Raw genomic sequence first — 58,478 nt, forward strand, 5'->3', positions numbered from 1 at the left:
TGACTTCTGTTGATGGTAATATGTGATCCTTTGACCTTTGACCTTCATGTCTTTTTATCCAAATTCGATCCTTTTGGCAATAGTCTTTTTCTATATATGGCTGTACTCTGATTCTTTTTAGCTGATCCCGTCCCTCTTTGTAAGCACAGTGCTCTCTGACCATGTTTAACAAATTATTTGATTTTATTTAAAGGGCCATTTTGTAGTTTTGGAGAAGAAATTCAAACTCTTACGTGATACGACAAACTCAGAAATATGTATATTTTGCATAACTGAATAAACAAGCTGTTCTCAGAGGAAAATAAGGTCCTAGAAAGGTGGCAGGGCCCGCCAAATATTAATAAAAGTAGAATAGTATGAAATTGTGTTGTCCTTTAAGGTCAGTTTGTTAATTCAGTTCATTCAGTCATGAAAACGAAGAGTTTATTTATTTTGTTTCGGCGTAAACTGCTTAACATTCTTTCCCAAAACTACATAATGCTCCTTTAAAACTGTCTTGTTTTTTGTTTTTTTTTGTAAAAAGACCTGTGCGGATGACCAGTGTTAAAGGTCTGGGCCAGTATTGAAACCATTTTTCTTTCCTAATTGTTATGCATACCTGATTTCAAATAAAGCTTCACTGACTCCAGTTGTGTGCTGTTATTGCTCAGCGATAATGAAACACCTTCATCATCGTGTGTCATCTGTGGCCCAACATTTGCTTATCTTCGCTGCGAGATCCCAGATAAGTGCAGCGTGATTCAGTAGAGACTGTATGAATCTACAGTACATATTTAGATACATTTATGCAGTGGATGTGATAAAAAAGAAAAAAACCGCTGCCTTAATCTTGCTTGATGGAACAAACGGCCCCGCACGTGCTGTCTCTCCTTTGATTATACGCATGCACATCCAGATCATGCAGCCTCTACAGTCGGCCCACTGGTAAATCCATCTTGGGGGTCTCTGTGGCGGTAACATCTGGCTCACATCTGTTTGTCAAGGATTTAGCTGCATTTAAGTTGCTTTTTCCATTCTGCAGGCCCGTACTCTACACCAAATTAAGCTGTCACTGATGGCACCAAATGACATCAATCATAGTGTATAGCTTGAGAAGCAGAGATGGGCTACAGCGCTGGTGAAGGAGGGCTGTCCTCTCACATCCACCACATGACCAGAATGTGCTGCTGCTTTCTGACCTTTATGCACACTTCTTTACATATGATATACTTTTTAAGCCAGTTTCAGTTGTTATTGAGGCAGGTCAATGCAGTAAAATGGTAACTTTAAATACATTTTCTATCCTTATTGTGTAGCTGATTGAAACATAATCATTCAAAAACGTTCTGTAAATAATTCTGTTGCTCTCGCGATCAATCTGAAGTACAATTTCATTTCAATAGTTTGCTAATGAATAATAAATAAATATAGCAACTTCTGATCAACAAATAACAATGTCAGGTTTAAATTAACATGTTACGGTTTGAGCCTGACCTTTCCAAGTGTGGATACAGATAATTTAGTTGGCTGAACAGAAACAGAGACAAATAATAGTGTACTTGCTCATCCATCATTGCTTTCTACTACCAGTGGTGAGAAACGTTTAAAATCCTGCACATAGTGGCTTTAACTTTTTTTTTAAAGGCCTTTCCTCTGATTCAAACAAAAACACTCCAGTGGTTAAAGTGATATAATCGTCACAAGCCACATACCTCCTTGTGTTCTTCACGTTGGCGTGGATGTGAAGCAGTACAACCACTGGAGGGCGCTGCTACAAGTCGAATTGGTCCCATTCAAGCTAGTTCAAAGCAACTTATAACAATATAAGTGTTTAAACTTTTGTCATTATGGACATGCTATACATGGTTAGATCAGTTAGATTCTCCACAGTTCAGTCGTTCAGTTTCATTTAACAGAAACCAGAAGAGCCGACAAATAATTTACTCAGATTTGCCGACACTAATCTAAAAGAGATTGAATTAAGTGTTAACTTCCTGTCTTTGAAGCGTCATAAAGTCCTAATTTGTGTCCATTCCTTGATAATTTATATTCCTTTAGTCTGTTGGGTTTTCATGAAATTAATCCAAGGTGTGAATATTGTCCAATGGAGTTCATTTCTAAATGTCTAACAAATACATAACTTTTTTCGACAGGAGACATATTTTTTATTCTTCCTGCCCGGTGTTGTTGGGTATGCTTGTTTTCTCTATCTTGCTGTCTACAACATGAAGGCTTCCCCACAGTTTTCTGTTAACTTTTCCCCCCAGGAGTTCATCAAGCGCTCCCAGTTCTGAAGCCCAGTTGGCTCCTTCATGCATCATCGCTGCCAAGCTGTTAATAGCAATCAACCAATCAATCCCCCACAGTTGTAGCCAATCATTAGATTACATTTTGAGGTAACTTGTAACTTGCCCAACACTGCCTCCGACAGAGCCAGTGTAGCTGTTTTATGCTAAGCTAAGCTAATTACCTACTAGTTATAGTTTTACATTCATCATACAAATGTGAGCGTGGCAACAATCTCTTAATGTGACTCTCAGGAAAAAGAAATCAAGTCCATACTGAGGACTTTTCATGTGTCAAGAGATACCTGGTACCAGCACCAGTCAGGCTCCTACAGGCTGCAGATCAGGCCCGACTGAAGAAGTAGAGAAGTGTTGAGAGTGAAAAACCTGTGTGTGTGTGTGTGTGTGTGTGTGTGTGTGTGTGTGTGTGTGTGTGTGTGTGTGTGTGTGTGTGTGTGTGCACTTCTAATATAAGGCACTATTCATTATGGCTACTATCTATGACACGTCTGCAAAACTGCTTAGTCAGTGGGGATGAGAGGACACTCGCTGTATCTTATGTTCAGACATATACTGCAGCCACTTTATCAGCATACAAACTATCTGCAGCTCCCGCATGTAGCTCACTGATGTAATTTGATTTCTGGAGTGCTGAGTGAGCACTCTACACTGTTACTGCACACTCCAGTCCACCTTTTCCTCTGCAGAGGCACAAAGGGCTGTAACACTGTCAGTGTGTCAATGTGACTGACATTTTCTCTCCATGAACTCTACAGCATGCAGCTGTTGATTATATCTCTATTGATCTCAGGAAGCAGACATCAGATCACGTATCCCTACGACAAAAATACGACGTCATTACAGAAGTGAATTATAATGTTTCTAAAAAAACATCAGGTCACCTTGATTCAAACCCTGCAGGTGTATACAGGTAATAAAAAGCCTTTTTAAAGTAGTGTAGCACTTTTAAATCTCAGTAAACAGGATTCAAGCGCCAGACAGAGGATGACAAACGGAAATGGAGAGCAAAGTTAAGAAATATAAAAATACTACATGAAAGCAGGCGTCATAGCAGGGAGGTCAGAGCAAGACCGTTCCATAAAAACACAGCTACAAACAGAGTTTAAATAAGTTATGTGAAAGTTAAAGCAAAGTTTGAGCAGTTATAACGAGTTAGCTGAGTGAGTTGAGGACTTTTGTGTTTGTATGTGTTGTACATCTTCAGTTTGGGAAACCAACGTTCTCCAGAAAGCATTAACGTCGGCTCAGACTCGGCCTGAGGGGTCGGCCTACTTGCTGGAGTAGTAAGCTAGGTTTCATTACGTACAGGAGTCTACTGATGGGACTGATTGGTTTCCACTCATTAGTCAGACCTCATGTATTTCCATGGAAACAGATTTTATTTTTTTGCCCGACAACATGAAAACTATTTGATTTTAACTTCAGTTTTGTTGGAAATAGTTGTTTTATCTCTCCGTCTTATAATTGTTTGGTTTAAATGTTGATACTTATTTTTAATTAATTTCATTTTTTTAATTAAAAATATCCAAATGTTATATACATATATTTATGTATATTTTACTGTTATTATTATTATTTTATATTCTATTCTATTTTATCAACATGTTTTCAAAATCAACTTTTAAGTGCAATATTTTATTTTATCTTTATCGTTATTTTTATTGCTTTTTACATTTTATTCTTTATCATTTATTATTTTTAACTATTCCTTTTATTGCAACATTCGTCTCTAAAACAGTTGTGGTTTTCTTAATATCACAGTTATTTTTTTCAATCACTTGTAAATCACTTTTAATTTCATTTTGATTTATTTAAAATTTGCCATTTAAGTAAAGTTTTAATGATTGATTGACGACCTCATCACCGTCGTGCCACACGACGGTGCAGCCCACTCTCTCCTGTAACATTGTGATGTTCTGCTCTCTTCCTGGTCAGTGCACACGGTGCAGCTGAGTGTCATGTGTGCAGAGACTGCAACAACATTTAAAAATGTAAATCATAGATGAGACATGTTCTGTGCAGATATGTTATCTTTGTGCACTGATGCATAGTTTAATAAAGAAGCATTTTGAAAGGTCAGTAAAAAACCTTAAGTTCAGACTATTAGTCGTAACTTTATATACTTTATAAATAATGCATGGCGACAAATGTCAACCTGCTTCTGGAGGTGGTGACGTTTACAGCAGAGTCTACATTTGCAAAACTCTCACTGTGGTAACTAACAAAGGCACTAAGGCCCAACGCTCCCCTTTAATGTAGTCAAGACTAATCCAATATTAAACTCAATAATCCTAAATCACTCTCAAAGTTTAAACCACCCATAACTGCTAAAACATCATTTAAGCTCAACAGATCTGAAAGGATCTGCATCAAATTGTGCTCAGTTATAGAAACCAGCCACCTAAATATTCCTGATTTTTTTCATCGAGATCCATGCATTATTCCAAGAAATTAACGATAATGTCAAAACAGAAAATGAGAAATAATTTCCTGGATCTGTGCCTTTATCTGGATCCACCGAAACTGAAAGGGGTCTGTTCTCGGCCGAGGCTCGTCCTCCATCCAAGTTTCATGAAGGTCTGTTCAGTAGTTTATGTGTAAATTCAGAGGCATCAGAGCCAAAGTGGCACATTTTAAAATTAATTTATTTTATTGACAGTCAGAAAAATGCTGAATATCAGTTTCAATAGTTTGCAAGCTCAATATTAGGTCAACCCATCGTATACAGTATATATAGATGTAAATATATATATCATTTTACTTTTACTTTTGATACTTAAAGACATTTAAAGCCTTAAAATTACTTTAATAATTCATTTAATAACAGATACTTTAAGATTTTTACTCAAGTATGACTTGAGAGTACTTTTAACAACACTGTATAAAAAGGTCCGACTGTAAAATGTTTTCCACTTTTCATGTTTTGCTACGATGAGAATTAATATGTACAACATACGAACAATCATGCTAAATAAACAAGTTTGATGGTAAACATAGATAATTACAGTATTATCTCTAATATACAAAAAACCCATTAAAATAATCTAAAGTCATTAAAATGAAGCACCACTCAGGTTTATTTCTTGCACATGACTCTCTGGTAAACAGGAGGCAACAAGGTTCCAGTTGGTTTATACAGATGATGTTTGCTCTTATTATGTTTACACGAGCTCCTCCGGCTGCTCTGGCTGTGTCTGCATTTCCTGTTTTAACCAGCAGAGGATGACAGCAGTCAGACAACAGCAGCACAGGATCACTGTCTGTTAGACGGTGTGACGGTGTAGCTGACCGCGGCCATGCAGCGGTCTCGGTGCTGCTGTGGCTGTGAGAGGTTCGGGGTTGTGTCAGGGTGAAGGAGAGTCTGCCGTCAGTCTTACTCTGATGCTGCAGAGACATTATTCACAAATTAAACTATATTTATGGGCTTCTGGCTGTTTACGAGGGATTATTTATCTCAAGTGCTTGAGTCTCACGTATCAGAGGAAAAACACAAGAGGCCGACAGAGGAGATATTATTGTTCCCTTCTTGGTGCTCGAATGTTTCAATGAGAGAGAGAGAGCCACTTCAATACCTCCTAATAGGACCTATTTTATACAGCATGAGCTCATTGGTGTTATTCCCTGCCTTATTCACTGGACATTTTATTTAAAGGGGAACTGTGAAGGGAGTTTTACAGAAGTCTGAAGAGAAATAACCCTGAGGATGTTATTGTGATGTTTTCTTAATAACATAAAACCTGCATTATGTTCAAAAAGGAGTGGATATTAAAAGAAGTGGGCATATGCCGGAAACGCAGGATTCTGTGTGCCTGTGCTACGTGTCTGACGGTCAGTATATCTCGGCCTCTGTCGCACAGATTTTTGAGTGTTTTGTTTCAAACTTTAAAAAAAGTGCATCACTAAATCACTCGAGTTCCCCTTTAAATGTTAAATCTCCGCCGCTGGTTGGCAACACCACTGTTACTGTAGGTACAGGAGCAGACAATACAAACGCAGTATGACAAGGGCCCTCAATTACAGTTACACACACCGCTACAAAGGCTGCATGCCAATTAGTAGAATTTGGCAGCTATAAAGGAGCTCGACAGCACTTTGATGTGCGAGCTTTTCAAACGAATACGTGGCGACTAACAAGAGATCCAAAGAGGCTGCACCACCTGTGCTCACAATGCAGGTGGTAATCAATGAAGAGATATGTATTATATTAATAACAACATTTTAAAAAGGAGACATATTATGCTTATTTCCAGGTTTAATCAGTTTTTTCTCGTGCTGTCCAGTGCTGCAGCTGTTTTAGCTCCTGTCTCTTTAAGGCTCCTCCGTCTGCTCTGATTGGTCTGCTCACACACGCCTGAGCCGGCACCGCTTACGTGATTCTGGACGGCTCTGTCGTGTTTTCAGCTTCCAGTTAGCTTCACTTGTACTGTGAATATAGGGATGAGTTATGCAAATGTGTGACATGGTGACGTAGTGTGAAGGCGGGACTACTGACGAGGCGTTTAAGGAGCAGTGTTCTCTGTAGGAGGGAGGAGCTCCCGTTGATGTGGGCTTTTTAACTTTCAGGATCTTTTACATCCATATGAACCTACATAACACACTGAAGGAAAGGAAACAAATGAAAAAGCGTAACAGGTCTCCTTTAAAAACAACAGACGAAAAGAAGCACATTAATAAATAAGTTCACCCAAAAATGAAAATTCAGGCAGCATCTAGGCTACTTTATGTCGTCCACAAAATATTTCTGGAGCTTCACAGCAAAACAGTGTTGCAGCATTCTCCTAAACATCTGAAGTAGATGGGGACTTATTTTAAAATGTAAAAAACAAATAAAAGAAACATAAAATGGCTCCATACAGCTCATCTGCCATAATCCAAGTGTCTGGAACCACAGAGATCCAAAATTGAGCGTTGGTGCATACCTCGTCTGAAGTAGGTGCAAAAGCTCGGCTGGGCGAGCTGTATGGAGCCATTTTATGTTTTGATGTTGTTTTTTTTAACATTTTAAAACAAGTCCCCATCTACTTCAGTTGTTTAGAAAGATGCGGCGAAGCTGTTTTTCACTGTGCAGCTGCAGAAACGTTTCGTGGACTACGAAACTTCACCCGGCTTTTTATCGGCATGAGCCTGAGTAGATGCTGACCGATCTATCTTCGGGTGAACTGTTCCTTTAACCTTTTTTTTCCCACCATGAATGACTAATTAGTAACAAGAATCTGATTAATATTACTGCTACAGATGTTCAGGTTAATGCCTTGTCTACTATAAAACAGGCTTTATAATTAAAATATTCTCTGAAATCTTCCCATCCAGTTCAGACGCATGTCTTCTGCACCATCCCAAAATACTCTTAGAAAAAAAAAACGCCTCCTCAGAAAGTATTTTATCGCTGGTCGGACTCTTCTCTTGTAGAAGTACTCTTTAAGAAAAGTGGAGTGACGCAGACTTTCCCCTCAGAGGAGTTTGGACTGAATTGGGGGCTTTCGGAGGGGACGCGTTCAGAGTGTGCGCACCTGCGTGAGACCAGCAGTGTCCGCAATCTGAACAAGTGAGGAGCTGCTCCTCCGTCTGAAAACGCCCGTGAGGAAGGATTTTTTTTTTTTTTAAATAACATCTTTAACAATGACTGAGATTTGCGCTGGATTACAAACTATGAGGAGCTTCATCCTCTGAAGCAGCTGTGACCGTCGCGTCCAGACACCGATGCGCAGCGTCCTCTGGCACCAGCTCTGCGTGTTGTCACCCCGCGAGGAAACATGACATCCAAATCACTGGCTTATGTCTTACTGCTGTCTGTCCTCCACACATGGTGAGTGGCCTGCTTTTGTTTCAAACTGCTCTAAAATATATTAAAAAAGACATAAAAACAGAAAGCAAAGGTGTGTTGTGTTCAGGGATGTTTTATAAAATAAGCTCTCCAAATAAAACTTTATCTGTAAGTTTATCTCTGATGTAATGCTTCTGCAGAAAACACTCCATGACTTCACCTGTTTCTCCATCACCTCCTTCTTCTTTCTTTCTTCTTCTTCATTCTACCTGTGCAGCTCTCTAACTATCGAGTATGAGGAGGACTATGAGGATGTCACTGTGAACCAGATGCTGGCTCCTAAATCACAAGACACGGACACCACGGAAATACTCAACAATTTACTGAAAGAATATGACAAGAAACTGCGGCCGGATATCGGAGGTAACTGACTCTTCACAAGATATTTTTCACCTAAAGCTGCAGACTGTAAATCAATTATATCAATGCATGCAAATCTGGCACTGATAATACAACATAATCCTGCAGAGTCAGACATCCAAACATTATATCACACACCGTGAATATGCCAAAATCATGTCAGACCTCTATAATGTCCCACGGCAGCACTGGATATATGAATGATGTGGTTATCAGACTTCACAAGGTCAGACATCACAGCTGTTTGTTTTCTGCAGGTGAGGTGACGTCATTGTGCCTTTTAATTTTAATGTGGTTGTAACAGATCCAGTGAGGTCAGGGTGTTTGGATATCTGTAACATCAGATGTCACCGGATCCAACAAGGGCATCACTTTGTTTTCACACGAGGAGGCGACACGATGGCTCAGATCAGTGCTTCTCAAACTTTCTCAGACCGAAGACCACTGGGCTGATAAAAACAAACCGAGCTGACCACCATCGGTGTTAACAATCGGCCTACTTCAACTGCATATTACAAATTATAGCCTAATAAGGTGACAGTCTGCTCACTCATCATTGTCTCTGTTGCCATATTAAAGGAGCACTATGTAGATATTGGGAATCATTTGAATCAGAAGAGAAACATCCTCATTGACTGGTTAGACATAAAAAAAAAAGAAAATCAAACTAAATAAACAAACTCTCTTTGTTTTCATGATTGAATAAACTGAATAAACAAACTGACCTTAAAGGACAACACAGTTTCACTTTGTTTATGTGGCGGACCCTGCCACCTTTCTAGCTTCAAACAGTGTTCAGGGATCTTGTTTTCCTCTGAGAACAGCTTGTTTATTCAGTTATGATAAACATAAATATATCTGAGTTTGTATTATTACCTCTATAATATTGTAAATATGAAAATTCTGGGTTTGAATTTCTTCTCCAAAACTACATAATGCCCCTTTAGTATCTAATCAAACCTTAGGCTATGCTAGCTGGATGGGCTAACTCATCATTTCATCTAATATATTACATCCTGATGTTAGTATATGCTGATCACATCATCCTGCATGTGTTGTAGTGCCGTTGCTAAAGCTAACATTTCTAGGTGCATGCTAGTTTTTCAGAACGTGTTTTAACAAATTACGTTTTTTTTAAAAAGTGACGGTGACAAAACCGTTCCAGTCAGATAAATATGTACTGATGCTATATGTCATAATTTGGCACACAATAAACATTTGTACTGGTTCTCCATCCTGGTAGCTTAGGCTGCCATTCTCTAATACATTGTCAAAAACAAAGGAGTAGGAAAAAACTGCATTTCAGACGATCGACCTGTTCCTGTTACACGCTGTTCATTGTTACATCACATCCGTGGTTGTTTGTGTGGCGCGAGGGGAGAGTCACCCAGTTTCTCAGCTGTTTCTTACTTAAGGACCTGCAGCAGCAAAGGTCAAGATGTATCTCATCAGCATATCCTCATGAATATAAATTACATTTGGAGGTTGAAACTTTGAGCGCAGGAGGGAGAGTTTTTTTTTAATTCACAGGCTCTCGTGCCTGTTGCATTTGCATTTCCCACGTCATGTACAGCGTGAGAGGATCTGAGAACGTGTTGTTTGTCGCTCGTGCAGAGACGGTGTTCACTCTCACCTCCTGCTTCTGGTTTTCTCTATGAATGTTTTTCTGCTGTCAGGATCAAGAGATACTGCGATGGTCTCATTCTGCTGTGTGTTATAATGGAGACTTCAAAGAATCGGCTTCATGTGCAATATTTTTCCTGACTTTTTTGGTATTTGCCTGCTTGATGTATGAACAGCTGTTTGGTAACATACCGTACGACCGAAGATGAAGAGATTACCTGTTTGGATCATTTCGAAGTAACAATAATAAATAGGATTTTGTCATTTCTGCCAAATGTTTCGTTCACAGGACGGGAAAAGTTTACGTTGTGCCGTAGTGGCTCGTATTAAAGTAACCAAACAAATGTGAAATGAATCAAATAACCACACATGATTTGCCACACGGTGAACCTCGGTCCCTCTGTGTCCTCGGGGTTCTGGGGCCCAGGTTGGTAATTAATTAAGCAAACGAGCACGCGTTAAATGTCTTCAAAATGGCAGAAACTTGGAACGCATGACCTGATTTATTGTGAAAAATATGCAGGTGTTTAACAAGAGCTGGACAGGACAGCAGGTGTGCAACCATCAGGTCATCCTGTCAGGTCTGTCCTATTAATGTGGTCGCAGCATCTGTATTGCTTCAGCCTCGGGGGCAGGTGTTGCATGAATGCTACAGCTGTTACTATGGCTACCAAGCCAGGTAAGCTCAGTTGTTTCGGCCTGACAGAGAGGCAGCAGGAGGGAACAGATATTACTGGTACGCAGGATGTCAGAGGGCCACATTGAGCGGTGGACGAGAACTTTTGATGCCGTCCTGAGAGAGCTGATCCCTCTTTCAAATCCTAAGTGCCACTTTCTCCGTGTCACTTCCTCCATGTGTCGCTTTGACTCCAATAAATAACGCTAACCTCTCACTCTCCTATCTTACGTAACACATCTGGGTCTTTTCTTTCCTTCCACTCACCTGTGGACACTTTCAGGCGCTTTCATTTACCTCGCTCAAAGGGAACCGTGCACTATGACCTCAAAATAACAGACAGCTTCAGTCGCAGAAAGCTCTGCTGCATGTTTACTTTAAACAAACCTTCAGTGTCGCGCAAATGTGTTGAACCCTAACGCCTGAGCCTAGCTGTGTGTTTGCCATTGAAAATGAGGTGTGGCTGAAAGGGTTAAAGGTGCAATAAGTAAGATATGGGCCCCATTTTAAATTCACACTCAAAACAATTAGGTGGCAGCAAATCACCAGAGTAAGCGCTAACTGCTGCTAACTGTAGCCACCATTGCTAGTTAGCTCAGTTAGCCATGCTGCTAGCTGTTCGGACTGGGAGCTCGCTAGCTGGATAGCATGCTAATTTCAGTAGATATCTTTTTTAACAAAACATGAAGTGTCATCATACGTTAAAACTTCTATTTGTTCACATTCTGTTGATAATTTTATTTTTTTGACATTTTAACTACGATTTCTTTACATATTGCCCCTTTAAGTTGACTTATTTACCTTTTTTTTCAGTTTTTAAACGTGTTTGAAGGGATAACTTCTCCCATGTGTGTATTTTTCTGGTCTGTTTCCATTACAAAAGCGTGACTGGTCGGTTTCAGTGACAGGCCTGGAGTAAATTATGATGCTCGAGGAACAACACCAACACAGCGATATTAGTTTCCGCTGTTGTTTTGAAATTGTAGTTTTTTATTTGAACACTTTAAAACTTTTCTTACAGAAACAAGTTGACATAACCATTTAAGTTAAAATGGCTAATATGTTAGCAGACAGTTGCTTATTTGGAGTCATGTGTCGGACCACCTGATGAATGATGAAGCCCAATATTGACGCTCTGTTTTTGGTCTCTACCAACGTCAGAGGGACATGTCTGACTCTTCAGCTGCTAAATGTTCACCAGCTAGTTGCTAACGTTGTCTGCTGTTTGGTTCTGGTTTCTCAGAATTTTTTCACTGACTTGCTGCCTGTTGAGGCTGAAAACGACACCATGGCGGCGGCCATTTTCCTCTGACATCACACTCAGGGTGGAAAACTGAAACGCTGTACTGCTGTGTTCAAGGGTGCAAGTCAGATAAATATAGGCGATCTGAAAAACTGTAACCATTTCACTGCTTCTTGATTGATTAGCAACTGTTAAGACAATGGAGTAGTTTAATCCTGAGGGACATCGGACCATCATTCAAGATAACCAATTACCTGCCATTAGACAACAGTTAACGCTATAATTCAACCATATTTGACCTAACGTGGGGCACAAAATAATTCAGAATCAAACACATATCTTGGAGATGTTTGTCTAACCCTGAAGGTGAAACATAAATGATTTAACGTTAGCTAGGAGTCAGGAGCTAACGAGTTATCAAATATGACGTTTTACCTTAAAATACGGCTGAATGTGCCTCCAAATTTTCACTATCCATCATCTTCTGGGTTGCTGATCAGTTGGGAAGCTGTAAAATGACAAGTATTTGTCACATTGCCTACGTTAATACGACTTGTTACCCGGAAGACAGCAGCGTTATATTACCCGGCATTCAAGCTTCACACACTGAGCATTAACGTTGGAGAAACATGGCCGCCGTGTGAATGAGGTCTTTTCTCTGAAGGTTTGACCACTTTGGCGTCCAGATCTTTGATTTATTGATTTTAACGCCGTTTAAGATGAAAAACTACAAGCAAAGAAACTTCATGATGCGCAGGTTGTTGCACAAGCGATGGAAACGACTTTGTTGAGCAGAATCTTGTCGGCAGTGATGTGAAGCGTGATCCAGTAAAACCATCGAGAGTCATGAACTTCACATTTTATAGGTGCTGTACTGTTCAACTGTTCTGTCTGAGTAATAAACACAGTGACCTTTTCACCGAGATACTTTAGGGACGACCAGACTCTCTCTTTTTCTCTGTTATTTCCCCGTCACACACGCACACACACTCTGAAAGAGTGTGTGTGCGTGTGTGACGGTACATTATTATTCTATTGAGGACCACAGATCTGTATTCGTCTCTGGTCGCCCGGCCAAAGCTGACTAAATTACCTCGTATGGATAATTTCAAAAGAAGCAATGATAAATAGGATGTCGGCAATTAGCTTCTCTTTTTTTTTTTTCAATTCCCCTGACCACTAACCACAGATAAGTAAATTAAACAGTCATTTGTTGTGATGCTGGCCCTTTGATGGCAGATGGTGCTCTGAAGTTGTTTGACCTTGTCCTCTCGAGCATTAATGAATGTGACTTTTTTAAAGCTTTTAACGGCTCATGGTTAAACAACGAGGGGCATTTTCCACCACACGGCTTGAATGTAAAGTGATACACCTGCGCTAGTGACGTGTGTCTCAGTGGTGTCTCAGTTGTGTCATGTCTGCCTGTACAGTACTTAACGTTTAATATTACCTGGAGAGGACATAACAGAGGCCGGCAATTGGACTTCATTATCTTCACCGTGTCTATCTTAGAGCTTCTTCTGAAGGACAAATAACACTTTCTTCCTGTGACAAATGTAAAAGTTGCATTTGTTGGCCAAAAAAACCTGCAAAGCTCTTTATAAACACTATTTGCAACACCACTGGATTGACATTTCACACTGACGAAGGCCCAATTTGTCTTGGCAGTCTTCAGCAGTTGGAAGTGTGCAGCCTGTCACCTCCAGCTCTTAATCTAACAGCTCAGCGTGGCTGCTCCCGACTGTTATTTGACTGCCCTGCAAATATTTAAAATGCCAAAATTGCCGGTGTCTTGTTTTGTAGATGCTTTTTTCGACGAGCCACGGCTAACCTCGGTGACTAATACGCTGCATTTCCGTTAACCGTTTCGCTGTGAAAGCGACCTGGTTCATCGGGTGAATGCTTTTAATGTGAATTAGCAGCAGTAGGAATAGTTAATACAGCTCTGATATGTAACAGTAAACAGTGAGGCTTACATTAGTCAGTTAAAATTACAAACAGGTCTACTGGATGAATGCATCATGTTCTACAGGAGATTAGCTTAGCTGCATTTACAGTAGATGTAGTTTATGGACTGGTGGTGCAACAGGTTCATGTACCTCCGTGTGGGTTCATTTTCTGTCCTAACACATGTTTTGGAGAATGGTTTTGAAAATAGTTCAGATGTTGTTGGTAGCTCGCTGTCAAAGCAGATCAACACACAAAAACCTGACCTATAACAAGTAAATAACATTTCTAATTTCTCAGTTCTTCTTCGTTGCACCATATTGAATCTCATTTGTGAACTTCACAATTTTCAAATCAAAGTAAATTCACCTTTTTTCAAAAGGCTTTACAGCAAAAAATCAATTTGTTTTCATATACAACAAGATTTGTAATACAAGGGCTACCGAAAAATGCCCTGAACAAAAATTCAATAGAGGTTTAATACATCAAATACACAACATAACACTCAACACTAATTACACTTAAATGAGCAGTTTTCCTATGGGAGTTTTGTATTGCACGAAGCTATTGGGAGCAGCGCCAGCAAATCACAGGAAGCACTTTGCTAGCGGGAGATCTTGAAAGTCACTAAAAGATTAATATAAGTATAATTTACAGATGAGTGCAGAGAATCTAAAGAAACGATCGACAATGGACATTCAGGTTATGTTCTGCTACACGGTGACCAGCCAGAGAAGAAGAAGAAGTTGAACAAAGTGGGACCCAAATGCAGACACACAGGCATGCGAGTAATTAGAACGAAAAGCAAATCTTAATAACATAAAGCTGGAAATCCAAATCCAAAATCCAAAAATGTTGCCAAAAAGGCAGATGACCAAACAGGAGAAATCCCAAAAACAAAAGCAAAACAAAATACAAACAACAAAAAAAAGCAAAGTACAAACCAGAAATAATGTGACGAGGAAAAAGAGGAACTGACAAAGAGAGAGGGGAGGACCTGAATACACAAGCGGTGATTAATTAATACAACACAGGTGAGGAGTGAAATTGAACAGCAAAACATGACACATGATGACAGAACTTTCAAAATAAAACAGGAAATGACAAAACCAAAAGTCAAACCATGACACCAGTCCAGGATTCACTAGGTTGTTATATCCAGCATGAGAATGGCATATTCTGCCGCTACCAATAAAAACGACTATATAGAGAGATGATTACAGAATAAAATACTTTAAATTAGTATTGCTGATCATAAATAGTCCCCTCTGATGCAGACGCACAGAGCATTTAATAGAGTTTGTTGCCTTTCTGTGTGCAGGTGTGAAGCGTGTCGAACTTCTTGCGTCATCTAGTCATAAACATAATTTGATCTCAAACATCGGGAAAGTGCAGTTTCTCAGTGCAGGTCCACTTCCCTGACTGCATGTGTGGCTCTTTAATGGACTTAAAATCCCATTATAATTAGCAGCTGTGTTTTTTTTTCTTCCTCTGTTGTTTATAATGTCAAGTCAAAAGCAGTTAAAAGCCGACACCATCACGGTAATATAATGGGCTTTCAGAGGAGAAACATCAGCCTGAGAAACTGAAGCAGGAATGCGCCGTTTTAAATGTCACCTTTCTCACACGAGATGAGCGAGGCTTTTGTTCAGACCATCACCTAGTAACTACGCTGGTTACAAAAGATGTTGTCAGGATGTGTCAGACTCAGCTCAGCGGATGACAGCGACTTGATTGATGAGAATTACACATTTTTACGTCGAGTTCACATCGATTAATCAGACGATTTCACGTTGGGGGAGAAAAAAACAGTCGATCCATTTGAGTCGTATGATAAAAGGCTGTGAGATGAGATGGAAGTGGACCTGTTTGTTTTTTCAAACTATTTGCAAACTCATTTTTTTAGGAGGAGAGTTCAATCATGAACATGTACCGTTATCCATATCTATCAAAACAGACACAATTAGCTTCGGCCAGAACAGATTATCCATCTTAAAGCTGACTTTTGTCTCTTCCTCTGTGTCCTGCACAGTGAAACGACTATAGTAGGTGAAATGATATCAGGCTCAATATAACGGGCGAGGCTGCATTAGTCTGTTTGATTATATTCTGTCTGTATTTTTTCTGCAGAAGTACAATATATATAACTGGATCTAATAAAAACATGCGATCTGTGCGACCCGATGGGGATCCCAGATACGCTAGAAGGCCTAAACTGCAAAACTCTCTCACAGGAGTTAATCGTGCTGCTGTAAATGTCTTATTATTATAATAAGTTTAATCTCTGTATCAAAATATTGAAAATATCTCTCATCACAATGCATGGCCTTAGCTAAAAGTTGGATGTACATACAAATGATGTACTAATATGTCATACACTTAGATGGTAGTGTGTTACTTAGTCGTCCTGTGCTGTCAAAGTAATCTATGACTTTGTGTCACTGTAACCTGTACGACTGCTAACAGACAAACAAACCACTTTCACATTAAAATAAGGGTGAATATGTGGGGTTTTAAACACGGGTGAACCTGCTAAAAATAGGCAATTGACTCTTTTCACATTGCCAAGAGGGAAGTTTGCCTTTCTGTTCTTTTTCTTCCCCTCGTGTGCTGAAAATCAGGGAGTCCAAATCATTGAAATTATGAAATGGACACCTAGTGTTTTTTGGAGCTGGAGCGAATGAGTGGGACATATCGCTTCTTTTTTTATCTCTGTTGAGAGGCAGCTGGCAGGGATCTGGTGTTGACACGGAAGCGACTGACAATGTGACGGTGGTTAGTTTTTAATATCTTTAAGTGTTCAGTCTCTCTTTCAAACTCAGCAACAACTGAACGATGTCCAAGAGCTGTTTGAAAGGAGGTGGATTGGAAAAGAAATAACAAGCCGGCAGCCTGAACTTCAACAAACATCAGAGGGTCGCGCCTGATGAGGGGCGAAAATGAGCGTGTCCACCCCGACGTTACGTCAAAAAAACAATCTGAGCACTCTAACGGATTACTTTGTAACAAGTAACCTCCAACACTGGTGTTGACATTATGTCAAAGACATCTTTGTGTTGTGTTGCATAGATATCTACTGAAGTTAGCATGCTAAGCAGCTAGCCCCGGCTCGTCTTTTCTAATGAAACCGCTCAGAGCTCCTACTCTGGACTGCTTACTGCACGGCTAACTGAGCTAACTGAGCTAACTGGCTAACAGCGGCTTCAGATAGCAGTGATATGTGATAAGTGATATATCTGATGATGATATGCTATAAAGTATAAATTCAAAAGATTACACCTTTAAGCTCAATTGCATCCCACACTTGGAATTTGTTGGTGAACCCAAAAGGCTCTGATAAACAATGGATCAACACTGTAGAGCTAAAAAAAAGTGTGCTTAATTGTGACCAAAGTGACGGTCAGATAGTCAATAGTACTGTCTCTGATGAAGTAGTGTTCCCAGTAAACTCGGTCTCAAAGTGTTTTGAAGTAGCACAATGTTGAACTATACATCTGGGGAAAACAAAGTTTATAAATGCAGCTGCAGGAACAATCCTTTAGTTGTCAGATAGTATCCGAGGGGAACAGAATATTCTGCTCTCAGTATGAGAAATGAGTAGCATTTGGATTTAACATGATAGTACAACCAAACTTAATCAGAATCAGTATTCCTTTATTGTCCCACAACGGGGAAATGTGTTTGCCACAGCAGCCAAAGGACAGAATATTACAAAAAAACGATAACAATAGCCAAAAATTAACAATATCAATTAAAAAGGTAAAAAATAGAATAGGCTTGTATATACATATAAACATGATATTGTACAAAATTAACAGCGGTGAATTTTTATTTACAATATAAATAATAAATATGGGTGTTGACAGTGCAGAGTGAGGTCTACTGGGAGCAGTGCTGATTGTAGAGTCTGACAGCAGCAGGAAGGAAGGACCTGCGATACCGCTCCTTCACACACTTGGGGTGTATCAGTCTGTCGCTGAAGGAGCTGCCCAGTGCTGTGATAGTGACCTGCAGGGGGTGGGACTCCTTCACCAGCAGCGATGACAGCTTGTCCATCATCCTGCTCTCTCCCACCACCTGCACTGGGTCAAGAGGGCATCCCAGGACGGAGCTGGCCTTCTTGGTAAGTTTATCAAGTCTCCTCCTGCCTGCTGCCGAGATGCTGCTGCTCCAGCAGACTACTCCATAGAAAATGGCTGATGCCACCACAGAGTCACAGAAAGTTGTCAGGAGTGCCCCCTGCACCCCAAAGGACCTGAGCTTCCTCAGCAGATGGAGTCTGCTCTGACCTTTCTTGTATGTTGCTGCAGTGCGATCAGTCCAGTCCAGTTTATTGTTCAGGCGAACTCCCAGGTACTTGTAAGGTGTCACCATCTCAATGTCCGTTCCCAGGATGTTCACCTGTGTGCAGGGTTGTTTGGTCTTCCCGGCGTTGAGCTGGAGGTGGATCCACTGGCAGAGTCGTCAGAGAACTTTTGTAGATGGCGGTGGGGTGATTGGTGGTAAATGTAAAATACTAACATTACATTTTACACCAGTGTACCACACAACAGACCACTGTACCTGTTTTTGTCCACACTCATTCTTGCAAGAGGATGCAGATAAAAAGTATTAACGACACTCAGATTTGACTCCAGTCTTAGTTACAGCCACAGTGCAGCTCTTCTCCTGCACGTTCATTAAAAAACCTTAAACCAGCTTTGGTGTCTGTCTGCTTACTGGGTGACAGATGATCGGCCGTGCCACAGTTAGCCGGAGGGAGGTGATCTGTTCTGCTTTTTGAATATTTCAGAGCCCTTGGCATTTCTTCGAGTAATGAGCCCGGACGATGAGACGAGAAGTTGAAGTCTTTATGCCATAAGTCATTATTCTGCGGCTCAGAATACGTAGACGCCGAACCCGAGGATGGGCTGCGACTTTCCCACATGTGCTTTTTTCATCGGGACTTCCTGCGAGCTTATGTGAGTAATGAGAGGACAAAAATGTGCAGCAGTGGAGACCAGTGACTCCCATGAAACAAGTCCTAGTGTGAGGTAGAAGCGCTACTTTTATCTGGAAGGTCAGCGATATTCAAGGAAAGTAATGTCCTCATACCTAAAAGACATACTGAACATGAAAAACCAGCGACAGGCTCACTATATAAACATTAGGGTTAACATTGTTTCCAACATGGTACAGTAACAATAATAAACACATGGTTAACGGTGAAGGTTAGGTTTAGGAAAAGTCATGTTTTGCGTTAAGTAAATACTAATAGTTTGGTAAGTAAACATACACACTTAAGCTAAGGTAAGTTATGTGCCTTATGGAAGTTAAGTAAGTTAAAATTAAGGGTCGTAGGTAAAAATAAGTCAACATTGACTTTTGGTGACTCACAGGACACAACATTGGTCTAAACTACATCACATGACTTCCTCTTTTGCTCCTGTCATACTTACTACAGGAATAATGACAATATGGTTTTGTCAAATGATGCAAGAGTTTGTAAAGATTCTGAGGAAATCAAAATCTTTTCTGACATTGTCAATGTTTACGAGATAATAAGCCAAACTTTTGATTTGTCAAATTAAAATGATGAGAAATTAACTGACTGACTGAAATTTGACTGAGAATGAGTATTTCTTATTTTTATTATCATTGGTTTTCTTTTCCTGGCAGAAATGGTCCTCCATAACTGAGCTCAGGTTTACATGTATTACCTGTTGTTGGTTTGTCGGCAGGATTATATAAAAACTACTGAATGCATTTCCATGACACTTGGATGGAGGATGAGTCTCGGTCCAGAATAGACCCCATTAACTTTCGGTGCTGATCCAGACAAAGGGACAGATCCGGGAATTGTTTCTCACCTTTTTGGACATTATGAGACATATTTCTGTTAACTTCTCCGGGAATAATGCGTCGATCTTGGTGGAAAGAAATCCTTCTTATGATTACAAGGCTGGTATCTGTGAGTGAGTACCATGAGATGCAGATCCTAGATTAGGATTAAGTTATGGGTAGCTATCAAGTTTTGTATTGGATTATGCTTGACTGGGACTGTTAGGCCATGGCTGAGGTATGCACTCTACTGAGTGCCATTCTAGCTCAGTGCAGTCTTTCTTGTTTCTTCATGTGTTTCAAAAGGTATCATTATATGTTGACTTTTAGTTGTATTGTTCTGATATTACAAGAATAGTTTGGTACCATTTTGTTTGCTGTTGGAAATTAATTGAATTTTATAACAACTTTTATGTGTGATTTTGCAGTTTTGCTCAGAAAAATCTTCTCATCAATATCATGAACCTGAAGTTTCTCTGCACTATTTAACATTCAAAGAAGAAAGTTAATCGGCTTCATTCTGGCATTGACCAGCCGTCACTAACATTCGGTGTGGGTAACGCCTATTCCCGGCCCCGTACCTGCTTTTTTTTGTTGTTGTTTTTTTGTGATTGTCGATGAGCACTTATTGAAAATCAAAGGTGGATTATCCTCCCGACTGAGGAGCCGTTGGGGCGAGGATGTGGTGGGAAGATCCAAACCCACTCAGGATAACAGGCGGGCCGACAGAGGTCAAAAGAATTGATCTGTTTGACGCTTCACATAAGTGGAAGTCTAATTAACTCATTAAATATTTCAGTTCTTTTGTAAACAGGGAGAGTTACCCTTGGCGAGGGGCAGACATAATGAATCTGCATCTGCCGTGCTGTTTCTTAGTTGTTAAACAGTTCACGTAGACTTTCTATATTTTATTCTATGTCTGCTTTACTTCTTTGAATAAGGATGGGAGGCTAATGTGACATTTTCTAATTTTACATTAACATGAAAAGGCAAACATCCAGCCGGCGTCACACGTTTCCCGTTCGCCATAAATATCGCTGTCAGCGTGTCAAACAAAGGGACGAGGCTGCAGTTTGTCCCCTGCTCTTCACCGGCAGCTAATGTACGTCCATTCATCAGACAGGGGCCAGGCTCCAGCGCTAAACCTGAAAAAAAGATTAGCTAATGTCTCCGTGGACCTGTTCATCATTCTCTGCCCACCTTAATGACAAATAAATCTCACAAGAGTTTGAAGCTTGCCTCTACCCCCCCTCCCTCACTGGATGATTGTCTCAGTGTCTCCAAGTACTCGTTCACCATCGCAGAGCAGATTACAGCCTCCCCCGAGAGGCTTCGCTCTCTGTTATTCTCTTGTCTTCTTGTTTTTATTTAAGACTGCCCATCTTCACTCTTTCTATTACACCACTACAGCACATTATATTCAGTAGATGACCATTCAGACTATTTCACCGATGGCTGCGCCGATAAATAACCCACACGCAGCTACTAATTAATTCCTCGTTCATGTTATCTATTTTGCTAAAGTTAATGAGCTGTCCCCATTTACTGAATGACTAGTCACAGCCTAACTGCTGCTAAGTGGCACTGTGGGCAGCGGCACCGCAACGCAATTAGGGATGTATAATGAAGAAGTGATGTAATTCGGCTTCACTTGCCATAGGTGCACATTTTCACCTCAGATGGTATTTTTTGACGGACACAAGCAAAGTTTCCTTCTCTGATCACATACAGAGCTGATCTCTATAATAACCTAATTAAGATTAAGATTGTCTTTGTTTATCCCACAAAGTGGAACAGCTCGAGGTGCAACAGTACAAGTAAGAACCAGAAAAATATGCATAGAAATATTAAATAGAAAGTGAGTGGAAAGTGACTGTTCATGTAGTGCTGGAGTTAAACAGTCTGATGGCTGTGGGGATGAAAGATCTGCGGTAGCGCTCCTTCTTACACAGTGGCAGGGTCCGCCATATATCAACAAAGTAAAGGAGCACTGTGTTGTTTTGGAGACGAAATTGAAACTCAGAATTTACAACATTAATGAGGTAATGATACAAACTCAGAATTTTATTTTTCCCATAACTGAGTAAACAAGCTGTTCTCAGAGGAAAATAAGTCCCCAGAACACTGTTTAAAGCTAGAAAGGTGGCATGGTCCGCCACATATAAACAAAGCAAAACAGTATGAAACTGTGTTGTCCTTTAAAGACAGTTTGTTTATTTAGTTTGTTTCGGTCTAAAGAAAAATGTCTTCCCCAAAACTACATAGTGCACCTTTAAGTGTCTTTGTTTCTCCCTGTGAATTAGATGGGATGTTTGTATTGTATGTAATATTTATTTTTTCCATAATAAATTTCCATAACTTGGTCATTCTGAGGTGATCAGTTTCCTGACATTTTTAGAGTAAAGTCAACTTTGAAACTGTACAACAAAAATAATGCTAATATTTTTAAAAAGATGTGTTGTGCATGTATTTTCCGACAGCACAACACAATATTAATTTTTAAAAAATAAATGTTTCTTCACACTGATCCATTACCGTGGCTGTAGAATAAGTAGACTTTGGTGAAGTATGAACCCTGAGGATCTTCAGTACTATGTAATATATTAATATTTACTTACATCATCACAATTGAAAAAGACTGAGGCTGAAGCTGTACCAGACACAAGGTCACCATCGTCACCATTTAACGATCATGGAGACGACACTGAAAATATAAGTATTGTTGTGTTACAGCATTGTAAAGGAAAATGTCAGAGAGAATACAGTTTCATGGTTCAGGTTTGTAAAGAAAATTAAATGCAGTGTTCTCTACTGTATGTAACAATACGCCACTTAAACACGAGGTGAACCGAAGAGCTCGACAGACCTGCTGTGCCTCGTTACAGATTCTCAGCTATGATTGGACGTTTATTCTTCAAGCAGCTTGTTTAGCAAAAGTCCAGCTTAAATCCACTCAGGTCTCTTTTTAGCTCCGTGTTACTCACTTATTGATTGCAGCCATGAACATCAAATTATTGTGCGATTACAGGTTGTTTAGAACGATAATAGTCTTTCATTTTTCGGTGATGTCAGCGGCGGGTACATGCGCATGCTTCTCAATGAATGCTCTCCAACAGAGACGGATCAGAAATACAAGTTTAATGTGATTTTCACATAAACTGTTGGCGACTGTGCACAGCGGTTATGATGTGGATCCGTGTGGTGACACACACATTGTGCCTTCGTACACAATCATCGTCCGTGTGTCATGTGATCACAACGTTCCCTTTGGATCTGATGGATGGAGGTTTCAGTGCTTGTTAATGGAAAATACTTTGTAACGTGCTTTTCATTTTATTTATGCTTATTTGTCGAAGTAATAAGTCATTTTAAAATATCAAAGTGGGCAAGAGACACAAGGTGAAGACGATAAAAGAATCAATTCAAACATAATAAATATCCTCAGTGTATTTCAACAGCATCCTCGCTCGCCCCCACCCCCCTACACTGACCTCCACATTCTTCCTCTTTGTTGCACACCACTTCCTGTTGAATATAAATTACTAATGCGAATTGGTTGCATACGAGCTTCATTCATTGGAAACAGGGTTATGCAGCAGATTATATAATGAGGTGTGTACTGTAATCTAAATTAGATGAAACCTTTTCTTTTTCGTGCCGGCGATATTCTCTTTTAGAAACAGTGTTATGAGCCAGTTTCTGTCCGATGAGACGACGCAATGTTGAGTTTTTCTTCCTCTCTCTCTTCTTGTTTTTAACATAAAACTCAGAAAATGTAAGACACCTTATTATAAGCAGATAACTGAAAGGAGCACTATGTAGATTTGGAGAAGAAATTAAAACTCAGAATTTTAATATTTACAATATTAATGCGGTAATAATACAAACACAGAAATATGTATTTTTTCCATAATGAATTTCCATTTCTTGGTAATTCTGAGGTAATCAGTTTCCTGACTTTTTAGAGTAAAGTCAGCTTTTAAAATTTGAAATTTTACAAACAAAAAAGCCACAAAAAACAATATTTTAAAAACGATGTGTTGTGCAAGCTGTTCTGAGAAAAATAAGGTCCCCAGAACACTGTTTGTAGCTAGAAAGGTGGCAGGGTCCGCCACATATAAACAAAGTAAAACAGTATGAAGCTGTGTTGTCCTTTAAGGTCAGTTTGTTTATTCAGTTTATTCAGTCATAAAAACAAAGAGAGTTTGTTTATTTAGTTTGTTTAGGTCTAAAAAAAATAATTCCCCAAAACTACACAGTGCACCTTTAAGTGTCTTTGTGTCTCTCTATGAATTAATCAGATGGGATGATTGCATGTGAGTACACTTTCTTTAATAAAGACGATCAGGAATGAAGAGAGGAGACTGAGAAGCGGAGCAGCATGGCTGTTGGTTGACTCTCTCCAATTTACTTCTCGTCCTGGTGGCTGCTCCTCAGGTCAAAACACATCCTGTTGTTAACTCCCTCGTAGTGGAGGAGTGTGTTTGAAGTGTTTTCAGCCCCGGTTCCCATCTGGTGGTTGTATGGGGTGCTGATTAAAACCTGACATACAGAAACGTACAAAAAAAAGTTAATGTAGAGGGTTATGTATGGACAGGGTCATATATCACATTCAGATCTTCTGTCTCCTTTTATTTTTAGCGGGTTTATAAAGTGGATGTGTGCAGTTTTGCTCACCAGGTGTTGTGTGGTTATGAATATAGTGCCTTTGAAAAGCTGCCTCAGCAGGGACTCTCCAGAAATGTTCTCCAGTGAGCCATCTGTTCGCACGTGAACCGCACGCTGCAACGGAGACAGGCAGGTGGAAAAAAAAAATCTCGCTGTGGACTTAATTGGCTGAGACATCTAGACTCCAAAGACAGGTAATGTAAAATGATGGAGGAGCTCTTTACTGAGTAAATGTGAACACTCATGGCAGCAGTATGTCACAGCTGTCACTTAGCCGCTTTGAAAGTTCAAGGATTCAGTGACGCTTTTACGCTGAGCATGAAATCGTTGAGAGCGGCGACGTCGGGGGAAAGCCAGAGGGGGTTCCACCATGAGTGAAGCTGGCAGGTTGGGGAGGAGGAGATGGATTGTAGACGATAGTAAAGAAAAGGAAATGCATTCTTGCAATTTGGTGTGCATGTACTGTGAGGAGTGTGTTGGTGTACAGTAAATTGACGTGGTGCTGCAAGCTGTATATAGCTAATATATGTTGTCAGTGTTCCCTTTTAAAGCTGCAACTAATTGATATTTTATATTAACAATGGAAAAAAATGACTGTGTAATGTGAGAGGTGTCACTCACAATGATGATCTGAGATGTGAGAATTTAAAAGTGCAATGTGTTAAGTGCTGCTAACTGCAGCTTCCATTAGCACGGTTAGCCATTCATTTAGCAGTCTAGACTGAGAGCTCGGAGCACCAGGGGACTGTTTACACTGCAGGCACAGGAGCTCTGGACTGGGGCTAGCTGGTTAGCATGCTAACTTCAGTAGATATCCCTGCAACACAATACACAGACGTCATAACATCAATTTATTTCTTCACATTGTGTTGATAATTTTAGTTATTTTTTTTAAGTTTTCAACTAAAATTCTTGCATATTAAGAAATAGATATTCTTTTTTGTGAGCACAGAAACAATTTACAGCTTTCTAGTGTCAAACTCTGCACACAAACTACACAAACACTTTGTGACTGGTGGGGTCCCATCAACCCTGTTTCCAGCAGCAGCAGGCAGCTTTTTCCAGTGGAAAAGCTCTCTAAAAACCCACCGTATACCAACTGCCCTCTGCCAAACGACAGACAGAGTTAGCAACTAAAATTAGCTCGTAAACATGTTGGAGCATTTAGCAGTGACCTTACTTAACATCCAGGAATCAGCAGGCAATAAGAAACACACAACACAAGAATTTGCAGTCTGAAACAGTGTATTTGTACATTCAGTGCCCAAATACCACAAACCCACAGTTGAAATACCACAAAAGTGTCTCTTCTTCTCAACAGAGAAATCGCTCCTCTTCGAGATCTCCCCAAAACAAACAAAAAACACTCAGTTCGAGTCTCAGGATAAGCTCGGCCAACAAAACCAAACCAAGTGACGCCTCGTGCGTCAAATAGACAGGCTTGGAGGTTCTGGCTTTTTTAATTAGTGGATTTATCTTCTCTAGGTGAGGTAGACCATGGTGGAGTTTGGTGTAGGGCAATAGACAACCACAGGGCTTCATCCTGGTCCAATCAGGGATAGAAGAACTGCCCATTTATCAGTTAATTGCATTCATCTGGCATCACAGATGTAATTCTGTTCATGATTGGGTTCTGGGGTGAAAACCAGCAGGGATAAGTGTGATTGAGAACCAGTGGACGACCCTGCACTTCCTCTGATATTTTAACAGTATGTTGCGTTAAGGTGCTGCTGGTTTGTGAATGCATGGATACATAATTGCTGCTTCACTTCTGGAGCACTTTTCTGGCAGCAGTTTATGTGATGAAGACTAATGTGTGATCATTATTAACAACCACAGCTCCCTGAGGACTGCTTCACACAGCCGCAACCTGCTCCTCAAAGCCTCCAGAACAACAAAGTGTCATTGATCCAGCTTCACTCTGCGGCTCTTTGATTTACAAAAAAAAAGAAAAAAGAAATGGAAGTCTTGATCAATAATTATTTTGATCTTTTCTCTTTTTTTCCCCACAGTTAAACCAACTGTTATCGATGTTGACATATTTGTGAACAGCATCGGACCAGTGTCGTCAATAAATATGGTGAGTTGATCCCTTTTCTTTAAGGTTGTGTTCTGACGTATCACACAGCTCTGCACCTGTTCAGGTCCTGCACACATTGCACTATGCACATATGTGTTTTGGTCTAGACATGTATAGTGGTGTATGTATATATAGTGTGCAATGAAGAATCACAACTACATGGAGTTGCCTTCGACTAGGGCTTTGTTAGTTTGGTGGAAGTTGGGTTTTTGTTCTGGTGAGAACAAACTCAAACTCAGAAACTGTAGAGACGCCGACTCACCCAAGATCCAGAACTTTTCCGAGTTCACGTCGTGGAGTTTCTTGAAAATAATCATGGTGAAACTTGTATTAACTTCATGGGACCTTGTAAAATTGAATAGCTGTACTCTAAATACTTTAAAACTATTCTTACATATTGCCTCTTTAAGACGGTGTGGGGACTCTGGTCTGAATATTGCTGCACCAGTCGAGCAAAGTCTTTGCTGGAATATTCAGCATGAGTTATTTAGTTTTAATTTGAATAAGAACAACAGCGTTTTAAGTCCACATCAGTGCTACTACAGCGAGCACCCCCTCCGTGTCAAGCTAATTTTAAGCCCCATTGTCAGAGAAGACTTCATATACAGTATCAGTCGTCATACTTGTATTGTGTCTAATTGCGATGCGGTGTATAATTCAGGGTGTCATGACTTCTCCAGGAGACAGACAGTGATTAATTCCTCTTCGCTTTGAGAATACACTCAACAGAAATGAGGCCATTTTCACATCACAAAAGTACAATCAGAAAGAAAACTATTGACTGAGATGCAGTTTAGAAATTCAAAAGAAATAGACATAATAATGTTCATCAGCCTGCTAAAGTCTCGTACCGGGTCGTTTGACATAAAGATGTCTGCTGGAGCCGTCTGCAGCAGCTTTTCATTCACAGTCGGGCTCTGACTTTGTGCTGTTCTTTAACAAAAGGTGACATAATTTTATGCTCCGCATGGATAAAACAGCAAGTGAGCCATCAACCCAGCGATAAATCTTTTCATCCGAGCATTTTGCACCACTTACTGATGCGTTCTCGGGACAGATGGGATGTTTCATCCTTCTAGCATATTTTTGGCTCTTTACCAGAGTCTTCAGGTGGACGTGCGGAGAATATCTGCACATCGAGGCGTCCAGAAGGATTTCTAATAAGGCTTCCCACACAGTCTACCTAAAGGACAAAGACAGAGACGGACGTCTGAGCTCCTCAACCAGAAATCTTGTTAACATTTCTTTATCAATAAATCAAAATTCAGAGCACCCATTCATGCACCCCGACGCTCTTGTGTTTGCCAGTGTTTTAAAGGTGCACTGTGTAGTTTTGGGAGAGACATTTTAATTTAAACAAACCAAATAAACAAACTCTTTGTTTTCATGACTGCGTAAACTGAATAAACAAACTGACCTTCAAGGACCTTAAACACAGTTTCATACTGTTTTACTTTGTTTATATGTGGCGGACCCTGCCACCTGTCTAGCTTCAAACAGTGTTCTGGGGACCTTATTTTCCTCTGAGAACAGCTTGTTTATTCAGTTATGGAAAAAAAAAATCTGAGTTTGTATTATTATCTCATTAATATTGCAAGTATTGAAATTCTGAGGGTTTTTTTTTTCCAAAACTACATAGTGCCCCTTTAAAACTGAGATGAAACTTTAAAAAACAATTAAATTTAAAGTATTGTTTCTACTTTGTTTGAACAAATTCTCAGTTAATAAGGAAATTAGAAGTGGGTTTTGTCGGAGCTTTCTTGTCACATCTGACAAGTGTTCAAATTTCCTGAAGGACATTAACAAAGAAGCAAAGAAGAGAGTAAACAGTTATAGCAGCACTGTGGCTGTGCTCGTATGTTCACAATCTTAGTTTGTTATGTGTGCACGCTAGCATTTGATGATCAGCACTAAGAATATATTTGAAGTTAATCTGAATGTCATTAGTTTAAAATTAGTTAAACCAAAGTACTGAACCTGAATTTCAACCCAGTGACAGCACTAGAAGAAGCTTGTTTTAGTGCAGTCCACCCAGAGCTGTTGAGACGTTTCACGTGAAGCTCGTGGTGGTGCTTAAGGAAAAAGTCTGGGGATCACCAATATCTGTACATTCATCCTTTGGGGACCATGAATGTCTGTTAAAAGTTCTTAGCAATCCATTTATAGATCAAGCAGTTTGCATAAATATCTTTATTATGTGCATATCTGCTGAGGAAACACTAGACCTGATAAATTGCTTCTAAAGCTTGTCAGAAGGAAGCAGGTCCTATTAATAAACAATGTACATTGTCGCAAAGTATTTTCTACCTGCTGCTGCTGCTGCACTTCCTGGGCTGCTGTAATCGGGGAAACCCATCCTTGATTTTTCTCTTCATTAGCACAGTGACGATTAAGCACACTGTGAATGACCCATTCAGTAGAAACAATAAGCAGAGCTGTGTTTTTAATAAGCAATGAACAATATGTTACGTCGGAGGAGGCAGCGTCTTTGTAATTATAAAGAAGCTATTTTTATACTTGTGGGTCATTCAGTGTCCACGGCAACCTGGTGTCAACCGGGAAGTCCTGCCAAAACGAAAACCGGTGCCAGTGGGGTCCCTGTTGCTATTCTCACCCTGTGGAGAGAGCTGCCCACTCACAGGCTATCACACGCTGGATATCCAGAGAAATACAATATTCATGCCGGTCCGTTTCCCACTGTGTAAGCGGGCTGCTGGCAGGACGACTGCAACATCCTCCGTACCGTGGTTTTCTTTAGCTCCGAGCACAATATTAATTCGTAATGTTCCTGAAATTTGCAGCTTACTCTGATTGTTTGGCTCGTACCTGCTGTGACAGAAAATTGCTTTGAAAAGTTTTTTTTTTTTTATTCACTTCATAAAAATCTTTTCCATAATAGGCGGGTCAGCTGGTTCGACTTAGTTACCGGATGGATCAGATGCGAGCTGAAAAGTGTGTTTTCACTTAATGGGCCTAAGTGATGCATCTAATTCTTTCATTTTTCTGGCTGGAAGATTTTGGTAATGAAGTCATCATCAGGAGGATCGTATAATGAGGCTCTTGGTAACGCCACAAACAGAACGGATCTCAGTGGAATAATAACACGCTGCTCGTGTGCTCCAATCAGTGTAATAGACTTACGAAAATATGTTTCCTGTTTTAACACTGCTCATGACTTTCATGATGTCTGCGTGTCCACTTTTAATCGCTTTTATTGCTGGTTGCTGTTTTTATACCTTTTTGCCTATTGCTGTTCACATTATGTTTTACACTTGTTGGGGGTTTGTCTCTTCTTGCATCTTGGCAGCTACTAAAGACAGAAAATCTTTTATTTGTGCAAACAAGACAAAACCTGGGCGGGGCTGAGGAGGTATAAGTGACCCATAACCAGCATGTGCATGTGTCATATGTCTCTTTATTAAACCGATTAAACTCTGAAACATAAAAAAAAAAAAACACACCACAATAACAAGCGTCCCATGTGCAACATTAAGCTTCCTTGAGGGCAGTGCAGGATGTTGTTGACAAACTACATTTATTTCCATCCATTATTCTTATCTCTGCAGTGGCTTGAGCCCTTCCCAGCATGCACTGGGTGAGAGGTGGGGCACACTATGGGCTGTCCAGAGTTTCTATGTCATTAAACTGTGGGAGGGAACAGATGTGGCTCGCTCACGCTCTCATTTAAAAGTGAAGGTGTGAACAGCAGTTCATAGTGCTTCTCAAACTACACCTACGGGTTACATGTACCACCATTATGACCGACAGTCATCCAGTAGCGTGCGCGTTGGTTTTGATTGACAGCTGCTAACACTATGGTAACAGATGGACGACCACACAGCTCGTAACAAACTTACCAGACGCAGGGTGAAACAGCATAACGCTCACTAGCAACATTCAGTGTGCCGACAATCTGCTCCCACAAATGGACTTTTTCTGTCTCTGTTATGAGAGTTTCCGTCTGATGGAGCTCAGGATTGACTCGTGCTCGGTTCACTGTCTCCGACTTCAGTTTGAACCGGGCCGCTCGAAAGATTCTCATCCTGCTCGGCACCTTTCATCCCAATAGTCCCCATCTGGAGCTTGTAGTGTTTTTGAACCTTTCACTCATTTTTCGAAGCTGTTTCATGAACTGAAAATATTTTTCTTACCTCAACCAAAAGTGCATTTGTTACTTAAACATAACCACAGGCTGGATGTGAACCCTGTATTCTGGTGTGACACGGTCCTGGACTTTGTACAGCCACCATCCACAGCCTCCATGTGACACGGTTCATAAATGAAGTGTTTCATTCATCACAAATGATAGTTGTAGTGAGAGCAACACAGTGTGCAAACTGTGTCATTCAAAGATGAAATGAAAGTGAGGAAAATAACTGCCTCTGTCACATCCCAGCTCAAAGTAACTGCTCATTGACAACCTGTGTTCTGTTGCTTTGTAGCACCTGCTGTCAAATTGTTAGTTATCGAGATCTTCAGCCCAAACACTGACACACTGTATCTGTGTACTCGACAAAAGCTCCGAGCAGCAGATCACACCAGGTGGATGATGAAAGTTTGTCTCCTCGTTCTGATCGACCTTCAGCCGCCTCTAATGAGGACACAGGGAGAGACCTCAAGCCAACAGAGGAACATGACAAGACGTCTCAAAGCACAGGACACATACAGTATGTACTGTAAGGCTTTTGCCGCATAATCATCAAGTGCCAGCTTTCACGCTGCGTATGCCCTAGTTTAAAGTACCTACTGCAGTGACCAGCGCTATGTAACTTTAATACACATGAAAATGTTTATTTGACGAGGGCGTTCAAATGTTAACGGTAACTTTTTGTGTCTGAAAATGGGTCATTTCTACCGAGAACAAGACTGTTCAGAGGTAGAACGCTATTAAGCACTTCTCTGCTCAGTTAAAAGGTGCTAGAGAGCTGAAAAATAGAGGTTTCATCAAGTCCTTGAACTCACGGTAATGTGAGACGTGAATGGCGCCGGGAAAAAAAGTCTTCGGAGGGAGAAAAAAAGCAACATTAATACAAGAAAAAAAACATTTTTAAAAAGGTAGTTTTTGTTAAGCATGTCTTTGCAGATATCTTGTTCAGCAAAATGACAAAAAAGCATGAAAATATGTGTCTTAGCAACAGTGTCATATTATAGATATAATCATTAGTAAAGAGGTTCTGCTAATACAGAATGTGGTGATAAGTCCTACCCAGCTCAGACAACACAGTATGGACAGTTCATCCAACAAAAAAACATTCATAATGCCTGATTTGCATAAGGAGACAGGAGGGTCAGCGGCATATGCCTCCGCTGTCTCGTCACCGTAATGAAAAGCTGCACCGCTGCAGGCGGCGCAGAGCAGACGTGTTGTCGTGGTAGGTGGCTTCTTCCAGGCTGCTTCAGATTCCAGCTGTTTATTCCATCCTGAGCCATTAGTCAGCCCGGTTGTTGTCTGATTTGTATTCTGGTCATTTTAAAAACACCGGGTAAACTGTTGGCAGGATAATTTCCTCACCTATCAGAGTCGACTTTAAACCATGTGCAGATTTTCAATAATGACTAATATTCCCATTTGTCCACATGATTTAAAAAAGTGATGGGGAAATATTCCATTGTAAGAGTAAATGTGTTCAGTGTGACCCAACTTAACATCTGTTAGACAGGAGAGAATGATGAATGATGGAATTAAATATTACACTTTCCACCCTGTGTTTTAAAGTAAAGCCACACTGAATCACAGATTACTGTACGGAGGAGATTGTTTTTGCTGCGGTGGTGAATGTAAGTGAAGTTGGCTAAACTACTTCAGCCTCCTCCACTGATCACTGTGACTGATGGTATCTGAGACATTATCAGAGAGGAGACAAACCATCTGTAAAGTGAGGGATGGTGGTCGTATGACATGTGTCCCACCCCTTCCCGTCAAAATCCAATCGTCATCCAAGTTCTCTGGCGGCTGACGGCACTCAAACTGTTAGAAGTTGGTGTCCTGAAACCTTCTGCATGCGTAGTACCACTACGCATGCAGAACAACTACAACTACAATATGTTGTTTTCTTCTTGTTTAAACATAAAAAGCTAAAAGTTCTGGTTAAAATACAACATTTTTTATGACTTTTCCCTTCAGTGCAGGCCTTTTCTTTATAACAAGCATTAAACAGTCGCTACTTGTTTGCTGGTGTCCCTTTAGCTCACTAGCTAACTAGCAAATATAACATTGTTATTGCTGATTTGTGCATGGCAGTCCAGCATTTTGACGTCTTTCAATAATGCTTTTCCCACCAGTTGATGGCAAGTGACGCCCGAAATCTATTATCATTGCAGACGTTCAGGGTAGGAGCACAGGTTGCTAATGTTAGCCTGTAAAGCATCACTAGTGGCCAGTGTGTTTTTTTTTTATTGATGACTTGACAGCAGTGGCAAATAGCATTGGGATAAAACCAGGATTGCTAAGACAAATCACCACAGCTGAAGACGACATATTAGAAATGTCCAGGTTGCGTCTGTTTACTCGACCGCTATCGACGGATGATGTATGACGGTCATGAAGGGGTTTCCCATTTCACAGGGGGAGTTTTGGCGAGGGGGGAACTTGACAACATTTTGAACCTAGCTGCAAGGATTCGCTCCAAGTCAGTCACAAGAGCATTAGAGAGGTTGGAAACTGATGTCGGGTGATCAGGCCCGGCAGGCAGTCGACATGCCAATTCATCCTGACGGTGTCCGACGGGGTCGAGGTCAGGGCTAGTCAACCAAAACTCAAAACCAAGGAAAGATATCATGTCGAAACAGGAAAGAAGTGCTGATGTTCAGAATAATGTTCACACCAGCAACAGCATTACATTTTCCCCTAACTGGATCTAAGGGGACTATCCCCATACAGGTGGTGTTTCCATGCAGTATTAAGCAACTGACAAGTCTGCACGTCTCCGGGAATCATTTCCTCGGTGCTTCAGTTTGAATGAATTTATCGCGTGGGGTCTTTTCCTACTGTAGAGCCTTATCTTTGATTTCACTGTGAGAATATGCAGTACCTCCAGATCAACAGCCTTAATATAGCAGCTCCTCTGAGGCACACGAGGTGAAAGACCCATTTTCTTCACAGCCGTGCCTCACTGTAGTGGCTGAACACAGCTGCAAGCAGCGGGGAGGGGAAGTGAGATCGATACTCTTTCAGCTCTTGTTATGATTTCCTTCTAATGTGAAATTATATCGGAGATTACAAAACTGTGTGTTATTAGAGATTTACCTCTCACCCTCCATCCGCAGCTCACTATTTCCAGATGTGCTGTGCAGCTCGCATCAGTTTCTATTTATTTGATTTGCATCACTTTTCCTCCACCGGTCATTAAATGCTGCATAATGTTCGGTTATTTCAAATCCCCTGTGCGCCATACAATTAAAGGTCATGAGCACCCAGTGATTCTCCTGATTATAGACTTCATTCTAATTGGCGAGCTGTTCAAACTGGTGTAGAGACCGGGTAAAAGGTCAAATGCATTTCAGACGGTGGCAGCTGTATGAAAAGGTGTGGGCTGGTTGGAGGAGGGCAGACTATTATTAATTTCATTATGCTGAACATCTTTATCTGTATTGTTGCTGAAGAGGACCGGAACAACTCAGCTGTTGCTGAGGAGATTTTTTGGCTTTGTCTGAGCTCACACAGCCACACTGCCGATGCAGTTAGATAAAAAAAATAGAGACCAGTACTGCTTATCGGCATTATATTTAACTGTTTGTCGGTGCAAAACACTCATTTACATAATCACAGAGGTGGCTATAAGTAGCCACATATCATCTACTCTGTCAAAATTGCTGTAATTTTGCATATAATTACTGGCTAATAGTTTCAGTAAATGCACAGTAGTATACTGTAATTAGGGCAGCAGGTTAGTGCTGCTGCCCCACAGCAAGAAGGTCCTGTGTACCTTGTTGGACCACTTGTAGGCCTGTTTGCCTGTTACCATGTTGTTAGCCTTTTAGCATGTTAGCATGCGTACCTTGTTGTGAAACTACAATATTTTATTGCTTAATTATTTTTGTACGACCCTAATTACAGTATTTCCTTGTAATGTATCATATTTTTAAAAAAATTACGGTCGCTTCAGAATGCTGCTTTAATTCAAATTCACAGCAGCTTACTGTAATATTCAAAATAATTTTCCAATGCAATGCAAAGGCAGAATTACAGAAGTTTACTGTCAGAATTTACTGTGAAAACTGTTTGTTAACAGTTAATCAATTAGTTGTCAACAATTTAATTTAATCTGATGATCAATTAATCGTTTTGAGTCATTTTTTCAGAACGCAGCAAAAATTCTCTGATTCCAGCTTCTTAAGTGTGAATATTTTCTAGATTCCTTTGTCCTCCATGACAGTAAACTGAATGTCTCTGAGTTGTGGACAAAACAAGAACTTTAAAAGGAACGTCAACTCGGGTTTTGATAAAAGAGTTTGTTTGCCTTCAAGCTGATTGGATGATTGCAGAGTCAAGTACATCTATACCTCGATGTATATTGAAAATGTATGTTTTCTCCTGGGAGTTATGTGTGACCAACATATATCGGCTTTTCACTGTTTGTACTTCACACCTCAGGGTGCTAAAATCACCAACACCTGACACCTGAGGGAGCACCACCTATAGGGTGCCTCCTTTTAAATATGTTTGTGTTTGGTTTCAGATGTTGAGAAAAGACAGTGGCTTTTACTGTAGACCCAAACTCAATGGACAGTTTGATCTTGAGTGGAGTGAGGCGAGAACGTGAATTAAGTCAGAACCTTTGGAGGGTCGTGGAAAATCCAATCTGAGTCCTTGTTACGTTTCCCCAGAAAACAAAACCTGAAGGACCTGAAGGGGTCGCGGGTTGGGGATCTAACAAAGCTCTGCACAAATCACAAAAGTTTCAAAGCAAACTTGGTCCCTTGGTGTCTAAAAGGTGGCGGTGGGAAGAAAAACCCACAGTCTCCCCACTGATTCTATCAAAATGATAGACGAACAAAAGGATTGGACCCAAAAACCAAAGGGGAAGTGGGAGTCACTGATCAGGGGGGAAACAAAATGTATAGAAACTGGCCAAAAGAAAGAAATCTCAGACACAACTCAGATTTTCACCCAAACAGAAAACACAGAGAGCCGACTGAAGGTGTCGACTCCCTGAAAACACACAACCACCTGAGCAGGTGAACTGAGACCCCCTTATATCGTCTCCCAGCTGACTGATTGCAGCCAGGTGAGGGAGAACATCACAGGTGCACCCAATAGCTGCTGATTACCTGTGGCCTAGATCTTGAGAAATCCCTGTTCACATCAGGACCTTGGGGAATCTCTGATCCGTCCATAACGGTCCTTCATAAAGATCCACAGTCCAGCAGCATTAAACAAAATCATCCACGGGCTTGTAAAGGCAACCACGAGAGACAGGGCTCATTTTTCACTAACGCCAAACTGTTACTTAGAGCCCCTTTTAAAGGAGCAGTTTCACATTTTGGGAAATATTCTTGTTTGCTTTCCTACCAGGGGTTAAATAAGAAGATTGATAGCATGACAGGGTTTGAAACCTGGTAAATATGTACGAGAGCCGGCAAACAGTTTAGAGCTTAGAAAATAGCTAGCCTAGCTGCCTCTAAACTTAGCAAAATATCACACATCAGAATCAGAAAAACTGAATCAGGTACACGTAGAAAGAAAACATACCTTCTTCCCTTCTCGACTTCCCTGCTCCTGTTTTCTTGCTTTTCCTGAATCCATCGAGCTGAGCGCTCAACCGCACAACCCCTGTTAAGAAACATCGAGGGAGTGAGTTGGATTGATCGCCCTCAGATTTCCAGGTGACAGTAGCCTTGATGGAAAAAGCCGAAAAGGTTTCTGCAAAGCAACGTGATGTTTTTAGCTTCTCTGACCTGAAGACTACACAAAAACAGTGCTGCTTTATTTCAGTATTTTTAAAGTTAATTAGCCATGTTAGCATCATGGCGGACGGGGCAGCGGTTAGCACTGTCACCTCACTGTCATATCTCGACAACTAGTGACTGGATTCATTTTGTACAGGCGTTCATGGTCTCCAGAGGATGAAACCTGACTTTGGTGAACCCCTCTTTGACATAATTTTATACACAGGACTTAAAAAATGTCATAAATGATGATTTTTGAGTCTATCAAACAAATGTGGCGACAAACTGAGTGTTGCTCCGGAGGTGCTGACAGGAGCCACAGGCAGATGCTCCGACAGCCTTGGAGGGTTTTTACTGTCAGCACAATGGTGAGTTAAGCAAATCACTGAGAGGTGGCCGGTGAGGTCTGTGCTCGACATACGGGCCAGTGAACAAGTTAAATGATGAATGCTCCCGCTGGTGGACATGATGAATGATAGATGGCGTACAGATATGTGTTGCAGAAACCCGTAATCCTTCTAGTTGGTGTCGTTTAAAAAGAAAATCAATACTCTTGATACTCAGCAGGCGAAGCTGAAGCACCAAGGCCACCGAACAGCATTAGTGAAGTGTTAGTTTTGGCACCACTGTACATCCACTCTCATGTTTTTTTGATTTTTCTCTGCAGGAATACCAAATCGACATCATCTTCGCCCAGACGTGGACGGACAGCCGCCTCAGATACAACAGCACAATGAAGAAACTGACTTTGAACAGCAATATGGTCGGACTTATCTGGCTCCCAGACACTATCTTCAGAAACTCCAAGAATGCAGATTCCCACTGGATTACAATGCCCAACCAGCTGCTCAGGATATGGAACGATGGGAAGATACTTTACACCTTAAGGTAATCACAGAAAAGTTGGTTTTTGGTTTAAAACAAAAAGAGACTCTGTAAAGAGTTTTAGGACACAGTATAGACTATCTAGCATCGACGCCATTACTGCAGTGGCAACTCTGCGTCTGCTGCTGCCTGCTGACAGTGATGGCATCCAACTGGCCACGCGCTAGTTGGATTAAAGACGTTACCGGTACAGTATTTGGTTGGCGATCTCGACTTCTGTGACTAGGACTAGTTATGACTAGGGCTGCCACGATACCAGATGTTCACTACATGATTATCGTAGCCAACACAATTCACGATAACGATATTATCACAATATCGTGTGTCTCGCTCTAATCCGTGTCAAGTGCATTCTTACAGAAAGCAAGGCCAGAAAGAAAAGGAAATGACAGAAGATTTACATGATCTTATAATATGTGATTTTTTTAAACATGATATCAATATTTCATTTTTAAATATCACGGTTATCATCAATATTGGTATATCCTGACACCCCTAGCTATGACAAAATCTTGACCAGCTGCCACATTTTAAGTGATGAAATGATGAATCAAACAATATTTATAACAGACCTTTTACATTTGCCAAAAAAAAAAAATGAAATACAAAATCATGTTTTATTGTTTTTTTATTTGTTTGTTTATTTATTTTGCTGGTATTCAAGAGTAAATCATGAATCACCCGGCAACAAAATGCCAACTAGACCTACTTTATTTACTAGTCATCTCACAGCACAGATTGTAGAGCGAAATCAGAGTTTAAGCCCCTTTATGCCACAGAAAAGTAAATAAATGTTTTATATAGTGGCATGCAGATGATGAATTAAGGAGTCTCACAGCCTGAAGAAAAAAAAACTGCTCTGTAGTTTGGTGGTACGGCAGCAGATACTTCTGTAGCAGCGTGAACAGACTGTGGCTTGGTGTTGTCTTTTAGCATCCTCTGGGCTCTGAGCAGACATCTCAGCAACACAAAGCCACAGGATAATATAGTGTGAAGATTTTTCTGGACTTCTTGGTTCCCATGAAGTGCCTTTTTATCAGAAAGTCATGTCAACATGTCCCCTATAGTTACCTCCCTGAATCTCCATGTGCTCTGTGCTGCTGTGTCTCCATTTAAACTTCCCTCGGGAGTCACTGGGCTTCATCGATCAACCAATCAGTCATATTGCATCAGACTTCAGCAGGCTTATGCACAAAAAAAATGTTTGTAAATTCATTTGTGAGGCAAACAGTCTCCAAAAAAGAGCAGCACAAAAGCAATTAGCCTCTGTCATTACCGTGCAAGTGCCTGCTTGAGCTTTAAGACCAATTTACAAAGGCAGTCGCCCTCATGCCCTAAAGCACTCTTTGTAATTGGAGCACTTGACATTAATATAAACTGCTCCTTCACAAGCATCTCTTGACGGTGCTCAGTCTTTTTTGGCACCGTCCTTATGTTGTGAGACATCTCCAGATTTCTAACCGACAATGTTTTAGGACTCTTACGTGGCAGATTGAGTCGAGCTCTGTGAAACTTTTTCAGTTCGTGTCAGTCGGTTTGACTCTGTGTTGGACCCGGGGAAATGTGACAATCAACACAGAGCTGGCGCATTTCTGCAAAGAACAAAAAGAAAAAGTAACCTCATTTTATGAGCAAAGGGAAGTCGCACACAAAGCCGGGGCCAGATCCGCCTCCGTCCAGCACTATTGATATCGAGCATTAGGGAGCGGGCAAAAACTTTGAGGAGTAATATCCGTCGATGGCATGAGAGAAAGACAATGAAATGTCATTGGGTATTAATTGTGCATTGGCTTGGCTGCAGTAAACAGAGATGACATTTTGTGATATCCATGCCTCTCCCACATGCATGGTATTGTCCCATTTCCATGCTTTAATGAGGTTTAAAGATCACACCAGAATTACATTACAATGATTTTCATCTGAACCCTTTCTTCCCCCATTTTTCTGCCTTGTGTCTTCAGTCAGATGTACTGTTGTTTCACGGGAACACAAACTGTGGAAACATTAATCAGGCTTATTTTTTAATGGCTAATGTTTGAAACCGGCCAGTCGGTTCCATCATGTTTAAAAAGGTCAGAACGCTCCTCGTGCTTTGTGTTGCCTCTTTTCCAACAGAGACAGGACATGTTGCTTTCTTCAGCTGCTTTATAATTAAGGGTCAACAACATATTGGCTGCGTAATGAGCTCCGCGGGTACGTCTAGTCTTAAGGGACAGCTTGTCTTTAGCTACATCACATACAGATTTCTACGCGTATATTCTATGTGTGTGTAAAGTAGGTTTGTTGCTGTATCATCTTTGTGGAAGCAGAGCGATGGGAAATGTCAAGAACGTCACATTGTCTCCTCTCAGTCCACAGAGTAAACACAGCTGGTCACTCATCACTCTGTCTGTTATGAGTTTTGTGAATTACAGGCCACTGAAGGCTGATAAAAGTCGTAGAAGTCCAGATTTTATTCTTCAGTGGAGATTATTGCTTTGCACGGATGCTGTAACTGACTTTAAAGCGAGGAATCTCTGTGCGTCTTTATGTTGTTCGCATATTTCAAGCACCATTTATCTGATCTGCTTCACAGTTGGCAGGTTTGTTGCTGTGGACAAAGAAGTGCAGGGTTGAATTTCATGCAGTTTGGACACACAACATGTTTAATTTAATACATTTGGTGACACGTGCGATCCCTCTTACGGGATCTCATGGGGAAGCAGACGTAAACAACATGGAGATTAGCGTGGTGCTTTAAGCTTTCTGTAGTAATGGGTTGCAGTGAGAAAAAACAAAAGCAGAAGGTGAAACAAGTCTGTCAACAGTATGCTAGCTAACATTAGCCTTAAGGTGCTAGGATTTATTACCATTTCCTGGCAGTGCTGTCAGCTGCTCCAGGATGCCTCTCTCGTTGATTGTTGTGGTCCTGCTCGGAGGGTACCAATGCAATCATCATGATTTTAATCAAACATGTTGGATATCATCGGGGCGGCTCTGATGAGTCCGTGGGCAATTCAAGAGTCTCAAAACTGGATCTGTAAACCCTCAAATTACCAGATAATCTGTGCTGAACAGCATGTTTTTAACAGGCACTGCACTAGTTTCATTTAATGCATCGTTACAGTGGGAACAAGGAATAATGATGTATACTAGGACAATAGATACATTTTGACTACCTAGAGTGTATTAAATAAATCCTTCTAGATGCTTATACTACAGACCAAATGGAGTCATTTTAGGATATTAAAGCAATATTAATTGGCATTTTGTGCAATTTTTAGAATTATTTCTGTTGAATTTGTTGGGAAAAGTCTAAACCTGCACCGTTTACATCCAATTTGTTGTCTTGTCTAGATTGTTCTGGTGCATGGCTGCTTTTCTGAATGCATTACTGCTACTTGTCGATAAATAGGCGGGAATGTACAATATACAAATAAAACATGGGCTCGCTGATCGAGACATCGCTTCACAGCACTACCAGTGGTCAAAAACTCTGCAGGGTACCTTTAACTTTATATTGATTAACTAATTAATCGATGGCCTGCTTTGACAGTGTTAATAAATACAAATATTCACATGATTTGGTTTCATAATGAATATTGTACTAATAAAAGACGAGGATGTATCACAAACTCTTCTCTTGGTTTTTCTTTCCAGGCTGACAATAAACGCAGAATGCCAGCTGCAGTTGCACAACTTTCCAATGGACGAACACTCCTGTCCGCTCATCTTCTCCAGCTGTGAGTACATCTTGCTCATGTAGCAACAAAACATTAAAAAAAAATATGTTTCATCTTGTATTTCTGAGGTGATCATGCCGCTTTTTAGCAAGTACTCACTGAATATGAGCTGATGTCAGTGTCAGTCAGAGTACAGCTGCTTCTGAACCACTCTTAATTCATTTTGAAGTACTTCATCAAATATTCAACTTCATCAAATGTGATTAGAAGTGTTAGTTTAACACATGAGATATTTTATAAATCTGTAAAAGTAGTGATTTATGACAAAGATGGCCAAAGGACTTTTGTCAGCACATACAAACATGAATCTTTTTGAATTATTCATGAGTGAAGTGCAGCAGCAGGGGGAAAAGTAATTCATGTTTTGTTATGTTTGCTATAGTATTGCGATAAAAACTTATTTATTTTATGCTAATAGTCACATTTATTTTTTATTTTGTTTTGTTTATTTGTGTAGTGCATTTTATCCATGAGAGGAATATCCAAGCACAGACAGTACGTGAGAATGAAGGATTCAAGATATACTATGTGTGTGTTTGAGGGGGAGCGACAGTCTGTGTCACGTCTCCTCTCAGTTGTAAACCCGTTAATTTTGGTCCCCTGAACATCAGATCTCGTAATAACAAATCATTCTCATGTCACGATTTTAATTCTTTTAATAAGCTAGATATTAGAGACATCAGGGAGATTTTTGGGGGGTCATTTACAAGAAAGATTTCAGATGCACCTCCTTTACAAACATTAATTTGACATCTTTTGAACATCTTGGCTTTATTCTACACTTTAGAGTCCCCGTTTTAATTTTAATTTTAAAGCCAAACAGTGTTTTTATCCCAGAATTGGAAGAGTTCTTATCTCATTTCATGTCCAAGTTCAACAAGATTCTTATTTTAGGCCATTTGATAGACTCACCTCCCAACCGAGAAGCTACACCGTATCTCCTTGTACATCTCCAACTACCTCCTCGCCCAGCGCTGTACCAAGCACCAGCTTCTCTCCCTGCTCGGACACCTCAACTTCGCCGTTCGCATCATCCCTCGAGGTTGATCCTTTATCTCCCTCACTGTCCCTGCCTTCCACCATTCATTCCCTCCATGACTACATCACCTCAGACGATCAAATCAACCAGACCGAGAACATCCAGCTGTACACCGACGCACCCTCGGTAGGTTTTGGAGGTTTCTACGACAGTAGATGGTTCGCCTCCAGTTGGCCCATGTAACTCTTCTCTCTCCCTCCTCCCTCTGGCCCCTACCAACCGTATCCAGTCGGCATTTGCTGCACTTCTTCAGGGGCACAAGTGGTCCAAAAAACTCATCCTCATCCACTCAGACAACCTCAATGCCGTCAACCTCATCACCCAACACCAGTCCCTCTGTTTTCAGCCACCATCTACATCTAAACACTCAGTTCCTCCACCTCATCATCGCACCTCAGCAAGCAATCTTGAACAGTCTGTGTCTCCGATATCCGATGAGCCCAAAGCCCAGTAAACCTTTTTGGGGATAATGAAGATGTGGCAATCGAGATGCGTGCTCATCGAGACGTGCCCCCAACTCTGAGTCTCAACCTCCCTGGTTCCTAGACGGTCCGGACACTCTACAACCTTATTCAACGCTCTTTTCCTTCATCCACCGACCTCGACCCCCTTCTCTATCCTCATCAAGTCTTCTGTCAATTCAAATAAAACTACCTTGATGCTGAACGATGGCGTGGTCTCTGTTAGGGAAACTGCTCTTAGTCTGTTTATCTGTTTGTAATTCCTCCCTTGTGATGTCTTTGTCCTTTTCCTTTACTGCTTTAATCTATTTATTGTCCTTTTACTGCTCACAATCTTTAATCTGTTCTTAATTCCTCTGAAGTGACGTCTTCTTCTAATCCTCTTTTATTGTTTTTATTCTTTAATTCATTTCTATTTTGCATTTATTTCTTTTTAATTATTTATTCGTTCATTTTTCTTCTCTCTCTTTTCCTTTTCTGTGATTTTTGCCTGTTTTATCACTTTTATTCTTTTTACTTGTAATGACTCGTATTGACTTTTTGTGATTTTACATTCACACACTGTTCTGTTGTTTTAACTCACCTCAGACTAGACTTCTGCGTGTTTGGCTGGACTATTGAATTTAATATCGTCTTCCTGAGTTTCCTGCTTTCGCATGATTGTCAAGGCACTTTGTAAACTCTGTTTTCAGAGGTGCTATATGAATAAAGTTTATTATTATTATTATTATTATTATTATTATTATTATTATTATTATTATTATTATTATATTATTATATAATTTGTCTTGTTTGAGGGGGAGCAGGAAGCTAAACTGCATTGTTGGCTTGAACTGGAAGAAGAGTATGAAGAGTTGACAGTTTGTACATCATGCGTCCGGGAGCCCGTTCTCTCATAATCCGTCCATGTCTGAAGGCGATTAAGAAGGTTTTTTATTTAAAAAAGCAGCTTTTAAGTGATGTTTCGTATTAAAATTAGTATTTTGTTTTGCACTTATCACACTGAAAAGCAAATGTAACTATTAACGATGCACAGTTTATTATCGCCATGAACCAGGGCTTTAGGCGTGAGTCTTAAGACACCAGAATGTATTAAACTCAACCTTTCTGAGTTCTGCGGGGTAAAAGTGGCTCAACAGAAACTGTAAATTCACATCGCAGACTTTACTCCGACTGTTGGTGATCGGATGTGAGATTTAAAGGGTCGTCAGTGCATCCAGCAGGACGTTCAGTAAACCTGATGATGCCCTGAGGAACGGAGCATTGTGTCGAAAATGAAGTTGATGTGTTATCTGCTGTGGGCCTACAGTGGTCACACAGAGATCCATTATCAACGTCACAGAGTCCTTTAATGTGATAAGACCCCGCGACTCGTGCAGCATAATGGATCTTATAACACGCTCGCTGCACCGCCATGTCTGCGGACCCGTCCTGCTGAGATCCATCAAACCAATCTCCTCACCTAAGGAAAACATCAGACATTACACTTGTTTCCATGACAACCTGTCTGTTTTTTTTTTTTGTTTTTTTTTTGATTAAGTCAGATCTGCTTATCTTTAAAGCCATCATGTCTCTGGAGACTGGAATAATTAACTACAGTACAATGCAAACATGAAGGGAGCAGAGTGTAGACTGCAGATAATTAACATACTACATCGACTGAAGCTTCTGTCTCATCGCTGACTTATTAAAGTGTAAGTTCACCCAACGACGAAAATTGAATCATAACCTGCTCATCCCCACGTCAGTGGAAACTCAGATGTTGCACAAGTCGTCTGAGCTTTTTAGCTTTTTTAAGCTCATTGTAACAGTTTGATGATTTTGATTCACTCTCATTCACCTTGTTGATGAAGGGCCTCGGTCATCCAGGTCATGGTAAGTCTAAGTGCTGTATCGTAGGCAACAGGACTTGTTTCAGTTTCTTGAAGACGTTTCACCTCTCATCCAAGAGGCTTCTTCAGTTCTACCTGGAGGGGAGTTGCAGGCGTCTAAACTCTGTGGGAGTTTCCTTACAGAGTCGTTAAGGACACGTGTGAGCTCTGAGTTTCAGAGTTCGTTGGTCAAACCGGCCTTCATGTGGGTTGCTAAGGCTAGGTGAGACAGCATTGTAGGTGGGTGATTCACCTTGTTTCCAGCCGCAGCAGGAATGTTGTTTTAACACTGAGGCGACCAAAAAACATACTGTGTGCTTTTTGTACAGCACCAAATGGTAGACGGATATAGCAGCGGCTAGCTGGTGAACATGGTGAAGCATGTGACACTCAACACAGAGCCAAAACCAGAGAGAGTATTACATTTAAATTCTCATGAGGTCAGAGAAACACATTTAAATTGATGCTAATGTGACTGTTTGTGTGCTGGATGTGTTGTTGCTGTGCTAAAGTTGCAAAAACAGAAATCGATTGATACAAGTTACATTTTTATTAACATGAATGTATTTGTATATGAATGTAGCCTCATTTTTTTTTTTTTCACAGACACACCAGCTTTGCAGTAAATCTGATTTGGTAAAAAGAAATAACTAAAAGTTAATATTTAATCACTGATCATTAATGAACACAAGTATTAAATGAAATAAGTAAACTTCATGTTTAGTCATGAATGTAGTGCTTTCTTGTAGCTCAGTGCTTTCATGTCAGACACACAGATGGAGTGGAACAATGCAATTCTCAGCAGCATACGGCCGCTGACTCACTGTATCACATGTTTTGGGGATGGTGAGAAAAAATTTAATTTCCACTTTATTACTGAGAGCTTTCCAATTTCCTGCAGTTGTAAATTAATAGCTCTGTTGTACGGTTATGATAATGACTCAGGTTCGGCTGCTGTAGCTACAGTACAACACACTTTAACACTAAAACAAAATGAATCATAATTGTTGTACATGTAGACTAATACGAATCAGGTCTGCACTTCTTTAATTACACACCTACATTATTTTATATACACAAGAAGATTACTGTTATTACTGTGCAAGTCACGGATTGAAAATGTGACTTCAATAAACAGATGTATTCTTATATATACGTTAATGTGTAAGAAACCTTTTGCTGTTGCAGTTACATGTAGTCAAGCTGGAGCTCATTTTTAACTATGTTATGTAGGGCTCAGTTTCATTATTATTAATGAATTGTTTGGTCTGAAAAGAGTCAGAAAATAGTGAAAAGAGCCCAAACACACGTTCATATTGATTGTTTTTTCCAACTAATACTCCAAACCCCAAAATGATTCATTTTACACAAACAAAGGCAGCCAGTCACCATATTTAAGAAACTGTAACCATGGAAGTACGGAGGACTGAACCTGCCAAAATCATAATTATAATAATATTATAATAATTTAAATGTATGTATTTATCATCATTTCTTTATTATTTTCCATTTGCATTTTCCACCCACTTATTTCCACAAATGTATTAATTCCTTTATTTCTTTTTACTTTTCTGTATACGTCATTATGCAAATTAAAATTAATTTATTTTTTTTTATGTATGTCTGATAAAATCCTCATATGTATATACATTTTTATATATTACTGTACATATTTTTTTAAAAATACCAGACATTTATGCCACTTTAAACTCTAACGTTAGCGTTTAAATTGATAGTTAGCATTAGCAATGTTAACGTTTGCTAGCTAGCATTAGCAAAATTTGTATATAATATATACTTAAACTGCTTTTTGTTATAATCCATAAAGTAAAGGCTGTACGTGCTCCAGGTGCTGCTGTGACACGGAGCTTCAAACTGAATCCATCTGAAGCACTTATATTCTGAAAGTCTTCCTCTTAAGCTAATGTGTATTTAGTCTTCAGCACATCAGTCATTTATAAATTGTTCTTTGAGCCCATCACTAATGTTTTATGCAAATGTCATACTGAATATTTCTAACCAAGTGCCGCCATTCATAAAAGTTTATAACAGTAAGCTGTTATTTTCTGAACGTTCTGAATATGAGCGGCAATTGCTGAATCTTTAATGACATCATTAATAGCAAATGAGAGAATGTGGCAAATGTTAATGGAATTCATTCATCAAGCATGTTTGAAAACAATTAGTGGTTTTGGCAACTGCTTCCCTCGCAGTTAATGTTTTTGTTAATTGAAAGCCTATTAAATCAAATTGCTATCAGGCGCGATGATAATTTTGTTAGCTTTTCTAAAATGATCGTGTGTCTGTTTAAGACTGGAAACGGATCCAGGCTGGTGCGACACCAAAGCGTAAATGCCATCATTAACCCGTCATTAACTGCACATGATCGATTGTAAAAGCACTCCCAGGCTCCGTGAGCATCATGTGAAGGTCAGGCCCAACATCAAGATGGATTCAGTGCATTATTGAACCAAAGCTTTCATTTAATCTGCTTTTCCTTCTGCCTCTGTCTTCACTCCAGACTGCCTTTTCATTAGCCCAGCCTCCATCACAAGACAAATGTAGCTCAGGCTGGCCCTAGGTCTGACTGCACAGGATATCCATCATTAGGATGTGCCATGTAGCGCCAAGGGTCACACACACACACACATGCTCTGTGTAATTGCAGATGGATACCCACGAGATGAGATGATTTACAAGTGGAGGAAGAACTCTGTGGAGGCGGCTGACCAGAAGTCCTGGCGTCTCTACCAGTTTGATTTTATGGGCCTGAGAAACACTACAGACATCATACAGACGACAGCAGGTAGGATCCGTCTGTTGTACGGTTTCATTCACATCGTCCAGCGAGTAGACGGCGTTCACTCCTTCATTCATTTATTGTGCAGTGAAAGTTGTGTTTGTCACTAGAGACAGAGACTGTTAGTGGAAGATCACACTAGAAAACATGTAGCATGTGGCTGGAGATGAGCTGGTATCCATCAGGTTTTCCCTGTTAAACACTTGTACTTGCCAAAATTTAATTCAGTATGAAGACTAAAAAAAGAAAAGCCCCAGTTTAGACCAAGTCAATTCAAAAATAAACTGACAAATCGATTAGTCACACTACATGCTGTCCTGTAATCGCTTATGAAATATCTCCTCTACACGGAGCTTGCAAAAAATACAAGTAAAAAAAAAACTTCTCTTCTCCGTCTGTCATGGTCGTCCCCTGGATCGAATCTCTTCACTACATCGTCATGCTACATTTGTAAAAGTTGCTCACAGAAGTCCTCTTCCACATAAATAAAACGTATTTGTCGTATTTCAGATCTCAGTGCTTACTGTTGGTATTGGCGAGTTCAGCTCGATACGGCTCTCCTTGAGCAGCTACTTCTTCAGAAATGCAACAAAAGCATACTGCAGCATATCACCAGAGTAACTGCTAACTGTGTCTCTGTAAAACGATACATAGACATCATAAGGTCAGAAATGTTGTTTCTTCACATTCTGTTGATAATTGTAATAAAAAAAACCAAAAAAATCAACGTAAATTCACAGAAAAAAGTCAATGATCGTGACTGCATTCTGATTTCATGCTTCATACAATCTAAGTGGTTTCTGACACAACAGCAGGTCACAGTAAAGAGTTGGAGGTGTGCAGCCGATCAGCTCACTTTAGTTTCTCCCTACAATATGTAAAATTGATCTACTGTCATAAAATGCAGAAAAAATTACCACCATTTAGATTTCTGTTGATCAGTCGCTGTCAGCACTGACCTCACTGACAAACATTGTGTTTCCTGCTGATTACATGCAGCAGTATTTCCTGTGGATCCCTCGTGCATATGTAGACGCAGGAATGGCGGACTCCACCACTAACAATGAAAACTACCTGCTGTTCTTTTAAGAACTGCAGCCAATACATCCTTTAAAAAATGTGTCATTGAAACCTCTTTGGGGCGAGAAGAATGAAATCCAGTTCAGCGGCCCCCACAATTTATATCATGGTGTGTAATGCAGTTCATTTTTCCCTCCCATTAATAATAACTGTTATCAGCTGAAGGTATAAAGGGACCTAAAGAGGAAGCTGTACCTGATCTGCATAGAGCTGACTCAGCGCTTATATTTTTAGAAATGTTATACATCATTCGCTCTCGATAGCAGACGACGCAGCGCTGCACTTTAACCCCCCCACCTGGCTCCATGTAAGACTCACTGCCAGTAACAACACAAGTTAAATTAAACTGCACTATAATGTAGCTGTAAAGCAGATATGAGGACATTGTGTTCAAGTGTTAACCTGTTAATCAACAAGTGTTAATTAATGTATTTGTATTGTGACTTCGCCTCGTAGTGTAATATCTGATGTATAAACACATAACGATGGAGTAAAAGTATAAAACAGCTGTATCATGTTTAATGATAGATGATAACACCAGTGAACATTTACTGACTGTTTAAACAGATAAACAAAGACAAACAGAGGTTTAGACATGGAGACATGTTGAGTTTGTAGGTTTTATTCTTGACCTCGAGAAAAAAAAAAAAACAACTCGATGTTAGCTGCATCTCAGGACCTTGATGACGATGGAGTCAAAAACTATTTTCAAATACATATAACATTTATTAAATTCATATATAATTACCATTAGTACACACTTAGTACTCAGTATTAGTCCTTTAAAAGAAATGCCCTGTAAATAAGCATTTAATTTATAATTATAATTAGTGTTCAAAGTTTATTAAAGCAACATTATGTAGCTTTTTCACCTTAAAATATCAGCTTCAAAGTCATTTTGATGGTTCAAATTGCACAAAATGACAATTTCTACATAATGTTGCTTTAATTATCAATAATAAATACAGACAGACATATTTTTTACACGTATGTGTTGTGTTATATTGTCAGTTCTTCACTATCTGTTGCAGATGCTTTACAGTAGAAGTTTTAGTTGTTAACATACATTAATAAACACTTCAGTACGAGGGACTATAGCCAGTTATAAACTGTAAGTGTTTATATACTGATTAACAATTTATAGTTAAATATCTTTAGATAATAGTTATTTCAGGGTTAAAAGACAATGAGATGCTTTATAATACCATTTATTTTGTAATTTTACAGTAAACAATTGCTTAATAAATGGTTAATAAAGACTTTAATTGTGAAGTGAAATGATTAAATGAAGTTTAATTTACTATAAAAGGTACCATGTATTAATGATGGTTATTATAAAGTGTTACCGTGTCAGTTTGTTTAGCCCTAATTTGTTATTTTGCTCATTTTTAGCCACATTAGCACATTTTCTCTACCCGTGGCTCCAGTGACTGGAGACAAGTGTTGTGTTGTGTTGTGTCTCTCACACACAGGTGACTACGTGGTGATGACGGTGTACTTCGACCTGAGTAGACGGATGGGCTACTTCACCATCCAGACCTACATCCCCTGCATCCTCACCGTGGTCCTCTCCTGGGTGTCCTTCTGGATCAAAAAAGACGCCACGCCGGCCAGAACGGCTTTAGGTACCGCGCTCTCGTCGGCAGTCTATTATCCGAGTCTGTACCAGGACGCTCTGTTTATGTCTGGAACATCGCTTTAAATGTGAAGCTGTAGAGATAATTGGAAATAGTGATGCAGACGGCGTCTCAAGGTCTTACTTTTGAGGTTTCCATTTGCGCACTTTAATCATGTTTTGCTTTACGTGCTGTTATCTATACTGCATGGATATTTGTTTGTCGCCTAACTTGAGTCACTCCATCTGCTCTTTCTTGTTTTGTTATGCTCTTTCCCCTCTTCTGTGCATGCTCTCTATATGTTGTTGTGCAGTGAGGAACATTTCGATGAAGGTAATTTCATCTTTTTTTCCCCATTTTTTTTTCTTCCATTATTCACATTTTTGAGCACGATTATATTTGGCCAGACCATCAAGAAAGGAATTTTTAAAAATGCTACTTGAAGTAGAGCAATTTTTAAACTTGTAGACAGGTATTACGTAGGAAGTAAGTGGGCCTGTTTTGGACCATACAAGGGCAAACTACTGAGCAATCTGTGCTACGAATGCGTGATTTTCATTTCTTCGTCCCCCTCAAGTGGTCTGTTTTTGTATCATCCACTCAGAACCGCTGTGTTCTGTACGAAAATGTAGGAAATGAATAACGACTGCTATATATATTAATAATCTGGATCAATCGCATGGAAATCAGGAGATAAAATGCAGATAATGACGGTATAAGTACAGGGAGAAACCGAGCCCGAACAAAAAAACTGGTCACGTGCAGCGGGCCCCTTCGACCATTTATGTTTGACACATAATATACAGAACCTGACAATTTCCTCCACATTGAGCTGTCAGTAAAGATAAATGCTTTTTCCTCTCTGCAAACCTGCTGCTCAGACTATAATTTACAGCAAAAAAAAAAAAAAAAACTCAAATCTCTGCCACAGCATCAGCAGACGGCAGGTAAGTGTAATCACTGTGGCGAGCAGAGGCTAACGGAGAAGTGTGAGATGTCCACCTGGAATAGATGGGGCCAGCTTGTTACCATGGGAACCTCAGTGAAACAGTCACAGATGTGTGTTTTTTTTCTTGTAGGTGTCTTTATAACGCTCACGGAGGAGACGGGAGGGAGGAAGGAGTTAAATGATGCTAGCTCTTAATCTTAAAGGCTGCACTGATCAGTATTTTTATATTAACAGTGGATCGATTGACTGTGTGTAATGTGAAGGAAGTGATGAACCCACAGAGAATCATCACCTGTCTCTACAGACACAGGAGGTTTTAGCCTCTCTGAGCTCATTGTTTTGGTTTTCTGGCCTCCACTTCAACGCTTTCATCTGTTTAAAGTAAAAAAGCTCTGAAAGTGCTAAACTGGTGAGCTTTTAGCAGCTAAAAAAGCCAGGAGTTAGGGTTGGTGGAGACCAAAAACTGAGCTAAAAGAGAACAGTGAATATTTTACTTGCGTTTGTCAGATAGCACAAGACTTGACATGAATTTGAATGGCGCTCGATGCCAACTGGAGATGTAAAATAAGCAACTGTTTGCTGACACGTTTACCATATCAACTTCCTGAGTCCTAAAACAAAGACTAAGTTAGCATTTGTGCTCTTCTGGGTCCCTCGTCTCAAAGTCAATGAGCTTTTTAAATGGGTTTTGTTCACGTTATGATCTCCGACATAAACACGTCAGTAAATACCCATAACTAAAAAGCCTTTATGTGTCTTTAAAATGGCAGATGCTATGCGGCTAAATGAGACCACCAAAGTTAGAGACTCATCTACTCATTCGTCTTTACAGGCCGACTTTAGCTGCACATTATTCTAAGTCTAACTTTACAACTTCAACAAATGTATAGTATAGTGTGGTAGGAAGCTCAGTGACGGTGAGTGGAGGTTAGCGTTTGACTTCCAGCAATTTATTTAAGGCTTCAAAAAACCATAAAAGTGGTGTTCATCTGTGGAGATTATCTCGCTGAACAAAATGTGTAAGTATCACAAATTTAGAGCTTATTTTCTGTAATAATCCAAAGTCCAATTGAAAGATCCCATCGGCTTTTTGTCGAGGGAACCAGGGCGATGCTAACCTCCGGGTTAGCCTGTCCATTCACGGAGAAAACTGATGGGATTCTGTTTCAGTCTGTTTTGGACACATTTCAAATATATTAAACAGGTTAGACGGGGTTGTCCAAAAAAACTTGTCTCAACATGAAACCTTGCTGCAGCCAACAGGGTTTTTCTCGCTCCATTATCACTTCTGAGATGAGTCTGTCCCGTCTTGTGTCCTTCAGGTATAACCACAGTGCTGACCATGACCACCCTCAGCAGTGTGGCCAGGACGTCACTGCCCAGAGTGTCCTACGTCACTGCCATGGACCTTTTCGTCACCGTCTGCTTCCTGTTTGTCTTCGCCGCTCTGATGGAGTACGCCACATTAAATTATTACTCATACAGCGCTCGGAGACCCAGCTGCATGCAGCCTAAAAGATCGGTGAGTTGTTTTTTTTTTATATCTTTCTTAATATTTTTGCAGCTTCTTAAAATCCCCCCCAAAAAATGAACTCACGAGAGATACGAATGATAAAATGTAGATTGGGGCGATGCCCTCATGTTGGTGATTGCTGCCCACTTGTTAAAGAAGTGGTTTTTCCTCTGATGGTGCTTCGGCGTTGTTATCACAAGACGGAAGTGAGAGAATCGTCAGGGTTGAGATGATGCGACGCTGCCCTTTATAAGCTCTCCTGATAAGACTGTTACTATTTTAAGGGACACTGCATCAGTCTGAACAAGACACCAAGACAGACGGGCCCCGTCTCGCCCGTCAACAACTGAAGGAAGGAGAGCAGACTGTCACCTCAGGTTCTGTGCAGACGAGCAGAGCTTTAATCTGAAAAGTTATAACGGACAAAATGTTTTAACTTCCTGAGCAGTAATGCACTTTTATTGCTTATTAACATGTTTCATGTTTCTAAAATAAAAGATCAGGGACATAATCTTTATTAAGACAGTCGTTTAAGAGAATATTAGGTAGTTTAGCCTGTTTGAAAATATGTATTTGCATCCATTTATGTTATTTGTGTCCAGTATTTAACATTTAATGCCTCGAGTACGTCTCAGCTGATCTTATGGGCCAACTTAAAAACAAATACTTCAGTTGGTAAGGCAAGTCAAGCTCACTAGATAGATTAACACAGTTGCTTTATTATTTTATTTTACATTTATTAACTTTGTTAACTAGTAATCAGGAATACGACTCAGCCTCAGACTCAGTTTGTGGTTCGGTTATTTCCTGTTTTGTTTTGAAGTTCTGACCTCAGGTGTCATGTTTTGCTTCTCATTTCCGCCCTTTGTCTGCTTTCCCGCCTTTTTTACTCCTCGCTTTTGTTTCTTGGTTTTCTCCCGTTTTGTTTTCTGCCTTTTGTTGCCACATTTTTCGATTTTGGATTTATTGCACTTGGACTTTCGTTTTATTGTAATAAAACTCACCTTTTGTCAAGTTGCAGTACCTGCCTGCCTGCATGTGGGTCCTTGACAGTACAAATATTGTCTTCTGTATCTCCAAAGGAGCTTTATCAAGTCTGAGATAATAACACTGATGATGTCGGGGGCTTGGAGATTAAATATTTAATGATTATAATAGAAATATGCACCAAGAACTGGAGACGTAAAGTTTGAGGGATGTGGTTATTTATAAGGCGGGGCACGTCTAATGAAAAGACAGTTGCATTACCGGTAAATTGGGGACTAAAGGTCATCATGGGAATTTGAACAAAAATAAATAAGAGATATTTGTCACAAACCGGCTCGATGCATGTGAGAAAGATGGTCAGCTTCAAAGAGTTTTTCCTCTGAATAAATAAAAACTATTTACCAAAGCATGAGGTGTAGAGATGGGTTTCATTAGTAGCATGGGGATGTATGGGTTAGTCACGAAGGCAGCAAAAGGTCGAACCAAACCAAAAAACCTTGCAATGGCGAGCCGAGGAGAGGGAGAAATAATTAGAGCAGTCGGGTAATTACAGCTTTAATTGAGGCCTTCACAGGTGCCCCCACTTTATCTCAACGACCCTCCCTGACTGCAGGAAGAGGCCACTGCAGGAGGAAAAGGGAAGTCAATAATAAATGTTACAGGACAGGATCTTTTTGCCTCTGTGAAATGGATTTTTTACCATATTGTAATCTGTCTTCCAACATAATGGGAGCTAGGCTAAATAATAATAGCCATAGGCTAAATAACACACAGGCCCGGCTGGAAACAAAACAGATCGATGCAAAGACGAGATTTTCTCAACAAGCCTGTTCACTGACAATACATGGTTGCTACTAATCTGATGAGTTTTCCTTCCTGTTCCTCTTTATCACCACCTTCTTCTTCTTCCTCTTCTTCCTCTTCTTCTTCTTCTTCTTCTCAGAACTACTCCGTCCTGGATGTGAGACCTCCACACACCGTCATCGCTTTAAACAACTCCATGTACTGGCAGGACTTTGAGGACGCTTGTGTCTACGAGTGTCTGGACGGGAAAGACTGCCAGAGCTTCTTCTGCTGCTTCGAGGAGTGTAAAGAAGGCGCGTGGAGGAAAGGACGCGTCCACATAGATTTACTTGAACTGGACGCGTACTCGCGCGTCTTTTTCCCCACCTCCTTCCTGCTGTTCAACGTCGTGTACTGGGTCGGCTACCTCTACCTTTAGCACACTGCAGGAGGACGGCGCAGTTCAACACGAGAAGATTCGAGAATAAAAAGAGGTAACGGCGAATAAACTGCGGCGCTGTTACCCGGAGGACAGGTTGTGTCTGCACAGTTTTCTGCCGCTGTGACTTCAGGTATGAGAATACAACACAATTCTGATTCTGAGAGGGAGGACAGGATGGACTGTGACAAGACAAAGACGGGAAATGTGCTACCAATCGGGAGGAAGACTTGTGTTTGTAGGGACTGTACCGGCACATTATTATCCAGCCATCAGTCAAATCCAGTTGATGAAAAATCCAAGGACATTCAAACCATTCATAGTGCCTTCCTCTGGAGGGGTAGATACTATCTGCTACAATAATCAGGGAATAATGGTTTATAAAAAAAAAATTAAAAAAATAGAGAAAAGCCTGGCTTTGACTGATTACGGCTGTTCTCATTCAGAAGCTTTGAGTAACATTTATAAACCAGCCGTTTGTTGCAACAACCACATGAAGAATCATTTGGGTTTTATCTCTTCGCACTGACGTTCAGTCGTTAGGAATGAATCACTCCTCTTGCTCACAACACTATTAGTGCCCCTATACGCTGTAATAGATACGTCGGTTCCCAGGGAAGAGAATACGTTGATGTAGAGAGAGTAATAATATGTGCTTTAGTGGCACATGATACGTCAAAGGATGTGACATCAGTGATCTGAGTGGTTTCTTTCTATTTTTAGTTATAGACACTAATCTCTCATTGGGGCGTCCTGGATGTGCAACAAGGAGCTCAAGAGACAATAAAATGATGATGGGAAAGTCCTTTATCAACTGATGTGGGTGCAAAACGCAATCCAGCGCAAAGCACCCACCCCGTGTACACTTCAGTGACATTTGGAGAAAAAAATACTGTCGCTTTAAGGGATTAGTTTTGAGATATTTTGGAAAATAGATTTATAACTTAGACAGATAGATGACAAGATTCATATCACGTCTCACACCAAAATGTGTATTAGACCCACCGATCCACCAGAACAACCAGATAAATTAAGGCAAACACGTAATTTAATACGTTGTGTCATCTGTTCTGATAACTTTTTTAATGTAATTAAAAAATTGAACATAACATTTTTATTTAAAGAGCGAGGAAATCCACACAGGACTGAACTCAACACTAACGTTAAGTAGTTTTGGTGACTATAGCCTAACCAAGCTGTGACCATGAGCTTAAATCTCCCTCAACAAGCTTTATTTTGAAAGTCTGACCTCACGTTACATTTGTATTATTGCTAACTTAGAGTGACAACGTGTAGCTAGTTACTGTTTACGCTAAGGCAGGTCTATTACACGGTTTGATGTGATACCGGGTTGAATGTACGTTAAATATATAGCTAAAGTGAGTAGCAGCAGTTAGCTTAGCTTAGCATAAAGACTAGAAACAGGTAGAAACAGCTAGCTATCTTTGGTTTTTGTACGTTTTCATTTTTTAGTCATGCTAGCTTTTTCCCTCTGTTTCTCGTTTTTTATGCTAATCTAGAATAACCTGCTGTTGACTTTAGCTACGTATTCTTTATGCTAATTTAAGCTAACCGGCTGCTGGTTTTAGCTTTATATTCAGCGTACAGATGTGAGAGTGGTGTCAATCCTTTCAGCAGAAAGGTAATACAATGTATTTCCCAAAATATCAAACTATTCCTAAAGAAATGTGAGTAATGATTGGTTTCTTGATTAATATGAAGTGTACGTGGGCCTGTATTAGTCGTTCAGTGTTTCTGTGGAGGCTCTCTGGGTGTCAAAATAACAAATCTTGGGTTAAATATAATTATAAACAGTAGAAATATGCAGCGTTTTGTCTGCCAGCTGCATTGTCACAGATTGTGGACCTCTGAGGTGAAACAGCCAGGGAACAAAGAACAGCCATGCGTATAATTCAAGTGTCATATTTGTGGATGTTACACATATTCACACCATGTATTGGTGTTGCACAGCAGCCACAGCTCTAAACACACACTAGATAAAGTGAATTTAGTTTCTTCTTTTCAGCCGTTAAACCAACAACAACCCTTCAGTTCGTTTTCCGATCACAGTTGGTGAACGAGATGCCGATTATTAAACATAATGGGCGTCATTTGCACACGACTGTAGGCACAAATATAATAATCCCACTTGTTAGGATCACTCATCTCTGTTTGCCCGTTGTTTGCATGCAATAGACGATTAAACGCTTCTCTTAAGGACTCGTTAAACGTCTGGAGATCGAATGATAGTTTTAATATGGACTGTTTGCCTCATAATTTGATTTCCCTGCATTTAGATTTGGCATTAGCAACTGTTGAATTGCCTTAGTGTAGCCTGCCCAAAGCTGAGATGAACACCAGAAATACATATTTACCTCTGATTATAGCCTCAGCATGGTGGAAATCGCACTTCAGTCGAGGCTACTTGTTTGCCTTTGGCTGCAAACTTTAGTGAAACTTTTTATATCCCTTTTTTTGAGCTGTCTTTCTTTTGATTATAATTGTGCCAAATATTTCACATATGTGCCCGGTCATTTATGTTTTTCAAGTTTGAACAACCCCTAAATTATACAAAAATGTTTTTTGATACTGCATTACAGCACAGTATGGCTGTATAACTTTAGCTTTTGAATTGTGGAAGTTTTAAAAGGTGTCGTTTGTAGAATATGGCCAGAATTCAAATGCCGCTCTTTGCTAGCTATCCGTGGATGTAGCTTCCTACCGTTAGCTAATTAGCTAATGGCTCAATTCGCTGTGGAGCCAGTAGCCATACGGTTTGTCTGGACCAAAATATATCATATCTTACCTTCTGGTAATTGAGGATTTATTTCTACCAAACAAAGAGGTGATTGTGGAAAAACAAACCAAGACTATTTTGGTGAGTTGTAGTTTTCTTTTTTGTAGTTTGAATGAAGCGTGTTTTACGATTAAGCTAATGGTTCGGTATAAGAGAAGTGAGTTCAGAAGGTGTACGGTTGTTGTCTAGTAAAGAAAATAGAAGTGTGAGTATTTTATTTCCTGACATTTTGTGAGTTTATTTTGTTCATCTTTTACGCTAACAGTTAGCATACATCTGCCAGCCAAAACTACAGGGGATATCAGACTATCCTCTCTTGTGGTACAAAGTGGTAATACAGACAGGAAGGACCTGGCTAGCTGGTTAGCATGCTAACTTCAGTGGACGTCTCCACAACACAATACATAGACGTCTTTCTTAACACTCTGTTGATAATGTTTCTTCCTTTATGAAATGTTTTAAACTAAAATTCTGGCCATATCTTACAAATTGCTGCTATAAGCGATAGCTGGGGTTGATGCTGTGCTCACATTGTGGCACCATGAAGTAAAACTGAGGACTCATTATTTCCAACTGGAGAGGAACAGTAAACTCAGCTGGGGTAAAGTGGCTCCTACTGTGCCTGCAGACAAACGAGATGCTGAATGAAAATGGATGCAGTCGCATATGTCGCTGCACCTGTTCGTCATGCAAAACACACAGTACTGACAGCAGCTCGGACTGGATTGTTTTTGGGTCTTTTTTAATTGCAATGTGGTAATTTATACAAGTAATCGTACTGAACAATAATAATAACAATAAGGAACTTTAACCTGCCACGTGTGGAATTTTGTCGGCCACGAAACGTGTTTTATAATCACACTGATGGTTTGTGTTGCAGTGTTGGTTGACTCATTACTCTGTGGAGCCCAGATGTTCTGACTCCCTTCTGCTAACAGATGAAGGGGCGATGCAATAAGGTATTAAGAGTGGTGCTAGATTTTACAGTTACTCTTGCATTACCGTGTTAGGACAAAAAAGTATAAACTAAACTATAAAATAAACAGAGACAGGGAAGGCATGTGACAGAGATCACTCGCTGAGCCACCGGGATGCACCCATATGTAAGTTTGTATTCTGCCA

At 40.2% G+C, this 58,478-nt stretch overlaps 1 protein-coding gene across 1 annotated transcript; it reads left to right on the forward strand.

Moving 5' to 3' along the window:
* Nucleotides 1-8,038: 8,038 nt before the first annotated feature.
* Nucleotides 8,039-54,559, forward strand: gabrg3 (gamma-aminobutyric acid type A receptor subunit gamma3). Its single transcript, XM_073476739.1, has 9 exons — nt 8,039-8,091; nt 8,327-8,472; nt 26,459-26,526; nt 37,082-37,302; nt 40,939-41,021; nt 47,061-47,198; nt 49,745-49,897; nt 52,160-52,359; nt 54,281-54,559. Exons 1-9 carry the CDS (start codon nt 8,039-8,041, stop codon nt 54,557-54,559), a joined length of 1,341 nt encoding a protein of 446 aa, XP_073332840.1.
* Nucleotides 54,560-58,478: the final 3,919 nt, after the last annotated feature.

Source organism: Pagrus major, chromosome 11, assembly GCF_040436345.1.
Source record: "Pagrus major chromosome 11, Pma_NU_1.0".
In the NCBI taxonomy this organism is placed as follows: Eukaryota; Metazoa; Chordata; class Actinopteri; order Spariformes; family Sparidae; genus Pagrus; species Pagrus major.

Excerpts from the sequence above, each read along its gene's own strand:
- gabrg3 (XM_073476739.1), top strand. The coding sequence starts at position 8,039 with ATGACATCCAAATCACTGGCTTATGTCTTACTGCTGTCTGTCCTCCAC. Across the intron at positions 8,092-8,326 it reads CTGTCTGTCCTCCACACATG|CTCTCTAACTATCGAGTATG; the intron begins GTGAGTGGCCTG and ends CTACCTGTGCAG. Across the intron at positions 8,473-26,458 it reads ACTGCGGCCGGATATCGGAG|TTAAACCAACTGTTATCGAT; the intron begins GTAACTGACTCT and ends TTTTCCCCACAG.